The 72,089-nt window shown below is 39.5% G+C and overlaps 1 pseudogene; it reads left to right on the forward strand.

The window, feature by feature from the left end:
- Nucleotides 1-30,275: 30,275 nt before the first annotated feature.
- LOC116456232 (ATP synthase F(0) complex subunit C2, mitochondrial-like) lies at nucleotides 30,276-30,749 on the forward strand (annotated as a pseudogene).
- The last annotated feature ends 41,340 nt before the right edge of the window (nucleotides 30,750-72,089 follow it).

The raw sequence follows: 72,089 nt of genomic DNA on the forward strand, positions 1-72,089 counted from the left end.
AACTCATGGACACAGGAAGGGGAACATCACACTCCGGGGACTGTTGTGGGGTGAGGGGAGCAGGGAGGGACAGCCATTAGGAGATATACCTAATGCTAAATGATGAGTTAATGGGTGCAGCAAAACAACGTGGCACATGGATACATATGTAACAAACCTGCAGATTGTGCACATGTACCCTAAAACCTAAAGTATAATAATAAAAAAATAAAAAATAAAAGAAAAGTGTCTGTTCATATCCTTTGCCCACTTTTTGATGGTTTTTTTTTTCTTTTTTTCTTGTACATTTGTTTAAGTTCCTTGTAGATTCTGGATATTAGCCCTTTGTCAGGTGGATTGCAAAAATTTTCTCCCATTGAGTAGGTTGCCTGTTCACTCTGATGATAGTTCTTTTGCTGTGCAGAAGCTCTTTGTGTAATTAGATCCCATTTGTCAATTTTGGCTTTTGTTGCAATTGCTTTTGGTATTTTAGTCATGAAGTCTTTGACCATACCTATGTCCTGAATGGTATTGCCTAGGTTTACTTCAAGGATTTTTATGGTTTTAGATCTTATGTTTAAATCTTTAATCCATCTTGAGTTGATTATTGTATAAGGTATAAGGAAAGGGTCCAGTTTCAGTTTTCTGTATATGGCTAACCAGTTTTCCCAACACCATTTATTAAATAGGGAATCCTTTCCCCATTGCTTGTTTTTGTCAGGTGGTTGTAGATGTGTGGTATTATTTCTGAGGCCTCTGTTCTGTTTCCATTTGTCTATATATCTCTTTTGGTACCAGTGCCATGCTGTTTTGGTTACTGTAGCCTTGTAGTATCATTTGAAGTCAGGTAGCATGATGCCTCCAGCTTTGTTCTTTTTGCTTAGGATTGTCTTGGCTATGTGGGCTCTTTTTTGCTTCCACAGGATATTTAAAGTAGTTTTTTTCCAATTCTGCAAAGAAAGCCACAGGTAGCTTGACAGGAATAGCATTGAATCTACAAATTACTTTGGGCAGTATGGCCATTTCCATGATATTAATTCTTCCTATCCATAAGCATGGAATGTTTTTCCATTTGTTTGTGTCCTCTCTTATTTCCTTGAGCAGTGGTTTTGAGTTCTTCTTGAAGAGGTCCTTCACATCCTTTGTAAGTTTTATTCCTAAGTATTTTACTTTCTTAGTAGCAATTGTAAATGAGAGTTCACTCATGATTTGGCTATTATTGGTGTATAGGAATGCTTGTGATTTTTGCACATTGATTTTGTATCCTGAGACTTTGCTGAAATTGCTTATCAGCTTAAGGAGATTTTGGTCTGAGATGATGGAGTTTTTGAAATACAAAATAATGTCATCTGCAAACAAAGATAATTTGACTTCCTCTTCCTATTTGAATACCCTCTATTTCTTTCTCTTGCCTGATTGCCCTGGCTGGAACTTCCAATACTATGTTGCATAGGAGTGGTGAGAGATGGCATCCCTGTCTTGTGCCAGATTTCAAAGGGAATGCTTCCAGGTTTTGCCTATTCAGTATGATATTGGCTGTGGGTTTGTCACAAATAGCTCTTATTATTTTGAGATATGTTGCATCAATGCCTACTTTATTGAATGTTTTTAGCATGAAGGGGTGTTGAATTTTATCTAAGGCCTTTTCTGCATCTATTGAGATAATCATGTGGTTTTTGTCATTGGTACTGTTTATGAGATGGATTATTTTATTGATTTGTGTATGTTTAACCCATCTTGCATCTGAGGAATGAAGCCAATATGATCGTGGTGGGTAAGATTTTTAATGTGCTGCTAGATTTGGTTTGCAAGTATTTTATTGAGGATTTTCATATGGATGTTTATCAGGGATGTTGGCCTGAATTTTTTTGTTGTTGTTGTGTCTCTGCCAGGTTTTGGAATCAGGATGATGATGGCCTCATAAAATGAGTTAAGGAGGAGTCTCTCTTTTTCTACTGTTTGGAATAGTTTCAGAAGGAATGGTACCGGCTCCTCTCTGTACCTCTTGTAGAATTTGTCTGTGAATTCTCATGGTCCTGGCCTTTCTTTCGTTGGTAGGCTATTCATTACTGCCTCAATTTCAGAACTTGTTATTGGTCTATCATTTAGTCTTGGGAGGTTGTATGTATCCAGGAATTCATCCTTTTCTTCTAGATTTTCTAGTTTATTAATGTACAGTTGTTTATAGTATTCTCTGATGGTAGTTTGTATTTCTGTGGTATCAGTGGTGACATTCCCTTTATCATTTTTTATTAAGCCTAGTTGATTCTTCTCTATTTTCTTCCTTATTAGTCTGGCTAGTGGTCTATCCATTTTGTTAATCTTTTCAAAAAAATCAGTTCGTGGATTCATTGATATTTGGAATGGTTTTTCGTGTCTCTATCTCCTTCAGTTCTGCTCTGATCTTAGTTATGTCTTGTCTTCTGCTAGCTTTTGAATGCGTTTCCTCTTGTTTCTCTAGATCTTTTAATTGTGATGTTAGGGTGTTGATTTTGGATCTTTCTCACTTTCTGTTGTGGGCATTTAGTGCTATAAATTTCCCTCTAAGCACTGCTTTAGCTGTGTCCCAGAGATTCTGGTATTTTGTGTCTTTGTTCTCATTGGTTTCAAAGAACTTATTTATTTCTGCCTCAATTTCATTATTTACATGGTAGTCATTCAGGAGCAGGTTGTTCAGCTTCCATGTAGTTGTTAGTGAGCTACAGTGAGTTTCTTAATCCTGAGTTCTAATTTGATTGCACTGTGGTCTGAGAGACTGTTTGCTATGATTTCCTTTCTTTTGCCTTTGCTGAGGAGTGTTTTACTTCCAATCATGTGGTCAATTTTACAATAAGTGCAATGTGATGCTGAGAAGAATGTATATTATGTTGATTTGTGGTGGGGAGTTCTGTAGATGTCTATTAGTTTTGCTTGGTCCAAAACTGAGTTCACGTCCTGAATATCCTCATTAATTTTCTGTCTCGTTGATTTGTCTAATATTGACAGTGGGGTGTTAAAGTCTCCCACTATTATTGTGTGGGAGTCTAAGTCTCTTTGTGGGTCTCTGGAAACTTGCTTTATGAATCTGGGTGCTCCTGTGTTGGGTGCATATATATTTAGGATGGTTAGCTCTTATTGTTGCACTGATCCCTTTACCATTATGTAATGCCCTTCTTTGTCTTCTTTTGATCTTTGATGGTTTAAAGTCTGTTTTATCAGAGACTAGGATTGCAACCCCAGCTTTTTTGTTCTTTCCATTTGCTTGGTAAATCTTCCTCCATCCCTTTATTTTGAGCCTATGTGTGTCTTTCCACATGAGATAAGTCTCCTGAATACAGCACACTGATAGGTCTTGACTTTTTATCCAATTTGCCAGTCTGTGTCTTAACTGGGGCATTTAGCCTGTTTAAATTTAAGGTTAATATATTTATGTGTGAATTTGATCCTATATTTTGATCCTAAGCTGGTTATTTTGCCCCTTTGTTGATGCAATTTCTTCATAGCATTGACGGTCTTTACATCTTGGTTTGTTTTTGCAGTGGCTGGTACTGGTGGTTCCTTTCCATGTTTAGTGCTTCCTTCAAGAGCTCTTGTAAGGCAGGCCTGATGGTGACAAAATCTCTCAGCATTTGCTTGTCTGTAAAGGATTTTATTTCTCCTTCACTTATGAAACTAAGTTTAGCTGGATATGAAATTCTGGATGGAAAATTATTTTCTTTCAGAATATTGAATACTGGCCCCCACTCTCTTCTGCCTTGTAGGGTTTCTGCAGAGAGATCTACTGTTAGTCTGATGGACTTCTCTTTGTGAGTAACCTGACTTTTGTCTCTGGCTACCCTAAACATTTTTCCTTCATTTCAACCTTGGTGAATCTGATGATTATGTGTCTTGGAGTTGCTCTTCTTGAGGAGTATCTTTGTGGTGTTCTCTGTATTTCCTGAATTTGAATGTTGGCCTGTCTTACTAGGTTGGGGGAGTTCTCCTGGATAATATCCTGCAGAGTGTTTTCCAACTTGGTTCCATTCTCCCTGTCACTTTCAGGTACACAAAGCAAATGTAGGTTTGGTCTTCTCACATAGTCCCATATTTCTTGGAAGCTTTGTTCATTCCTTTTCATTCTTTTTTATCTAATCTTATCTTCATGCTTTATTTCATTAAGTTGATCTTCAATCTCTGTTATCCTTTCTTCTGCTTGATGGATTCGGCTATTGACACTTGTGTATGCTTCAGGAAGTTCTCATGCTGTGTTTTTCAGCTCCATCAGGTCCATTTATCTTCTTCTCTAAACTGGTTATTCTAGTTAGCAATTCTGCTAGCCTTTTATCAGTGTTCTTAGCTTCCTTGCATTGTGTTACAACATGCTCCTTTAGCTTAGAGGAGTTTGTTATTACCCACGTTCTGAAGTCTACTTCTGTCAATTCATCAAACTCATTATCTGTCCCGTTTTGTTCCCTTGTTGGCGAGGAGTTGTGGTCCTTTGGAGAAGACATATTCTGGTTTTTGGAATGTTCAGCCCTTTTGCACTGGTTTCTCCTCATCTTCATGGATTTATCTACCTTTGGTCTTTGATGTTGGTGACTTTCAGATGTTCTAGTATTAAAACACTAAGTTTTAGTGTGGTCATCCTTTACGTTGATGTTGATGCTATTGCTTTCTGTTTGTTAGTTTTCCTTCTAACACTCAGGCCCCTCTTCTGCAGGTCTGCTGGAGTTTGTTGGAGCTCCACTCCAGAACCTGTTTGTCTGGGTATCGCCAGCAGAGGTTGCAGAACAGCAAAGATTACTCCCTGCTCCTTCCTCTGGAAGCTTCATCCCAGAGGGGCATCTGCCAGGCGCCAGCCAGAGCCCTCCTGTATAAAGTGTCTCCCTGTCAGGATGCACGGGGGGTCAAGGACCCAATTGAGGAGGCAGTCTGTCTCTTAGAAGAGCTCAAGAACTGCACTGGGAGATCTGCTGCTCTCTTCAGAGCCATGAGGCAGGGACATTTAAGTCTGCTGAAGCTGTGCCCACAGCCTCCCCTTCTTCCAGGTGCTCTGTCCCAGGGAAATGGGAGTTTTATCTATAAGCCCCTGACTGGGGCTACTGACTTTCTTTCAGAGATGCCCTGCCCAGAGAGGAGGAATCTCAGCACTTTTTTCTTCACAAATAATCAGAAAAATAATCAGTGGTGATGAGGGTAGCACTGGTGAGGAAGAAGGAAAAAAGAAGGGGCTGGGAAGTGGAGCTCTGGGGAGTGAGAATGTTAGGAATAGAGTCCCCCATCCCATAGGCTTGCAGTCTTTTCAGGAAGATAGCTCTAAGTAGGAATTCATAACATAATGTAGTTAAACCTTAAGCTCGGTTGTCAGCTAAATGGAATTGTGATGTAAATACAGCTTGTTTTAAATGCTCATCACCTTTTGCACTTCCTCACAACCACCAATTCAGCTTGAAATTTTTCAGGCTCTCCTCTACAGAACAGTACTGCTTTGGGAGTGGTTAGGGGTTTGCGAGAAGAGGGATCTGTTTTAAAGTGTGGGAAACACTGCTTACCGGCAGACATCCTCCTAGAAAGACACATAAACCTATTAAGAGCTCTGAAAAAATTATTTCCTTGTTCAATATGCAAAAGTATAGGTGAGCATATCTAGGAGTAAGTCTCAAAAGTCTTTAAAATATTTCTATTCTTTTAACCAGCAATTTCAAATACAAAACTTTATTAATAAAAAAGAATCACACACATGCACAATCTTGCTACAAGGATGTTTATCCCACTGTATCATGTACTTAATAGATTAAAAAGGAATTACATAAAAGCCAATAGTAAGGGATTGGTTATATAAAGTATGGCATACCCATATAATGGAATATTATGCAGAAAATATAGTGACATAGACAATTTAATGATGTGGGGAAATGTTCGCAAAATATTAAGAACTTACAACTGAATATGAAAGGATACTCTCTTTTTAAAATTAAATATTTTCCAAGAAGGAAAACATCATAATGGCTTATAACTGGAGTCTCAAACCCAAAAACCTCAGGATGTAGGCAGATAAAATATGACAAGGAGTTTTCTTTCCTAGGGAGAGCAGCTCCCATTCCGCTTTGAGCGCCGCAATGCTGGAATGCAGGCTACTTGATGCCTAGTGTCAATATTTCAGAAGATGCTAGAAATACGTGTGTTTGTGAGAAATCATTCCAGTTGTAAACGCTGGCATTGTAATTCAAAAATGTAAATATTATACAGCCAAATAAAGCACATATTTAAACTACTGTTAGCAGCTCTGATTTATGCGGAATGTCAACAGTGGTTATCTCTGAATATCAGGATTTTGGGTGATTTTTATTTCTTTCATTTTGTTTTTATTCTTTTCCATATTTTCTATAATGAAAAATAAATTATTTTTAATAAAAAATACATTTTGTTTAAATTTTTAAGAGTTCAGTTGTTACCTTACCATTATCAATCAAAATAGAAAAGGAAAGTTGTAATTTAAGAATTAAGGTTAGAAATAAAGAAAGCACAAAACAATGTGTATAGTGGCAATATGAAACATAACATTCACAGGAAGCTTAGAAAATTAATGCATTTCCTTCTCAACCTTGGAGCTATCTGAAAAAGAAAAATCTTCCCTGACATTTTTGCAAATTATTTGTTTTTATTCAAAACATTGGCAATATTACAAATATAAACAATCTAAGGTTATAGGACATGTGACAAAGTAATTTTTCTGTAAAAATATTCCATTAAAAAAAGGCATCTATCCAGGACACAATTTCCCAAACCAGGTTCCTTGGCAGATCTGTGGTCAAATGAGTTCAGACTTCATTGCATCAAGTATCCCCCTCAAGAGGTCGGTGCATATTGACAAGACACAGACAAGGCTCTGAAATGTCCTGCAGTTTAATTCTGTGTGCACACACACACGCATGCACATGCACACTTGCACATGCACACACACACACACACACAAAATAAGGTACCTTTGTTTAGCCAAAGAGTTTCAAACTGATTTGTCCACAGAACTCATTTATGGAGCACCTATTACCATCCTATACACAGTAGTATTCTTTAGAACACAAATCCAAAAATATACAGTAAAATAGAGAGTCAAGAAGAGAAAATAATTTTTTTCCTTAGAAATGTATTCTGTGTGTTATACTAAAAATTGTTTTTTTATCCGAAGTTCAGATTTAACTGGGTAACCTGTTTGGGGTTTTGTTTTTTGCTAAATCTGGCAACCCTACTGACAAGACAATACACTAGGTGAACCTCAAAATGTTTGAAAATGGTGTTAAAGCAGTAGGGCCTTGTTGTGTCTCAGCAGAGTTGACAACTTCCACAAATGGTGCTGAGTCCTCCAGGATCTGAGGTTTGGTTACTAATTCCCAGTTGACAGTCCCTCTCCAAGCACTGAGTCCCTCCTTACTCTAGGAGCTGTGGGACAAAAAGAGAAAACAGGAGCTCTCTGTTCCAAGATGGCCAAACAGCAACAACTCCGGTCTGTATCTCCCAGCATGATCAGTGCAGAAGACAGGTGATTTCTGCATTTCCAACTGACGTATCTGGTTCATCTCATTGGAACTGGTTGGACAGTGGATGCAGCCCACGGAGGGTGAGATGAAACAGGGCGGGGTGTCACCTCACCCAGGAAGCACAAGGGGTCAAAGTATTTCCCTTTCCTAGCCAAGGGAAGCCATGACAGACGTACTTGGAAAATCGGGGCACTCCGCCCAAATACTGTGCTTTTCTCAGGGTCTTAGCAACCGGCAGACCAGGAGATTCTTTCCCTTACCTGGCTTGGCAGTTCCCATGCCCAAGAAGCCTTGCTCACTGCTAGCACAGCAGTCTGAGATCGACCTGCAAGGCTGCAGCCTGGCAGGGGGAGGAGTGTCTGCCATTGCTGAGGCCTGAGTAGGTAAACAACGTGGCAGGGAAGCTCGAACTGGGCAGAGCCCACCACAGCTCTGCGAGGCCCACTGCCTCTATAGACTCCACCTCTGTGGGCAGGGCATAGCTGAACAAAATGCAGCAGACAACTTCTACAGACTTAAACATCCCTGTCTGACAGCTCTGAAGAGAGAAGTCATTCTCCCAGCATGGTGTTTGAGCTCTGAGAACAGACAGACTGCCTCCTCAAGTGGGTCCCTGACCCCCATATAGCCTAACTGGAAGACACCTGCCAGGAGGGGCCAACAGACACCTCATATAGGCGGCTGCCCCTCTGGGACGAAGCTTCCAGAGTAAGGATCAGGCAGCAATATTTGCTGTTCTGCAGCCTCTGCTGGTGACACCCAGGTAAACAGGGTCTGGAGTGGACGTCCAGCAAACTCCAACAGATCTGCAGCTGAGGGACCTGACTGTTAGAAGGAAAACTAACAAACAGAAAGGAATAGCATCAACATCAACAAAAAGGACATCCACACCAAAACCTCATTTATAGGTCACCAACATCAAAGACCAAAGGCAGATAAAACCACAAAGATGGGAAGAAATCAGAGCAGAAAAGCTGAAAATTTTAAAAACCAGAGCACCTCTCCTCCTCCAAAGGATCACAGCTCCTCACCAGCAAAGGAACAAAGCTGGACAAAGAATGACTTTGACAAGCTGACAGAACTAGGCTTCAGAAGGTCAGTAATAACAAACTTCTCTGAGCTAAAGGAGCATGTTCTAACCCATCGCAAGGAAGCTAAAAATCTTTAAAAACGGTTAGACGAACGGCTAACTAGAATAAACAGTGTAGAGAAGACCTTAAATGACCAGATGGAGCTGAAAACCATGGCATGAGAACTTTGTGATGCATGCACAACCTTCAATAGCTGATTCAATCAAGTGGAAGAAAGACTATCAGTGATTCAAGATCAAAGTAATGAAATAAAGTGAGAAGACAAGATTAGAGTAAAAAGAGTAAAAAGAAAGAATCAAAGCCTCCAAGAAATGTGGGACTATGTGAGAGGACCAAACCTACATTTGATTGGTGTACCTGAAAGTGACAGGGAGAATGGAACCAAGTTGGAAAACACTCTGCAGAATATTATCCAGGACAACTCCCCCAACCTAGCAAGACAGGCCAACATTCAAATTCAGGAAATACAGAGAATGCCAAAAAGATACTCCTCGAGAAGAGCAACCCCAAGACACATAATCATCAGATTCACCAAGGTTGAAATGAAGGAAAAAATGTTAAGGGTAGCCAGAGAGAAAAGACAGGTTACCCACAAAGGGAAGCCCATCAGACTAACAGCAGACCTCTTGGCAGAAACCGTATAAGGCAGAAGAGAGTGGGGGCCGATATTCAACATTCTTAAAGAAAAGAATTTTCAACCCAGAATTTCATGCCCATCTAAACTAAGCTTCACAAGTGAAGGAGAAATAAAATCCTTTACAGACAAGCAAATGCTGAGAAATTTTGTCACCACCAGGCCTGCCTTACAAGAGTTCCTGAAGGAAACACTACATGTGGAAAGAAACAACCAGTACCAGCCACTGCAAAAACATACCAAATTTTAAAGACCATCACACTATGAAGAAACTGCATCAATTAATGGGCAAAATAACCAGCTAAAATCATAACAACAGGATCAAATTCACACATAACAATATTAACCTTAAATGTAAATGGGTTAAATGTCCCAGTTAAAAGACACAGACTGGCAAATTGGATAAAAAGTCAAGACCCATCAGTGTGCTGTATTCAGGAGACCCATCTTACGTGTAGACACACACATAGGCTCAAAATAAAGGGATGGAGGAAGATCTACCAAGCAAATGGAAAGCAAAAAAAAGCTGGGGTTGCAATCCTAGTCTCTGATAAAACAGGCTTTAAACCAACGAAGATCAAAAGAGACAAAGAAGGCCATTACATAATGGTAAAGAGAACAATTCAACAAGAAAAGCTAACTGCCCTAAACCTACATGCACCCAATACAGGAGCATGCAGATTGATAAAGCAACTCCTCAGAGACCTCCAAAGCAACTTAGATTACCACACACTAATAATGGGAGACCTTAGCACCCTACTGTCAATATTAGACAGATTGACAAGACAGGTTAACAAGGATATCCAGGAATTGAACTCAGCTCTGCATCAAGCAGACCTAATAGACATCTACAGAACTCTCCACCCCAAATCAACAGAATATACATTCTTCTCAGCACCACATTGCACTTATTCTAAAACTGACCATACGGTTTGAAGTAAAACACTCCTCAGCAAATGTAAAAGAACAAAAATTATAAGAAACTGTCTCTCAGACCACAGTGCAATCAAATTAGAACTCAGGATTAAGACACTCACTCAAAACTACAAACTACATGGAAACTGAACAACCTGCCCCGCAATGACTGCTAGGTAAATAATGAAATGAAGGCAGAAATAAAGATATTCTTTGAAACCAATGAGAACTGAGACACAATGTACCAGAATCTCTGGGACACAGCTAAAGTAGTATGTAGAGGGAAATTTACAGCACCAAATGCCCACAAGAGAAAGCAGGAAAGATCTAAAATTGACACCCTAACATCACAATTAAAAAAACTACAGAAGCAAGAGCAAACACATTCAAAAGCTAGCAGAAGGCAAGAAATAACTAAGATTAGAGTAGGAGATCTGAAGGAGAAAGAGACACAAAAATCTCTTCAAAAAATCAACGAGTCCAGGACCTGGTTTTTTGAGAAGATCAACAAAATTGATAGACCACTAGCCAGACTAATAAAGAAAAGAGAGAAGAATCAAATAGATGCAATAAAAAATGATAAGGGGGATATCACCACCAATCCAACAGAAATACAAACTACCATCAGAGAATATTATAAACTCCTCTATGCAAATAAACTAGAAAATCTCGAAGAAATGGATAAATTCCTGGACACATACACCCTCACAAGACTAAACCAGGAAGAAGTTGAATCTCTGAATAGACCAATAACAGGTTCTGAAATTAAGGCAATAATTAATAGCCTATCAACCAAAAAAGTCCAGGACCAGACGGATTCATAGCGAAATTCTACCAGAGATACAAAGAGGAGCTGATACCATTCATTCCGAAACTGTTTCAATCAATAGAAAAAGAGGGAATCCTCCCTAACTCATTTTATGAGGCCAGGATCATCCTGATACCAAAGTCTGGCAGAGGCACAACAAAAAAAAGAGAATTTTAGACCAATATCCCTGATGAACATCAATGCAAAAATCCTCAATAAAATACTGGCAAACCAAATCCAGCAGCACCTCAAACAGCTTACCCACCACGATCAAGTCAGTTTCATCCCTGGGATGCAAGGCTGGTTCAACATACGCAAATCAATAAATGTAATCCATCACATAAACAGCACCAATGACAAAAACCACACGATTATCTCAATAGATGCAGAAAAGGCCTTCAACAAAATTCAACAGCGCTTCATGCTAAAAACTGTCAATAAACTAGGTATTGATGGAATGTATCTCAAAATAATAAGAGCTACTTATGACAGACCCACAGCCAGTATCATACTGAATGGGCAAAAATTGGAAGCATTCTCTTTGAAAACTGGTACAAGACAAGGATGCTGTCTCTCACCACTCCTATTCGACATAGTGTTGAAGTTCTAGCCAGGGCAATCAGGCAAGAGAAAGAAGTAAAGGGTATTCAATTAGGAAAAGAGGAAGTCAGATTGTCTCTGTTTGCAAATGACATGATTGTATACTTAGAAAACCCCATCATCTCAGCCCAAAATCCCCTTAAGCTAATAAGCAACTTCACCAAAGTCTCAGGATACAAAATCAATGTGCAAAAATCACAAGCACTCCTATACACCAATTACAGACAGAGAGCCAAATCATGAGTGAACTCCCATTCACAATTTACAAGGGATGTGAAGGAACTCTTCAGGGAGAACTACAAACCACTGCTCAATGAAATAAAAGAGAATACAAACCAATAGAGGAACATTCCATGCTCATAGATAGGAAGAATCAATATCGTGAAAATGGCCATACTGCCCAAGGTAATTTATAGAATCAATGCCATTCCCATCAACCTACCAATGACTTTCTTCACAGAATTGAAAAAAAAACTACTTTAAAGTTCATATAGAACCAAAAAAGAGCCCACATAGCCAAGACAATCCTAAGCAAAAAGAACAAAGCTGGAGGCATCATGCTACCTGACTTCAAACTATACTACAAGGCTACAGTAACCGAAACAGCATGGTACTGGTACCAAAACAGAGATATATATAGACCATTGGAACGGAACAGAGGCCTCAGAAATAACACCACACGTCTACAACCATCTGATATTTGATAAACCTGACAAAAACAAGAAACGGGGAAAGGAGTCCCTATTTAATAAACGGTGCTGGGAAAACTGGTTAGCCATATGTAGAAAGCTGAGACTGGATCCTTTCCTTACACCTTATACAAAAATTAATTCAAGATGGATTAAAGACTTAAATGTAACACCTAAAACCATAAAAACCCTAGAAGAAAACCTAGGCAATACCATTCAGGACATAGGCATGGGCAAGGACTTCATGTCTAAAACACCAAAAGCAATGGCAACAAAAGCCACAATTGACAAATGGGATCTATTTAAACTAAAGAGCTTCTGTACAGCAAAAGAAACTACCATCAGAGTGAACAGGCAACCTACAGAATGGGAGAAAATTTTTGCAATCTACAGATCTGACAAAGGGCTAATATCCAGAATCTACAACAAACTTAAACAAATTTACAAGAAAAAAACAAACCCATCAAAAAGTGGGCAAAGGATATGAACAGACACTTCTCAAAAGAAGACATTTATGCAGCCAAAAGACACATAAAAAATGCTCATCATCACTGGCCATCAGAGAAATGCAAATCAAAACCACAATAAGATACCATCTCACACCAGTTAGAATGGCCATCATTAAAAAGTCAGGAAACAACAGATGCTAGAAAGGATGTGGAGAAACAGGAACGCTTTTACATTATTGCTGGGAGTGTAAATTAGTTCAACCATTGTGGAAGACAGTGTGGGATTCCTCAAGGATCTAGAACTAGAAATACCATTTGACCCAGCCATCCCATTACTGGGTATATACCCAAAGGATTATAAATCATACTACTATAAAGACGCATGCACACGTATGTTTACTGTGGCACTATTCACAATAGCAAAGACTTGGAACCAACCCAAATGTCCATCAGTGATAGACTGGATTAAGAAAATGTGGCACATATACACTGTGGAATACTATGCAGCCATAAAAAAGGATGCGTTCATATCTTTTGCAGGGACATGGATGAAGCTGGAAATCATCATTCTCAGCAAGCTATCACTAGGACAGAAAACCAAACACCACATGTTCTTACTCATAGGTGGGAACTGAACAATGAGAACACCTGGACACAGGGCGGGAAACATCACACACTGGGGCCTGTCAGCAGGTGGGGGACTGGGGGAGGGATAGCATTAGGAGACGTACCTAATGTAAATGACAATTTGATGGGAGCAGCAAACCAACATGGCACATGTATACCTATGTAACAAACCTACACGTTTTGCACATGTACCCTAGAACTTAAAGTATAATACAAAAAATAAAGAGAGAGAAAATAAATATTCGATACACACTGGCATGACTGGCAATAGCTCAGGGGTTTCAAACAGGAGTTCGCAACTCTTAGTGGGATGTGAATCCAGAACATGCCAGTATTGGGGGCGAGGCAGAATAAAATAGAATAGGTGGAAATGGGAGACGGGGCAGAGAATCAGAGGGTATCACCTGTATTTTGTCTCCTAAAACAAACTATGTGTGTACACTGGCTAACAATACTTCTTACTGTAGTCACGGTCCAAAATATTGGAAAGCCACTGATATGATGTTGAGACTTGCCTGGCATTATTGTGAAAACTGTGTTGGATCAACAGTGAGGATGTTAGTTTTACACTCACAGGTGAGAGTAAGCTTTGCTTTATTCTGGAAAGATTACCCTTCTGGAACCACCTTATCTCTTTTTGGATTCTGCAGTCCCTGCAAACAGACACCAATGCTTCATTTAAATCAGAGCTCCTAGTTTTGTTTCATTTTGCTATAATCACTGTCTGGAAGCACACATTGGGATTCAACATTGCTGCATCTAATCTTAGGCAATAAATATAAGTGATAATGCGGGACCAAAAAAAATCCATTCTGTGTAATTGATCATCTGTATGGATTTACAAATCACATAGTCTCAACATTGTTTAAAGAAGAAGGTTTCTGGTACTTAGAAACTCAAGGAACAAAACCGGCTCTCAAAACTCAGGAGATTAACCCAGTCATTCACGGTAAGATGTATCTCGAAAATCCACACACTAAAGGATCCCCTGAGGTCAGATTTTTGAGTCTAATAACAAAACGATACTGAGCTAAAAATCAGTGGGGGTCAGCCATAGTGCAAAAATGAAAGACTGCCTGAAATGGCTCGCCTTTTTCAACAATTTAACTTAGACCTCAGTTAGCAGGACTTCTACTCAGTGTCATGGCAAAAACTAAACTGCATCATTTTATTTTAAAAGAAAACTGTTGACACTCCATGTCAGTCCCAGACACTCTAGCTAAACTTCAAAATGGAATGCTCTGAGTCAATTGTTTTAAAATAGACTCTACCTTCCAGAAACACCTGATATTTGACTATCAGTTTCTTCACCCACCACATCTGCATCAAGACCCACCTAGGATGATTAGACAGTGACATCTCTTCATCCCTCTTCCTCCCCCCATCCTCCCCCTAAATCTCACATGAAACAGGGAAGCAGGGCAGACTAATCTGTTTGTGAGGTTTGTGCTTGCACGTGTCGATGTGCGCTATGGGATCTTAACACTGATTGCTATTTATTTTTATGTGTATTGGTTTGTCTGCAAAGGATAATATATCATGTTGATACCTGACAGCTTCCTTCCAACTGAGACCTTGCAGCATGAATCCAGCCCAGCCCACTTTCCCTCCCAGCTAGACCCCAGCTGTTACTCCTCTGCCACTGAAAATTGGCAGCACCCTCCTCTCCACAGCAGATTTTGTGTGTGTGATTGATTTGGATTTTATTTTTGGTTTTTCCTGTTTTTAACTTTTCCAAGAGATACACGATTCCCAGATGATTCTGCACTGGCTTGCAGATGAGAATTCAGAAAGTGGCCTCTGCAGGAGAACTCTGCCCCTTTGCTTTTGTTTGCTTGTTCACTTACCCTACAGAAAATGAACTTCTGGTCAATAATCACTTGCTCCAGAAAGGGCACAGCCACTAAAGTACACCAAAACATCTAAAAGACATTAAAAATATCTCAGGGCCAGAGGAAAAAAATACCTTTTTCAAGGATCCCGGCACATACGGACAGGGAAAAGGTAAGAACCCTACAGTCTTTGTCTGATAATAAGATTAAGTGAAAGCAGTTTCCCAACCCAGAACTCTCTTCCGTGGTTTACCTCACGAAAAGCCTGTGGTGGGATTTTTTTTGTTCCTTTGAATCATGTTCCCCTTCACATTCAGTTGATAAGAAGACTTCTTTTGTGAGAGCCACTTGATGTTCAAAGCGCTCTTCAAAGTGCATGTGGACAGCCTTTGGAGAATTCTTAGAACACCAATCTAAATTTGGGTCTTAATAATGAGAAAGTTTTGTTAGCTGTAAACAAACTTCAATGCCAAATTCTAAAGACTAAGAACAGTTGTCATCAGCCCCTGAAGTCAAGGGTAGGTTAGATTTCGACAGTTCACACACTTCCATCCCTCACCATTTAAATGTCAGAAACAGCCACTACTGGACAAAGGACACTGTCAGGCTGTCACAGGTAAATCCAATTCTCTGCTGGGCTGCTGTCCAATCATAACACAATAGTGCAGAGTATCCATTCTTCATTTTTCAGAAAATTCCTACAATTAGGACACTGCTCTGGGCTTCCCATAAGCATATGAAGCTCCAGGAGCACACGGGGAAGATGCAATTAAGACGTGCATCCTTTTCCCCAATTACTTCTTTGTAAGATTTTTTTCAGCAAAGAAACAGAACTTTAACCCCTAGGAAAAGTAGGCAGGAACTGAGTCAAAGAGAACAGACCAATTGCTGTTGTTTTCCGTTCCTATCATTTGGTGAAACTAAAAACTTTTGGTTTGGGTCTTATTTGGGGTTATTCTTTTCACTTTCAAGGAGATTCCTTATTTCTCAGACAAGAAGAAGGAATCTCAACTGTCTTACAAAAATTCAGAATGTGAACTCTAGAGAGAGCTGTCTCTTCGCTTTTTTTTGTTGGTTTTTTGGGTTTGTTTCGTTTTTCTTTGCTAATTCTAAGGAAAATGAATTTCTGGTAAAAACTACTTGTCCCTGAGAAACCACAGCCACTAAAATACAATGAAAAACTTTACAGTAACACCCACCAGTTGACCATTTGATTCCCCTGTTCTGATTTACCTTAGCCTCTAGTTAACCATAATAATAAAACTAACCAAATGAATTGGGCACTTACTAGATGCATCTTCTGTTTCACAAAACTCCACTGAATCCGCATGGATTCTCCCTCAACTGGGGGTAGGGGAGTGCAAGACTAGTCCCATCAAAACATAAGTTGTGCAATGAGTTAACACAGAAGCTGCTGGCTGGGTGCAGTGGCTCACGCCTCTAATCCCAGCACTTTGGGAGGCCGAGGCAGGCAGATCGCCTGAGGTTGGGAGTTCGAGACCTGTCTGACCAACATGGAGAAACCCCATCTCTACTAAAAATACAAAATTAGCCGGGCACGGTGGTGCATGCCTGTACTCCCAGCTACTTGCGAGGCTGAGGTAGGAGAATGACTTGAACCTGGGAGACGGAGATTGTAGTGAGCCTAGATCGCACCATTACACTCCAACCTGGGCAACAAGAGCAAAACTCCATCTCAAAAAAAAAAAAAAAACCAGAAGCTTCTACTAGCTCTATATTTTCACCACACCTACCTCCCAAACGCTCCCAACACCACTCCTGAGTCACAGACCCATACATCCAACTCAACTTGGATATCCTAAAAGCACTACAAGCTCAGTCTCTCCAAAACTTAATTTGTCTTTTTTTACCAACCTTCTTTTCCTCCTGTTTTCTCTACAGTGGTAGTAAATGGCATCAACATCCACCCAGAACCTAAGCCAGAAACAATTCTAGACTCCAATCATTCTAAACTCTTCCCTTCCCCTCAACCCCCATATCCACATCCACTGACCAAGACGGCCTTCACATTCCCCTCAGCTTGACAAAACTTTAGACAGGCTTCTCGACTCTAGGCCCCGATCTCCCTTTTCTTAGAGCATTTACTCTGGGAAATACGTAAATTCTTTCTCTGTCCTTTTGAGATGTGTGTAAATGATTTCAGAAGGCTTTTGCCAGTTTTTCAACCTAGGCCTGTTTTTCTCAAGGACTTGAAAACCATCTCTTTGAAATGTAAATGTCAAGGAAGATAGTACCAGGCTCTGTGGGAGGGTAAGAGCCTAACTTCAGCCAGCACCTTGCTCTAAGTTGTAAAACTATCTCCTGTCCGAAAGATAAGAGGTTGACTTTTCCTTTGGGTAAAGCCAATTAGCAAACGCAAACCACCTCTGTTCTCCCTCTCAATCCAGCTGTTAAAAATCTTTCCACCCTCCCTTTCAGTGGAGTTGAGTTCAGACTTCTTTTCTCTCTCCCCATGACAATATCCTTGAAAAAAGTCTGTTGTCTTGTCTGTTTAACTTTGGCTCAATTTTTGCTGTGACACCAGCCAACCCAACTCCTTAACACCTGTCAAGGGTTGTTTTTTTTCCCTCTCTCATTCCAGGGCCAAATCTTTAATTCAAGTTGCTGTCTCACTCATCTGGATGACTACAATCATTTCCTCATCAGCTTCCCTGATTTCAATCTTCCTCCCTTCCCTACACTGCTGTAGCTAAAATGGTTCAAAAACCAATGTTTAGTTCACATACTCCCCCCTACTTAGAAACCTTCAAAACTTCCCATAGTTCCTATGATGGTGGGATCATACACACCCACGTTTCCCCAAGACAGTCCTAATTTACACACGTTGTGCCAGGTTAATTATCAGCTTCCTTTTACTCTAAAAATGTCCCAGTTATAAGATAGTAACACCCTAGTGTAGTGTCTAAGGACTAACCTCCAACATCATCTAACATTGCCCTTCTACACACACCATACTTCAAACACAACAAACTGCTTATGGCAATGGACCTCAATCCTGGCTGCAAATTAAAATCACCTGGAAAGTTTTGTAAATGCATCTATGATCCAGCTCAATACCAGACTAATTAAATCTGACTTTCCAGGGGTCCGCATTAAGCATTGATAGATTTTTTTTTTTTGAGATCGACTCTCACTCACTCTGTCACCCAGGCTGGAGTGCAGTGAAACCAAGTCAGCTCACTGCTACCTCTGCTCCCGGGGTTCAAGTGATTCTCCTTCCTCAGCTTCTCAAGTAGCTGGGATTACAAGCATGTGCCACCACGCCTGGATGATTTTTGTATTTTCAGTAGAGACAGGGTTTCACCATGTTGGCCAGGCTGCTCTCAAACTCCTGACCTCAAGTGATTCACCCACCTCAGCCTCCCAAAGTGCTGGGATTACCAGTGTGAGCCACCACACCCAGCCTGATAGATTTTTTTTTTTTAATTTCCCAGATGACTCTCATGTGAAACCCAACTATAATAAAAACTGCTTCCAAGATGGCCGAATAGGAACAGCTCCAGTCTGCAGCTCCCAGCACAAGCGACGCAGAAGACGGGTGATTTCTGCATTTCCAGCTGAGGTACCAGGTTCATCGCACTGGGGCTTGTCGGACAGTGGAGGCAGGAAAGTGGGTGCAGCCCACCGAGTGTGAGCCGAAGCAGGGCAAGGCATCGCCTCACCCGGGAAGTGCAAGGGGTCAGGGAATTCCCTTTCCTAGCCAAAGGAAGAGGTGATGGACAGCACCTGGAAAATTGGGTCACTCCCACCATAAAACTGCACTTTGTCAATGGTCTTAGCAAATGGTACACCAGGAGATTATATCCCGTGCCTGACTCCAAGGCTCCGATGCCCACAGAGCCTTGCTGACTGCTACCACAGCAGTCTGAGATGATCTGCAAGGCAGCAGCGAGGCTGGGGGCGGGGTGCCTGCCATTGTTGAGGCTTGAGCAGGTAAACAAAGCAGCCAGGAAGCTCGAACTGGGTGGAGCCCACCACAGGTCAAGGAGGCCTGCCTGCCTCTGTAGACTCCACCTCTGTGGGCAAGGCATAGCCGAACAAAAGGCAGCAGAAACCTCTGCAGACTTAAATGTCCCTGTCTGACAGCTTTGAAGTGAGTAGTGGTTCTCCCATCACAGAATTTGAGATCTGAAAATGGACAGACTGCCCCCTCAAGTGGGTCCCAGACCCCCGAGTAGCCTAACTGGGAGGCACCCTCCAGTAGGGGCAGACTGACACCTCACATGGCCGGGCACCCCTCTGAGATGAAGCTCCAGAGGAACAATCAGGTAGCAACATTTGCTGTTCAGCAATATTCGCTGTTACCCAGGCAAACAGGGTCTGCAGTGGACCTCTGGCAAACCCCAACAGACCTGCAGCTGATGGTCCTGACTGTTAGAAGGAAAACTAACAAACAGATAGGACATCCGCACCAAAACCCCATCTGTACATCACCATCATCAAAGACCAAAGGTAGATAAAACCACAAAGATGGGGGAAAAAACAGAGCAGAAAAACTGAAAATTCTAAAATGAGAGCACCTCTCCCCATCCAAAGAAACGCAGCTGCTCGCCAGCAATGGAACAAAGCTGGATGGAGAATGACTTTGACGAGGTGAGAGAAAAAGGCTTCAGGCGATCAAACTCCGAGCTAAAGGAGGAAGTTCAAACCCGTCGCAAAGAAGCTAAAAACCTTGAAAAAAGATTAGACGAATGGCTAACTAGAATAACCAATGTAAAGAAGTCCTTAAATGACCTGATGGAGCTGAGAAAACATGGCACGAGAACTACGTGACAAATGCACAAGCTTCAGTAGCCAACTCGATCAACTGGAAGAAAGGGTATCAGTGATTAAAGATCAAATGAATGAAATGAAGTGAGAAGAGAAGTTTAGAGAAAAAAAAGTAAAAGGAAAAAAAAAAGCCTCCAAGAAATATGGGACTATGTGAAAAGACCAAATCAACAACTGATTGGTATACCTGAAAGTGACAGGGAGAATGGAACCAAGTTGGAAAACAATCCACAGGATATTATCCAGGAGAACTTCCCCAACCTAGCAAGGCAGGCCAACATTCAAACTCAGGAAATACAGAGAACACCACAAAGATATTCCTCGAGAAGAGCAACTCCAAGACATATAATTGTCACTTTCACCAAAGTTAAATGAAGGAAAAAATGTTAAGGGCAGCCAGAGAGAAAGGTCGGGTTACCCACAAATGGAAGTCCATCAGACTAACAGCAATCTCTCTGCAGAAACTCTACAAGCCAGAAGAGAGTGGGGGCCAATATTCAACATTCTTAAAGAAAAGAATTTTCAACCCAGAATTTCATATCCAGCCAAACTAAGCTTCATAAGTGAAAGAGAAATAAAATCCTTTAAAGACAAGCAAATGCTGAGAGATTTTGTCACCACCAGGCCTGCCCTACAAGAGCTCCTGAAGGAAGCACTGAAGATGGAAAGGAACAACCAGTACCAGCCACTGCAAAAACATGCCAAATTGTAAAAACCACTGATGCTAGGAAGAAACTGCATCAACTAATGAGCAAAATAACCAGCTAACATCATAATGACAGGATCAAATTCACATATAACAATATTAACCTTAAATGTAAATGGGCTACATGCTCCAATTAAAAGACACAGACTGGCAAATTGGATAAAAAGTCAAGACCCATCAGTGTGCTGTATTCAGGAGACCCATCTTACATGTAGAGACACACACAGGCTCAAAATAAAGGGATGGAGGAAGATCTACCAACCAAATGGAAAACAAAAAAAGGCAGGGGTTGGGTTGCAATCCTGGTCTCTGATAAAACAGACTTTAAACCAACAAAGATCAAAAGAGACACAGAAAGCCATTACATAATGGTAAAGGGATCAATTCAACAAGAAGAGCTAACTATCCTAAACATATATGCACCCAGTACAGGAGCACCCAGATTCATAAACCAAGTACTTAGAGACCTAGAAAGAGACTTAGACTCCCACACAATACCAATGGGAGACTTTAACATCCCACTGTCAACATTAGACAGATCAACGAGACAGAAAGTTAACAAGGATATCCAGGAATTGAAATCAGCTCTGCACCTAGCGGACCTAATAGACATCTACAGAACTCCCCACCCCAAATCAACAGAATATACTTTCTTCTCAGCACCACATCACACTTATTCCAAAATTGACCACATAGTTGGAAGTAAAGCACTCCTCAGCAAATGTGAAAGAACAGAAATTATAACAAACTGTCTCTCAGACCACAGTACAATCAAACTAGAACTCAGGATTAAGAAACTCACTCAAAACCACTCAACTACATGGAAACTGAACAACCTGCTCCTGAATAACTACTGGGTACATAACAAAATGAAGGCAGAAATGAAAATGTTCTTTGAAACCAATGAGAACAAAGACACAGCATACCAGAATCTCTGGGACACATTTAAAGCAGTGTGTAGAGGGAAATTTATAGCACAACAAAGACACAATACACCAGAATCTCTGGGACACATTCAAAGCAGTGTGTAGAGGGAAATTTATAGCACTAAATGCCCACAAAAGAAAGCAGGAAAGATCTAAAATTGACACCCTAACATCACAATTAAAAGAACTAGAGAAGCAAGAGCAAACACATTCAAAAGCTAGCAGAAGGCAAGAAATAACTAAGATCAGAGCAGAACTGAAGGAGATAGAGACACAAAAAAACCTTCAAAAAATCAATGAATCCAGGAGCTCGTTTTTTGAAAAGATCAACAAAATTGCTAGACCACTTGCAAGACTAATAAAGAAGAAAAGAGAGAAGAATCAAATAGACGCAATAAAAAATTATAAATGGGATATCACCACCAATCCAACAGAAATACAAACTACCATCAGAGAATACTATAAACACCTCTACACAAATAAACTAGAAAATCTTGAAGAAATGCATAAATTCCCGGACACATACACCCTCCCAAGACTAAACCAGGAAGAAGTTGAATCCCTGATAACAGGCTCTGAAATTGAGGCAATAATTAATAGCCTACCAACCAAAAATTCTATCTGGATTCACAGACGAATTCTACCAGAGATACAAGGAGGAGCTAGTACCATTCCCTCTGAAACTATTCCAATCAATAGAAAAAGAGGGAATCCTCCCTAACTGATTTTATGAGGCCAGCATCATCCTGACACCAAAGCCTGACAGAGACACAGCAAAAAAAACCAGAATTTTAGACCAATATCCCTGATGAACATCAACGCAAAAATCCTCAATAAAATACTGGCAAACCGAATCCAGCAGCACATCAAAAAGCTTATCCACCATGATCAAGTGGGCTTCATCCCTGGGATGCAAGGCTGGTTCAACATACGCAAATCAATAAACGTAATCCAGCATATAAACAGAACCAAAGACAAAAACCACATGATTATCTCAATAGATGCAGAAAAGGCCTTTGACAAAATTCAACAACCCTTCAGGCTAACAACTCTCAATAAATTAGGTATTGATGGGATGTATCTCAAAATAATAAGAGCTATTTAGGACAAACCCACAGCCAATATCATAATGAATGGGCAAAAACTAGAAGCATTCCCTTTGAAAATCGGCACAAGACAGGGATGCCCTCTCTCACCACTCCTATTCAACATAGTGTTGGAAATTCTGGCCAGGGAAATCAGGCAGGAGAAAGAAATAAAGGGTATTCACTTAGGAAAAGAGGAAGTCAAATTGTCCCTGTTTGCAGATGACATGATTGTATATTTAGAAAACCCCATCGTCTCAACCCAAAATCTCCTTAAGCTGACAAGCAACTGCAGCAAAGTCTCAGGATACAAAATTAATGTGCAAAAATCATGAGCATTCTTATACACCAATAACAGACAAACAGAGAGCCAAATCATGAGTGAACTCCCATTCACAATTGCTTCAAAGAGAATAAAATACCTAGGAGTCTAACTTACAAGGGATGTGAAGGACCTCTTCAAGGGGAACTACAAACCGCTGTTCAATGAAATAAAAGAGGACACAAACAAATGGAAGAACATTCCATGTTCATGGGTAGGAAGAATCAATATCGTGAAAATGGGCATACTGCCCAAGGTAATTTATAGATTCAATGCCATCCCCCTCAGGCTACCAATAACTTTCTTCACAGAATTGGAAAAAACTACTTTAAAGTTCATATGGAACCAAAAAAGAGCCCGCATCGCCAAGACAATCCTAAGCCAAAAGAACAAAGCTGGAGGCATCACGCTACCTGACTTCAAACTATACTACAAGGCTACACTAACCAAAACAGCATGGTACTGCTACCAAAACAGAGATATAGACCAATGGAACAGAACAGAGCCATCAGAAAGAATGCCACATATCTACAACTATCTGATCTTTGACAAAGCTGACAAAAAGAAGAAATGGGTAAAGGATTCCCTATTTGATAAATGGTGCTGTGAAAACTGGCTAGCCATATGTAGAAAGCTGAAACTGGATCCCTTCCTTACACCTTATACAAAAATTAATTCAAGATGGATTAAAGACTTAAATGTAACACCTAAAACCATAAAAACCCTAGAAGAAAACCTAGGCAATACCATTCAGGACATAGGCATGGGCAAGGACTTCATGTCTAAAACACCAAAAGCAATGGCAACAAAAGCCAAAATAGACAAATGGGAAATGGCATCTAATTAAACTAAAGAGCTTCTGCACAGCAAAAGAAACTACGATCAGAGTGAACAGGCAACCTACAGAATGGGAGAAAATTTTTGCAATCTACTCATCTGACAAAGGGCTAATATCCAGAATCTACAAAGAACTCAAACAAATTTACAAGAAAAAAAACCATCAAAAAGTGAGTGAAGGATATGAACAGACACTTCTCAAAAGAAGACATCTTTGCAGACAAGAGACACATGAAAAAATGTTCATCATCACTGGCCATCAGAGAAATGCAAATCAAAACCACAATGAGATACCATCTCACACCAGTTAGAATGGCCATCATTAAAAAGTCAGGAAACAACAGGTGCTGGAGAGGATGTGGAGAAACAGGAACACTTTTACACTGCTGGTGGGACCGTAAACTAGTTCAACGATTGTGGAAGTCAGTGTGGTGATTCCTCAAGGATCTAGAACTAGAAATACCTTTTGACCCAGCCATCCCTTTACTTGGTATACACCCAAAGGATTATAAATCATGCTGCTATAAAGACACATGCACACGTATGTTTATTGCGGCACTATTCACAATAGCAAAGACTTGGAACCAACCCAAATGTCCATCAGTGATAGACTGGATTAAGAAAATGTGGCACATATACACCATGGAATACTATGCAGCCATAAAAAAGGATGAGTTCATGTCCTTTGTGGGGACATGGATGAAGCTGGAAACCATCATTCTCAGCAAACTAACACAAGAACAAAAATCCAAACACTGCATGTTCTCACTCATAGGTGGGAATTGAACAATGAGAACACTTGGACACAGGAAGGGGAACATTACACACCGGGGCCTGTCATGGGGATGAGGGAGGGGGGAGGGATAGAATTAGGAGATACACCTAATGTAAATGATGAGTTAATGGGTGCAGCACACCAACATGGCACATGTATACATAAGCAACAAACTTGCACGTTGTGCACCTGTACCCTAGAACTTAAAGTATAATAAGAAATAAAATAAAAATAAAAAATAAAAACTGCTGATATGTGATTGCCAGGTCAACCATCTGTGAAGCTTTCTCTGATCTTTCACAGTAGCCTGTAGCTGCCTTTATTACAGAACTAACACTGAATTACCATTATTTATTTACATGTCCATCAATAGCTAAGTTCTGTTGATTCTGTGTTCAATCTGTGTTTTGAGTCTGTATCTCCATCTCATTTTTCTTCACTAGTTCATCATCACCTCTCACCCAGGTGACTGCATAAGCTCCTTATTGGTTTTTCTGCTTCCAATCCTCCCCACCCAAATTGCTCCCAGTTATCTTTTGTAAAACAAGTTGAATGGTACCATTCCATTATTCAAGTTTGTGATGGTTCATCTCCTACTATAGGATAATGTCCAAAGTCTATGGTGTAGAATTCAAAAACCTTCCCAAGAGATCCCAACATGCTCTAGATACCCCTCACTTCTAATGCCACCCACCTCGGTCCCACAGGGTGACTCATTCATCTTTGATCAAGCCACCATGCTTCTACCTGAAATGCTTTATTCTCTTTTTCCATCAGGCAAACTTCTTATTTTTAAAAGTTCCACTGAAGTATTGCTCCTGCAAAGCTGTCCCCAGCCAAGAATTAATTGCTTCCTCCTCTCACCCACATTTTCCTACTTTAAATAGCTATAGATCATTCATCACCATTTGGTTTGCATTATGTAAATGCCTGCCTCTGTCACTGGATGTGAACATCTCTAGGGCAAAGGTCAGTGATACTAGTAACTATCACCCTCAGTAAGTGATTGCTGAAGTCATTTCAGAAAACATTTTTAAATCCTGAGCTGGTAAATTGAAGATAAGTATCTTTAATCATTTCTGTCTCTTCATCCATTGAAGAAAGTGGCACTGGAAATAGCTTAGATCTCCAAGTCCCAACATTATAAGAACTGGAGAGCTCAAAGGAATCTTTGGAAACTGGGTTCAATATACATTTTGCTGGCAAAAAAAAAAAAAAAGGCTGTTTCCAGACTAAAATACTTCCAAACATAAAATCTATTAAGCTGTTGCCATCTAGCTTTTAAATTTTGATTTTGAGTTTAAATCATGTTCACTGAAAGGTCACTTATTGATAGAAATGACAAAGCCAAGTGATTTCTTACAAGATCTGAAGAGTGTTCAAGGATGGTTTCTCATTTCTAAACTTTATGGTATAGTTTCAAAGCCTCTGCTTTTATGCTAACAGCAACGCGAGCTGCAAATTTGAGAGCGTAAACACTTTTGTCCCATCAAAAGACTGACACTGCTCTAGAAAAGCTGCTAGATCCCTGATTCTGAGTTAGTCATGGTTGATTTATATAAAAGTAATGTCAAATGACAAGGTCTCCCAGAAACTTCCAGGAATTACTTCTACTGTTTTACCAAATATCAACATGGAATCTGCCTCTGCATTTTGGGTAAATGCAGTCTTAGAAGAAATGTACTGGGGTGGGATGTACAATTTTATTTTTCTGAAATATCCTAAAACACATACTCTTCTCTGAAAAACCTCAAATTCAAAAATGCTAATAAATACCTTGTGCTGCAGGTGAAAATCTCTTACTAGCTCCTTAAATCATCTCTCTTCTATAAACAGATTGTTACTCGGACCAAATGTGTGTGGATCTCTTCCCTCATGGGCAATATAATGAGGTGGCATCCACTGAACTAGGATTTATGCCAGCAAACATTTTTTAATAACTGTGTATTTATTTTACTGTATCTTATTAAAATATATATATCTAATATAACACACCCACAGATATTGTGGCTTAGAATGAGATAATAGTTGTTACAGCTGCAGTAAACCATCTTATTCAGATTGAATAAAGCACTGCACCCTGGCATAGGCGTGAGTGTTTCAGATCTTTAGTAACTGAACTTCTTAACTGTCTGGAAGCATTGCTAATAATAAACAATGGCCTAGACCTCTAACACGCCTGCTCCTACGGCATATTCCACACACATCACTGTGCGCCTTCTAGGAATGTATAAGCATATGTAATTTTATCAGAAAAGGCAACTAATTTTCCTTGGCCCTTTCTGATCATGTGGGCATGTGAGTGAGACTGTCAGTACTAAGTAAAACCAAAATTTAAAAATAACGCTACTGAAGTAAAACTTCCTCTGTGTCTTAAACTAGGTAACATTAAACCTACTATTCCCTTATTGTTGACTGCCCCCAAAATTTCATTCTTCTCAAGGAACTAATTTTTAGTTTTGCATTTTATAAATCAATGACATTTATAATATTTAAAATATTATATGTAATTTTAATTATTATAGTATTTACAATTTGATACTCTAATTATAGCATTTATAATTTGATATTTTTTCTTCGTACTTTAATAACAGCATGGGGCTTTTAAATTTTATTATTGCAGTTATCTTCTCTTTGTGATAAGAAACTGGTTTTTACTAGCAGCAATAATATAACATTTCCTTTTAAAATGAATTTAAAGTTAAAATGGAAGAAGTCTATTCAAAGAAAAATCGTAAGTAAATAAGTACAGAGGACAGGAAGACATGAACATGGCATAAAAGACGTGCTTTGAAAACACTGTCCTAGGGAAAAGCCCCTTATAGAGGTGAACACTGTTCCACAGAAAGTAAACAACTCACAGTTTTGCTACTGCCAGCTCCAAAACCTGGAAACACATAAGCAGACAACCACGAAGCATGCCGCTCTGGAAAACATGGATAAAACTTAACATGTTTTTAGAGCATTTGGTTTTTTTGATTGTAGAGAAAAACTCTTACGCATCAACACCACCTGTATTAGGTTTTTTTTTTTTTGGGTTTTTTTTTTTGTTGAGGTGTTTTTTTCCTAGCCTCAGGTGAAAAGTGGAGTTTAGCCCTTTTTAAACCCTCAACTCATTCTTCCTTTATGTAATGTAAGATCTCAAGCTTCTCAGTGAGATTCACCACTGGAGGGTGAAAAATAAAGAAACACTATCTCAAGAGTATCCTCACCAACCAGAGAAATATTATGTTGTGCATTATCTTTCATTGTTGGTATTTTAAAAATAGGGTTCCCTACACACATATTTGAAGCTACATTCTAGTGCATGTGTTTTTACAAACCCAAACTCTCCATTCTGGAGATTTCCTGAGACACATTCCTTACAGAGTCATGTACGACAAGCTGGGAGTTTACTGTCTCCTTTATCACCATTTTGAAAAGCAGAAGCTGCTCTCAGCAACTGAGACACTATTCGTTACTCCCTACACGGGCACGCTATAATTACTTCAGACTGTTTAAGTTTTCTCAATGATAGTGAAATGCAGCTAGAAACCACAGTTAACTTGCTACAATAAAGACAAATTGTAGAGAAATACAATTAAACTAAGTTATTTTCATTCTTATTTTAATAATATGAGAAAAGAGAGTTTGAGGTAATATGGCAACTCTGTAGTTTGCAATATAAAGTCGTAGTAGTAATATTATTTTTATAATAAAAAAATGGTGTGGGAGCAATACAAGCCGAGCCTGATTAACATTCCAAACCTTGCAAATATGCAGGAAAAACTTTTTCTACAATGATAAATTCCAAGATTAAAAATGGTTCAACTATACTTTGACAGATACTACATTGATACTGTGTAATGTCAAATAAAAAAGTAAAACAGGCTATGAAATAAAATCACAAACTAGGAAATGTAGGGAAGCAACAACATAAGGTACACTTGGAAATCTCAGTGTTCTTCCAGAACTTTTTCAGTAGTAGAGTAGCCATCAAGAATTTCTAATGCACCCAAACTGTTTGCATAAAAAATAAATGAGACTGCTGAGAAGATTATTGTAGATATGCAGTATGACACATGCCACTAGTTGTCCTTGAACAATTATTCTCCACTTCTTTTATAATAATAGAACCTCCTATTTTTAATTGGGTACATGGATAAAGACTACATTTCCCAGCCACCACTGAAGAGAGGTGTACCAATATGACTTCACTTCTGAACGATAAGATATAAGGGAAAGTATCAGATGAAATATCCAGAGCGTGTCCTTAAAGGAAAGGGCACAACCTGCCACTTTCCCTTTCTCCTTCCTGCTGGCGGGAGGACAAACCTGATGGCTGGAACAGGAGCTCTGTCTTAAGCCGTGAGGTGGCCTTATGCATAGGGCTATAATGTATATATTATGCAGTGATAAAGTGAGTTTATCTGAGAAGAGAGTCTGGTAGATCCAAAAAGGGATCTACCTCCTTTTCGTTTAATAATCTTCTGTACTCTTCCAGTTTTTTCTTTTTCTTTTTAGTGTGGATAGGAAGTAAGAGGAATGTGCAAGAGGGATTTAGGAAGAGAATTAAAGATGTGTCAGATTGAAATGAACTTAAGGAGAAGCGAGAAGACCTGAGCAGTGTAAGGGGTGTGCTTTAGCGGGTGCTGCTGGTGCTCCACCTGTATCCCCGTTACAAACTGGCATGCTCATCCCTACCTGTGAGTACAGTTATCCCTCAACTTCCATGGGGAATTGGTTCTAGGACCTCTAGCAGTCACCAAAATCCACAGATGCTAAAATCCCCAATATAAATGGTGTAGTGTTTGCATATAACCTATGCACAGCCTGCCATATACTTCAGATCATCTCTAGCTTCATACCTAATACAATGTAAATGCTATATAAGTAGTTGTTATATGGTATTGTTTCAGAAATAACAAGAAAACAAATTCTGTACATGTTCAGTACAAACACAATTTTATTTCCGAATACTTTCCGTCTGCACTTGGTTGATCCCAGGGATACAGAACTCATGGACGCTGAGAGGGCCGACAGCATTGCCTGAAGACAACTTAGAGTTGTCCCCTTCGAGGAGAATTTACCTGCGCCAAATGGCAATTGCCTTGCCCAGGAAGCCTCACCCACTACTCTAGGAGGCAGATTTTGACCAATGACTGAACAGAATGTGCTTCAAGTTGGGATCAATTTCGTGCCTCACGCCTGTAATCTCAGCACTTTGGGAGGCCAAGGAGGTCAGATCACTTGAGCCAGGGAGTTCAACACCAGCCTGGGCAACATAGTGAAACCCCGTCTCTACTAAAAATACAAAAATCAGCCAGGCGTGGTGGCACACCCCTGTAATCCCAGCTACTCGGGGGAACTGAGGCACAAGAATTGCTTGAGCCCAAAAGGTGGATGTTACAGTGAGCCAAGATTATGCCACTGCACCCCAGCCTGGGTGACAGAGCAGGGCTCTGTCTGAAAAAGATGTAAAAACTAAAAATGAAAATAAAAGATGGGATCAATTTAATAGTAAAATTCCCACTCCCGGGCTTGTGGGGCCCTTGTGGGGCCAGAGCTAGCTAGTCTATAGTTGAAATCACGTTCTTATTTATCTTTTTTCCCTTGCCTTATCCTACTTTTCTCCTACCCCTTCTACTGCAGGCACTTCCCCAATAAATGATTGGATTTACTAGGGTTCCATGTCAAGCTCTGCCTCTAGGGAACCCAAGCTAAAAGCCACCATATGGGTTTTCTCTGCACTGGGAGTAGTTCTTCTGCCACAGCCCCCCACCCCCTGAAAATGTAGCCTGCTTCAAGTTCCTCTCCACCTCCTCCTCGGTCAAGAATACCTCTCAGCTGCTGAGCCATCCACTATCTGCAGTGGTGCTGAAATGACCAGAGACGTTGACAGATGAGAGCCTCAGCAGCTTGGCAGTCTCATGTCCCCTTACCTCACTTGCCTATAGCCGCAACTTACAAACCAGAGCCATTCCAAGGGACAACGACACAGCACCCAAGTTCACTGGGGCTGGGGCTGCCACAGTTAGGGTGGCTGGCTCTGGGGCTGAGTCTGCTATTGTGCTTGAGAGCCTCATTATGGCCATGCCAGGAACCCGTCTCTGAAGCAACAGCTCCTGTGCCATTCTGGGCTTTGCCCTCTTGGGCCATGGGGCTCTTTTGCCTGATGGTGGCCTTTCTCACCCTCTTTGCCATGTGAAGGAGCCATCTCCACCTCCCACAGTTCTTTCTCCCATGTCTTGTCTGCCCTGTGTGTTCCTTTTCCCGTACCTCCCCATGCGGCCTGGGGCACATGGTTGGCTCAGGGTTTGACAGAGGGAAGACAAATAAATAATGTATTAATAGGGGAAAAAAAACAGGATACTGAATTCATCCTACAGAAAATAAAATTCACTCACTACTGTTTCATAATTTACATTGTATTTTTTCCTAATAAAAATGGAAGATATTAAATATTTAAATAAGGAACAGCGTACTTTCAAACCAGCACACCAGTCTAGAAGGGAGTATCCACCTAAATTATTTTTCAGAGTGGCTTATTCAAAGCATGATCCTCTAAATAAAGGTGATCTGCTATTTCTGTAATTGTATTGTATGATCATTATAACATGAGCATTAAACTTGCAGCTAAGATAGCCTCACTAGGAAACTGGTAACTCTGACACAGTAGCTCTCACCATTTGAAAGGAGGCCCTGTTGGCTACATGATGGGAAGATTACAGACCGAAACCCCACTCACCCTACCTGAAAAATAAGCCGTCAGCCAAACAGCTTCACCAGTCGAGCTAAAGCTAATCGGGAAATTTTAATCTGCCTAAACTTTGACTGTGGAAGACACTGCTTTAATTTTACTGGCAGAGTAATGAACCTTATCTAATCAACTCTTGAATCTTAATTCAGTGTTTTAAAACCACCAGAAGTCTCTTCCTTATGTCTAACCCTAAATTTTTGACACAGCAATTTTGTTGTAGACTTAGGCACTAGGTAACAGACTCTATTTCTTATCTTAAATAATTAAATGTCTACATATTTTCTTATAGGCCCTAACTTTCTAAAAACCAGTATCTCAGGCTATTCACTAACTTTTAGAGCATCTCTCTTCAAAATTAGAAGACGCAAACACATGCAATATTGCTCATTAATGTTCACAATGATGGTACAGATCAGGCTTAAAAAATCACTATATAAGCAAAGTGTGGCACATACATATAATGAAATATTATTCAGCTTTAAAAAGGAAGGAAATTCTGATACATGCTACGACATGGATGAAACTTAAGGATATTACATTAAATGAAATAAGTCAGTCACAAAAAGACAAATACTGCATTCTCTTATATGAGCTACTTAAAGTAGTCAAAATCATAGAGACAGAAAGCAGAATGCTGGTTACTAGGGGCAGGAGGAAAGGAGGAATGGGGAAATTTTAATCTGTATTTAATGGATACAGAGTTTCAGTTTCACAAAATGAAAAAGTTATGGAAATAGATGGTGGTGATGGTTGCACAACATTATGAATGTATTTAATATTTCTGAACTGTACATTAAAAATAGTTAAGATGGGCTGGGTATGGTAGCTTATGCCTGTAATCCTAGCACTTTGGGAGGCCAAAGCGGGTGGATCGTTTGAGGTCAGGAGTTCGAGACCAGCCTGGCCAAAACGGTGAAACCCCATCTCTACTAAAAATACTAAAATTAGCCAGGTGTGGTGGCACATGCCTGTAATCTCAGGTACTGGGGAGGCTGAGGCAGGAGAATTGCTTAAACCCGGGAAGCAGAGGCTGCAGTCAGCCAAGATTGTGCCACTGCACTCCAGCCCGGGCAACAGAGGGAGTGAGACTATCTCAAAAATAAAATAGTTGGCCGGGTGCGGCGGCTCACACCTGTAATCCCAGCACTTTGGGAGGCTGAAACAGGCAGATCATAGGTCAAGAGATTAAGACCATGCTGGCCAACATGGTGAAATCCCGTCTCTACTAAAAATATAAAAGTTAGCTGGGCATGGTGGTGCACGCCTGTAGTCCCAGCTATTCAGGAGGCTGAGGCAGGAGAATCGCTTGAACCCGGGAGGCAGAGGTTTCAGGGAGCCAAGATTGCACCACTGTACTCCAGCCTGGTGACACGGCGAGACTCCATCTCAATAAATAAATAAATAAAATAAAATAAGATGGTACATTTTATGTGTATTTTACCACAATTTTTAAACAATGGAAGAAAATTAAAAGAAAAAATAAAGTAAAACAACTACAATGATAAAGCCTTCAGCATTACTGATATTGTTCTCTTGCTCTTATGGCTTGTATTCTATTCCACTGGTACTTGGGCTTCCTGCTTTTTATTCCCCTCCACTCTCTCCATTGAACTTCAGCATTTTTTCTCCAATTGTGTGTCTACCACATCAAAGTCACATCTATTACTCCAAAAGCACTAAACAATGACTCTCCATTAGACATTATATTGTAATGTAAATAAGTACAGTAATTATTTACCCTCCGTCAACATGATTCTTGAGAACAATTGCCAAACGATCCCATTCAGTGTTCACTTGGACCAGTGTCTCTTACGTAAGGTCACACGCCATAATCGTCTGTGGATCTTTGTAAAACTACACACACTTGGGACACTGTCCTGTGGATTATCAATCTCAGTGAAGCAGAACCGGGTCACTTTACTTCCAAAGCTCCACAGGTAATAATAAGAATCAGAATTCTTGAGTTTTTATAAAGTGCCAAGCACTGTACTAAATGTTTAATTGTGATTCTGATGATTACCTCTACTTAACAACTACTTCCTTAACTAACTCCAAACCCTAAATTACCTTTGCCATTAAGAGTTTTAACCTGGAAGTCTACAATCAAGCTTAGCTGGCTTAGCAGTCCATCAATCTCAACCTGTTGTAGGAAGCACTGTGTGTGTGTGCGTGTGTATGTGTGTGTATGTAATTTTCCTGGAAAAAGGATTCCTCGTAACTTTTATTAATTCCTCAAAAAAGTCTCTGACACAAAAATAGGTTAAGAAAAACTACTTAGAATAAAATTCCCCTACCATTATATATTCACCCAAGAGTGTTCACCCACACTTATTCATTCATTCACCAAATATTTATTGAGACCTATGACATGCAAACTGTCAAGGTTTGAGATCAGTGAACAAAACCAAGTCCTTCTCCTCATGGAAACTTACATTTTAGAGGAATAAACAATAAATATATAGTAGGTAAGACAATCATTTGGCTCAGAATATAACTTCTTAAATTACTAATACAAATTGCACAGTCCACTCAGGGGCAATTGGGACGCAAAGCCCCAGCTAGTTCCAAAACCCATACCATTTCCACCATTTATTGTTGTTTTCAAATACAACATATTTTATGAGGACAAAATTTTACCTATCATCTATTACTGCTCACAGCAAATAGTCTAACAAATAAATACTATTTTCAGTCTTATGAAATATTCAGTAGCGTTTGGTTATTCAAAAGTATTTCCAAAAAGGTACAAATAGTCATGTCTTATTTCTCTAAGTTCATAAGAAAGTATGGAAGTTAGTAGATGTTGAAAGTTTTGTGATATTGTCATATAGTTTATTTACTTCTACATATGTTACAAACCCCAGAATACATTATTATTAATTTTTCTTTAAACAGCCAAGTACTTTTTTAAAAGAACCAAATACTATTTTAAAGGTAGTTTCCACGGATGCATGAGCTGGCCAGTACCCAACTGAAAAGTTGAGGGGAAACCTCTGCACATCTCTGGAGCTTTCTCGCTTGCTCGCATGAGCTCTTTCTCTCTCTCTCTCGTTCCCGCTCGCTTTCTTTCTCTCTCTCCAGCTCTTTCCTCTCCCATACTCTGTCCTGTGAACTCCAGCCACCTTGACTTCTCCAGACTCCCTGCTCCATATTCTCCGACCACTGATCTATGCCTGGGTCACCACGCCTTTCGCTGATGCCTGGAAATTCTCTCTGGGCAGTAAGCTGGGTAATCGTAGGGGCTCACCTCATCTGTTTCCCATCTTTCAGGGATTATTCTTCTTTGCTATCTAATGTTCAATGGCTTGAAAACTGTTACTTCATATATATCATACATGTTTGAGGCTTAATTTTAGTTGCTTTAGCAGGTGAGTAAACCCAGGTCTTGCAACTCCATCTTGGTGAGAAACAGAAGTCTCTTTAACTATAATCCAAGTATTTTTAAAAGTAAAAGTTAGGATAAAGCTTATTCAGAAGAGGAATTTTGAAGAACACAAGTTCAGTATAGAAGGAACATCTATAAACAAAGTCAGTGATAAAATGCTCCTCCCTGTTGGGACAGAGCATTCCCATAGCCCCGCCACCTTGGTATATCACTGCTGATAAAGTTAAACAAGCCCATGATGGCCTTGGCATCAGATGGACTTTGTCCAACCCAAACTCTATCACTTACTAATAAACGACATGCAACCATGAGTCAATGACTTAACCTCTGTGTGCCTAACTTATCGTATGTAAAATGGAAATACTAGTAGTACATAGGACATAGGGTTGTTACACCAGATGAGAAATGCACAGCTACACAGTAAAATGTTTCCTATGTATGGGCTCAATAAACAGTGTGTTCTACTAATATTGTCTGAACTGCATATTTGCCACATATTTAATCCACTGAATTAACTGTCAATCACTAATGTATACATTAGTCCTTTTTATCATCCAGAAAGAAAATGTGACTAAGTTAAAACTAGCACACACTGGCTAGGCGCGGTGGCTCACGCCTGTAATCACAGCATTTTGGGAGGCTGAGGCAGGTCGATCACTTGAGGTCAGGTGTCTGAGACCAGACTGGTCAACATGTTGAAACCTCATCTCTACTAAAAATACTAAAATTAGCTGGATGTAGTGGTGGACGCCTGTAATCCCAGCTACTCGGGAGGCTGAGGCAGGAGAATCGCTTGAACAAGGGACGTGGAAGCTGCAGTAAGCTGAAATTGCACCATCGCATTCCAGCTAAGTCAAAAGAGCAAAAATCCATCTCAAAAATAAAAAATAAAAATTAATTAGCACAAACTATTCATATTCTTCAAAGCATTTAGTTTATTACACTCTGTTACCTAAAATAAAAGGATGAAGTCACCAGATATCTCAAAGTTATAACCTTTTCAACATTTATTCAACTCATCTCTAATTTGTCATTGCTTTTCTTCTATCTTCTACTTTATTATTTCCCAGTTCCATTGAATTACTGATGGGGCCTGCTATGTCCTATTTATGGTCCTTAATGAGAGCTTTGTAGCAAAAGAGAAGTAGATATTGAGTTCCTCCTAACCGGCTCAGGCTGCTACATTACCTGTTCAGATTTTGGATTTCTTTGGCTCTTAAGAATTTAAATATCCTTTTATCTAGCTCTAAATATCTTTGAATATGAAAGGATCCTGCATTTTTTTCATATTATTCATATCTATAGGACCTTATAGCTCACAAATATATTAAAATGATACTCAATTAAATTCTAGTTATTTCTCATGACCTTATCTGGCATTGCCATCCCAGCTTTGAAGGTCATTCTACTGACAAGCACTTTAGCTATAGCTACTATCGAACAACCTAGAATAGATAGAAATATTCGCTCTGAAGTCAAACCATGACTATGCCAATTGCTACTTGTGTCAGCTTGGACAAGTCACTTACACTTTCTAGGGCTCAATTTCCTTACTGTAATATGGAGAATAACTATTCATACCTATAATGGTGTCTTACAGAGTTTTTGCAGGGATTAAAAAGAAGTGCCTAAAATGCTGCCTGGCACATAATAGATGCTCAATAATTATAAGCTACTATTATTATTATTACTACTACAATTATTATTTTTGACTTGCAGTATATAGTTTTAAATATGTTTTTAATCTACATTTGCTATTTGTCCTCCCTGGAAGTATATTTTCTTTTTTTTTTTTTTGAGACAGAGTCTCACTCTATCACCCAGGCTGGACTGCAGTGCCGTGATCTTGGCTCACTGCAACCTCCGCCTCCCAGCCTCAAGCTATTCTCCTGCCTCACCCTCCCAAGTACCTGGAATTACAGGCACATGCCACCACACCCAGCTAATTTTTCTGTTTTTAGTAGAGACAGGGCTTCACCATGTCAGTCAGGCTGGTCCCGAACTCGTGACCTCAGGTGATCCGCCCACCTAAGCCACCCAAAGTGCTGGGATTACAGACATGAGCCACCGTGCCCGGCCAGCAAATTCTTTTATAAACCCACAACTGGATCATCTCTTTCAGGCCTGTGGTGGCTTCCACATACATCCCAAAAATACAAGTTGAATAAGGCACATAGTTTGGTTCTTTGGATCCTAGTACACTTAGGCATATGCTAATTTACACAGTTTAAATGCAGTACTTTTGAGCTTGCTCTAGCAGTGAATTTTACTAAAAACTAATGGCCAAAGAAGATCCCCTGATGGTTTCCCTCAGGCTGACAAGATGATCACTCCTCACTGCAGCTCTCTAACTGTCCTGTCCACTGGGTGCTGTCACCCAACCCTTAGGTGAAGTCCCCTCACTCTATGCCCTACCTCTTGACATGGCTGAGCAACTCCCATTCTTCAGTATCAAGTGTCCCGGTCACTGATGCCTTGTGCCAATTGTCCTGGCTGCCTGAATTGGCCATGTCAATCTGGACAGGAATCTCATGTTTATGTGGATCCACCTAGATCCACCACCTCATTCTTAGAATTATAATAGCCAGAATCATAGCAATAGTTTTTGACTTTATATTTTATGAAGTACTTTCAAGAATATTATTTGATCTTTCTGTGAGACAGGTAGGACTCATGTTATTATGCCTAATACAGTCTAGAAGGGATGAGAAAAGGTCAGGGGGTAGAAACTATTAGAACTGAGACTAGAACAAGGATTCCCAGTGTGGGCATGTCATATTAAGACTAAGCAAGAAAAAATTAAGGCCTGAGACTGTGCTGAATCCAAGAGAAACAAGTTGAAGGTTTACAGCCAACCTTTCCTGAGGGGTGTAAGGGACGGACCTCTTAAGGAATTAGGAAGCACCTTGAGTGTGAATATTGGAGGTTTGTTTATCTCTAACACTGGCCTTTGAGTACCTCTCAAAGAATTGATTCCATAAAGTCTTGATTCTAAAGTAGGCATTAGATTTCCTAGACTCTTTCTCAATCAAGTTTCCATTAAAGAATTGAGCCCTACAAAAATTATTTGAGTGACTATTTTCTTAATTCTTCCAAGAATGGTACAAATCTAGTACCATTCTAGATGCATAGACAAGAAATTAATTCATTATATGTGATGAATGACTTGGGACATTAGGCTTAATTCTTCTGTGGAACCGTGGTTCAGAAGACCTTAATGAGTAATGAGAGAGTTAACATTAGACCTACTATGTGGAACAACAAACTTCACCAATAGTAAGTGTTTCCCTTTAAGAATCAGAATAAAATATCAGAGTCAAATGAAGAAATCCTCTCAGAACTCAGTAACCCATGGCTAGTGACACCTCCTTATCCAGCGGTAATGCTCCATTTTAGGCATAAATCTTAAAAAGAGTTAAATCTTCTATGAATCAATGTGGAAAAAAATCATAATAATCAGACTAAATGCCTGTTGATGCCACATGCTTCATTGTATGGGGACTGAGTAACAGAATGTGAACAGATTAGCACCTTCCAGCCCTCTCTGGTGGGACACAATCTCCAGGGAATGTCCCCCAGGCAGTAGGCTGGCCAGAGCAACTCAGCATATGAATAAGAGTACCTTCAGGTGTCAAGACAGATGATAAACTTTGGAAGCAGGCTGAATGAATGCAGCCAGAAAGCTTTTTCTGCAAAGTACTTCCAGAGATTTGTGGAAGATGCTTCCAGAGTCTGGAAATTGATCCCTATTTACTCCAGCAGGGTAACTGTGACTTACAAGCCTTGTTTTGAATATAGATTAGTGAGCCAGGGCCACCTGGCAGTAAAAACAAACCAACCAGGCCTTTTCTGAACTGACAAACCACCTCCAAGCCAAGGAAGCAAAAGCGTCTTTGCCATTAATGTACGTCTTAGTTAAAATAACAAGAAGAAGGAAACACAACCAGCTAGATTCAAGAGAACAAATTCAGGGGAATTTCTCCTCCCATGAATTTCCTCCCATAACCTCTTGCAACACTTTAAACATTTACTTTGGGAGTGAGGTAAGGGGGTAAACGCCCTCTGAAAGGAAAAAAAGAATTAGAATAAGAGCATGAAGACCTCAGGAAACAGACCCCTAAGGAAACAGACCCCTAAGGAAACAGACCCCTAAGGAAACAGAAGCGAATATTACTTGAATAAATTGGCTTAATCAAGATTAATTCTGTTTATTAACAAGCAGAATTGTTATAAAAGCTAAGTAAGCAGTGGTCTGTGTCTCATTAGGGCAAACGACTCTCTTGGAAAAGATGGAACTGGGAACTACAGTGAAAGCTGCCCTCATCGTAAGGAGAGCTGTTTGATGTAAAGACCCAGAAGGGAAATTAAATACAGCTTTATTTGAGGCAAACTCTGCATTTGTTCTTCCCTTTAAAAAAAAATTAAAATGTATTTGAAAGGGTGAATTAAGTGTGGAATTTTACATTTAAACACTACTTAATCCATTTATGAAAGTAACAATAGCTAATATTTTATCTCCACCAAGTGCCATAGTAAATGCTTTGTGAATTCTCTCCCGTAGTCCACACTACAAAGGTAGGGAAAAGTACTGGTATTATCTCTTTTGGCTGAATTAACTGGTCCCTTTTCTGTTACTTTGGATTCTTAAGTATTTATTGCTTACTTACTATGTGCTAGGCACTGTGCTGGCCTCTAGGTATGGTCCCTGCCCTCAGGAAACCTATAGACAATATATAAAAAATATTAAAAACAAAACAGGGGGCTATGGTAGAAAATAATAAAGGAGGAAGAAATCTGCTGAAGTGGCCAGGTCAGCTAAAATCTGAGACATAAGAAAGAACCAGCTGTGTGACGAGCAAGAGGAATGAGCATACCAAGCAGAAGGCAGAGCGTGTGCAAGGGCCTGAGCTAGACAGCACTTCATGTATTTACAGTTTAAGAAGAGGGTGGAGCCTGGCACGGTGGTTCATGCCTGCACTCCCAGCTTCTCAGGAGGCTGCAGCAGGATGATCCCTTGAGTCCAGGAGTTTGAGCCTAGTCTGGGCAACATAGTGAGACCCATCTAAGAAGGTGGGTTTGTGAGAAAACAGTGAGCAAGAGGGAGGGCAGCATGAGATAAATTTGCAGACATGAACACAGGCCAGACCGCAAAGGAGGTCTCAGAAATTGTTACAGAGTTTGGGTGTATTTTAAGTACATTAGAAGCTCCTGAAAGGTTTTAAGCCTGAGAATGATAGGATCTGATTTGCATTTTTTTAATTACTCAAATGAATCTTTGGAGACTGGATGTAGGGGTTCATAAAGGAAGGCAGAGACACAAGTTAGGAAACCAGTGTTTAGCTAAAGGAGACAGCGGCTTGGGCAGGCTACAGGATGGCTGTGGAAAAGAAACAGGGTCAAGGAACACTTTGGAGGCAGAATTAATTGAATTCCACCTTTCACACAATTGTAAAATAGCAGTTACCACATTCTCTCTTCACTGTTTCTTTATCTCTTTCTGCCAATAACTTCCACCTCTCTCTAAATGCAGGAGCAATATTTCACCATCTGTGATTCCTCAAAGCCAAGCATAGTGCCTGATAAATTCTCAATAAGTATTTGATGAATACATGTTAATGAGGTAAGAAAGATGCAACTTACTCTGGGAGGATTAACTACCCGCTCTGTGTTGTCTTACCTAGGTTAAAATTATGAAAGGGCAAAGCAGGCAAGTTCTATTCTGAAAGAGATGGAGTCATTCTAGCACTCCTCTAGAGTAGGAAACCCAGGACTATGATATGGAGAATTTGAAGATTCTAGCTAAAGGACATGTTGATAGTATTGAGACTGGGTGATCCAATGCCCCGCTTCTAAGACATCAGAAAAGGTAGTACAGTGCACTGATTAAAGGAACAGACTTTGATACCAGGTTCAAATATTACACCAGATCCTTTCTAGCTATGTGACTCTTTGTGCATGTTACTGAACATCACTGTGTTTTATCACCTGTTAAATGGGGTAATAATAATGCTTAATGTGGTAGGCAGAATTATAGCCTTCCAAATGTGTCTACTTCCTAATCTTTGGAAACCTGTAAATATGTTCTTTTACATGGCAAGGCAGAATTAAGGTTGCACGTGGTATTAAGGTCACTAATGAGCTCACCTTAAAATAATAAGATTACATACCTCCAGCACACCATAGTCACCCTAAGGAGAAGAGGTCAGTCTATTCCCCATGAGCCCCCCCACCACCCTGCTCATCACCATGAGGGGCCCCCTGGCTTAGGCCCACAACACAGCCACCTCTACCTGGGGCTGATTGCTTCCATTGGTAGCAGCTCTGCATTTATCTAGGGTACAGCCCCAGGAGACAAGTGAAAAGCCTGCTGCCATTGCCACTGCCAAGTTCCCCGCCCCTGCTGCATCCAAGCTAAGGAGGGAACATAAAGCCTGAGCTCACCCCAGGCTGCAGTGTGCAGCCCTGGAATGCCAAGCCAAGGTCTGAAGCCAGCACTCGAGTAGGAGAGGAGGGCACACTCCCAGAGCACTGAGAGGGAGCACAGCTGAGAACATGAGGAAAACACATAGAAGCCATGTGGCTGACCAAGAGGCCTACGTACTGGCCATTACACTTAAGCATCATCTACTGGATCACAGCCCAAGCTTCAACACCAAAAATACTTTGATAATATACCCCCCTGCGAAACCAAGACAAGAATTTAACCACAAATAAAGATCCTGCATAAAGTCTCAGCCCTCTGAAAACATCCAGAAATGAAGTCAAATTACTATACCCAAATTACATCACACTTAAAGGAACACCCACACAAATATAAGAAAAATACAGCACAAGAACTTTGGCAACTCTAAAAGTCCCAGTGTCTTCATTCCTCCAAGCAATTGCAAAACTTCCCCAGAACATGTGTTTAACTAGGCTGAACTGGCTGAAATGACAAATAGAGAATTCAGAATATGAATAGGAACAAAGATTGTTGAGGTTCTGGAGAAAGTTGAAACCCAACCCAAGGAATCTATGGCTTGTAATAAAATGATACAGGATTTACAGATAAGCAAATGCTGAGGGATTGTGTCACCACTAGGCCCGCCTCACAAAGGAAGCACTAAATATGGAAAGGAAAAACTGGTACCAGCCACTGCAAAAACACACCAAAATACAAAAACCAATGACACTATGAAGACACCAAACAAACTAATGTGCAAAATAATCAGCTACCATCATGATGACAGGATCACATTCACACATAACAATATTAACCTCAAATGTAAATGGACTAAATGCCCCAAATTAAAAGACACAGACAGGCAAATTAAAGAGTCATGACCCATCGGTGTGCTGTATTCAGGAGACCCATCTCACGTGCAAAGACACACATAGGCTCAAAATAAAGGGATAAAGGAATATTTACCAAGCAAATGGAAAGCAAAAAAAAGCAGGGGTTGCAATCCTATTCTCTGATAAAACAGACTTTAAACCAACAAAGATCAAAAGAGACAAAGACAGGCATTACATAATGGTAAAGGGATCAATGCAACAAGAAGAGCTAACTATCCTAAATATACATGCACCCAATATAGGAGGACCCAGATTCATAAAACAAGTTCTTAGAGACCTACAAAGAGAATTAGACTCCCACACAGTAACAGTGGGTGACTTTAATACCCTATTGTCAATATTAGACAGATCAATGAGACAGAAAATTAACAAGGATATTCAGGACTTGAACTCAGCTCTGGACCAAGCAGACCTAATAGACTTCTACAGAACTCTTTACCCCAAATCAACAGAATATACATTCTTCTCAGCACCACATTGCACTTATTCTAAAACTGACCACATAGTTGGAAGTAAAACACTCCTCAGCAAATGCAAAAGAATGGAAGTCATAATAAACAGTCTCTCAGACCACAGTGCAATCAAATTAGAACTCAGGATTAAGACACTCACTCAAAACCACACAACTTCATGGAAACTGAACAACCTGCTCCTGAATGCTACTGGGTAAATAACAAAATTAAGGCAGAAATAAATAAGTTCTTTGAAACCAATGAGAACAAAGACACAATGTACCAGGATCTCTGACAACAACTAAAGCAGTGTTTAGAGGGAAACTTATAGCACTAAATGCCCACATCAGCAAACGGGAAAGATCTAAAATTGACACCCTAACTTCACAATGAAAAAAAAAAAAACTGGAGAAGCAAGAGCAAACGAATTCAAAAGCTAGCAGAAGACAAGAAATAACAAAGATCAAAGCAGACCTGAAGGAGATACAGACATGAAAAGCCCTTCAAAAAAAAATAAATGAATCCAGGAGCTGGTTTGCTGAAAAGATTAACCAAATAGACTGCTAGCCAGACTAATAAAGAAGAAAAGAGAGAAGAATCAAATAGACACGATAAAAAAAGATAAAGGGGATACCACCACTGATCCCACAGAAATACAAACTACCATCAGAGAACACTATAAAAAACCTCTAAGCAAATATACTAGAAAATCTAGAAGAAATAGATAAATTCCTGGTACATACACCCTCCCAAGAGTGTATACACTAACCAAAGAAGAAGTCAAATCCCTGTATAGAGCAACAACAAGTTCTGAAATTGAGGCAGTAATTAATAGCCTACCAATCAAAAAAACCCCAGGACCGACGAATTTATAGCAGAATTCTACCAGAAGTACAAAGAGGATCTGGTACCATTCCTTCTGAAACTATTTCAAGAAATAGAAAAGAGGAACTCCTCCCTAACTCATTTTATGAGGCCAGCATCATACTGATTCCAAAACCTGGCAGAGATACAACAAAAAAAGAAAATTTCAATATCCCTAATGAACCTTGATGTGAAAATCCTCAATAAAATATTGACAAACTAAATCCAGCAGCACATCAAAAAGTTTATCCACCATGATCAAGGCAGCTGCATCACTGGGATGCAAAGCTGGTTCAACATACACAAATCAATCCACGTAATCCATCACATAAACAGAATCAATGACAAAAGCCACATGATTATCTCAATAGGTGCAGAAAAGACCTTCAATAGAATTCAATACCCCTTCATGCTAAAAACTCTCAATAAACTACATACTGATGTAACATACCTCAAAATAGTAAGAGCTATTTATGATAAACCCATAGCCAATATCATACTGAATGGGCAAAAGCTACAAATATTCCCTTTGAAAACCAGTGCAAGACAAGGATGCTCTCTCTCACCATTCTTATTCAACATAGTATTGGAAGTTCTGGCCAGGGCAATCAGGCAAGAGAAAGAAATAAAGGTATTCAAATAGGAAGAGAGGAAGTCAAGTTGTCTCTGTTTGCAGATGGCATTACTGTATATTTAGAAAACCCCATCATCTCAGCCTAAAATCTCCTTAAGCTGATAAGCAACTTCAACAAAGTCTCAGGATACAAAATCAATATGCAAAAATTACAAGCATTCCTATACACCAATAACAGACAGGGAGCCAAATCATGAGTGAACTCCCATTCACAATTGCTACAAAGAGAATAAAATACCTAGGAATACAACTTACAAGGGATGTGAAGGACTTCTTCAAGGAGAACTACAAACCACTGCTCACGGAAATGAGAGAGGACACAAACAAATGGAAAAACATTCCATGCTCATGGATAGGAAGAATAAATATCATGGAAATGGCCATATTGCTTAAAGTAATTTATAAATTCAATTTTTTTCCCATCAAGCTACCATTGGCTTTCTTCACAGAACTAGAGAAAACTACTTTAAACGTCATATGGAACCAAAAAAAAGAGCCTGTACAGCCAAGACAATCCTAAGTAAAAAGAACAAAGCTGGAGGCATCACACTATCTGACTTCAAACTATACTACAACACTACAGTAACCAAAACAGCATGGTACTGGTACCAAAACAGAGATATATACCAATGCAACAGAACAGAGCCCTCAGAAATAACACCACACATCTACAACCATCTGATCTTTGACAAACCTGACAAAAACAAGCAATGGGGAAAATTCCCTATTTAATAAATGGTGCAAGGAAAAATGGCAAGCCTTATGCAGAAAACAGAAACGGTACCCCTTTCTTACACCTTATACAAAAATTAACTCCAGATGGATTAAAGACTTAAACATAAAATCTAAAGCCATAAAAACCCTAGAAAGAAAACCTAGGCAATACTATTCAGGACAAAGGCATGGGCAAAGATTTCATGTCTAAAACACCAAAAGCAATGGCAACAAAAGCCAAAATTGACAAATGGGATCTAATTAAACTAAAGAGCTTCTGCATAGCAAAAGAAACAATCATCAGAGTGAACAGGCAACCTACAGAATGGGAGAAAATTTTTCCAATCTACCCATCTGACAAAGGGCTAATATCCAGAATCTACAAAGAACTTAAACAAATTTACAAGAAAAAAACAACCCTGTCAAAAAGTGGGCAAAGGATATGAACAGACACTTCTCAAAAGAAGACATTTTTGCAGCCAACAAACATATGGAAAAAAAAGCCCATCATCACTGGTCATTAGAGAAATGCAAATCAAAACCACAATGAGATACCATCTAATGCCAGTCAGAATGGTGGTCATTAAAAAGTCTAGAAACAACAGACACTGGTAAGGATGTGGAGAAATAGGAATGCTTTTACACTGTATGTAGGGGGTGTAAATTAGTTCAACCATTGTGGAAGACAGTGTGGTGATTCCTCAAGGATCTAGAACTAGAAATACCATTTGACCCAGCAAGCCCATTACTGAGTGTATACCCAAAGGATTATAAATCATTCTACTATAAAGACACATGCACATGTATGTTTATTGCGGCACTATTTACAATAGCAAAGACTTGGAACCAACCCAAACGTCCATCAAGGATAGACTGGATAAAGAAAATGTGGCACATAAACACCCATGGAATATTATGGAGCCATAAAAAAGAATGAGTTCATGTCCTTTGCAGAGACATGGATGAAGCTGGAAACCATCATCCTCAGCAAACTAACACAGGAACAGAAAACCAAACACCACATGTTCTCACTCATAAGTGGGAACTGAATAATGAGAACACATGGAAACAGGGAGGGAAACATCACACAACAGGGCCTGTCGGGGTTTAGGGGGAAAGGGGAGGGAGAGCATTAGGACAAATACCTAATGCATGCAAGGCTTAAAACACAGATGATGGGTTGAAAGGTGCAGCAAACCACCATGGCACATGTATACCTATGTAACAAACCTTCACGTTCAGCACCTGTATCTCAGAACTTAAGGTAAAATAAAATAAATAAATAAATAAATAATTATATGATACAGGATATCAAAGATGAAATGATCAATTTAACAAAGAACCAACTTGACATGACAGAGCTGAAAGACATACTATAAAAGTTCCATACTATAATTGCAAGATTAATAGCAGAATAGACCAAGCTGAAAACAGAATCTCCTCAGAGCTCAAAAACTTTTCTCCAAAATAACTCAGTCAATCAAAAATAAAGAAAAAAGAATTTAAAAAGAATGATCGAAATCTCTGTGAAATAAGGGATTATGTAAAGAGAACAAATCTATGACTCATTGTGTCCCTTAAAAAGAGAGAAAACAAAAACTTGGAAAACACATTTGAGGATATCATCCATAAAAATGTCCTCAGCCTCACTAGAGAGGCCAAAATTCAAATCCAGAAAATGCAGAGAATGCCTGAGAGAAACTATACAACACAGCCATCACTAAAAAACTAGTCACGAGATCCTCCAAGGTCAAAATGAAAGAAAAATGTTAAAGGCAGCTAAAGAGAAGGGGCAGGTTAAATATGAAAGAAACCCCATGAGCCTCCCTTTGGTCACCTACAAGGGGAAGAGTGGACTTTTCAGCAGAAACCTCACAAGAGGTTTCTTCTTCCAGAAGAGATTGGAAGCCTATATTCAACATCCTTTTTTTTTCATTTTTTTTATTTTATTATTATACTTTAGGTTTTACGGTACATGTGCACAATGTGCAGGTTTGTTACATATGTATCCATGTGCCATCTTGTTTTGCTGCACCCATTAACTTGTCATTTAGCATTAGGTATATCTCCTAATGCTGTCCTTCCCCCTTCCCCCCACCCCACAACATTCCCGGGAGTGTGATGTTCCCCTTCCTTTGTCATTGTTCAATTCCCACCTATGAGTGAGAACATGTGGTGTTTGCTTTTTTGTCCTTGTGATAGTTTACTGAGAATGATGGTTTCCAGCTTCATCCATGTTCCTACAAAGGACATGAGCTCATCATTTTTTATGGCTGCATAGTATTCCATGGTGTATATGTGCCACATTTTCTTAATCCAGTCTATCGTTGTTGGACATTTGGGTTGGTTTCAACTCTTTGCTATTGTGAAAAGTGCCGCAATAAACATACCTGTGCATGTGTCTTTATAGCAGCATGATTTATAGTCCTTTGGACAGATCAACGAGACAGAAAGTTAACAAGGATATCCAGAGATTGAACTCAGCTCTGCACAATGTGACCTAGTAGACATCTACAGAACTCTCCACCCCAAATCAACAGAATATACATTTTTTTCAGCACCACACTGCACCTATTCCAAAATTGACCACATAGTTGGAAGTAAAGCTCTCCTCAGCAAATGTAAAAGAACAGAAATTATAACAAACTGTCTCTCAGACCATAGTGCAATCAAACTAGAACTCAGGATTAAGAAACTCACTCAAAACCACTCAACTACATGGAAACTGAACAACCTGCTCCTGAATGACTATTGGGTACGTAATGAAATGAAGGCATAAATAAAGATGTTCTTTGAAACCAACGAGAACAAAGACACAACATACCAGAATCTCTGGGACACATTCAAAGCAGTGTGTAGAGGGAAATTTATAGCACTAAATGCCCACAAGAGAAAGCAGAAAGATCCAAAATTGACACCCTAACATCACAATTAAAAGAACTAGAGAAGCAAGAGCAGACACATTCAAAAGCTAGCAGAAGGCTAGAAATAACTAAAATCAGAGCAGAACTGAAGGAAATAGAGACACAAAAAAACCTTCAAAAAATTAATGAATCCAGGAGCTGGTTTTTTGAAAAGATCAACAAAATTGATAGACCGCTAGCGAGACTAATAAAGAGAAAAAGAGAGAATAATCAAATAGATGCAATAAAAAATGAAAAAGGGGATATCACCACCGATCACACAGAAATACTATCTACCATCAGAGAATACTACAAACACCTCTATGCAAATAAACTAGAAAATCTAGAAGAAGTAGATAAATTCCTCGACAAATACACCCTCCCAAGACTAAACAAGGAAGAAGTTGAATCTCTGAATAGAACAATAACAGGTTCTGAAATTGTGGCAATAATCAATAGCTTACCAACCAAAAAGAGTCCAGGACCTGATGGATTCACAGCTGAATTCTACCAGAGGTACAAGGAGGAACTGGTACCATTCCTTCTGAAACTATTCCAATTGATAGAAAAAGAGGGAATACTCCCTAACACATTTTATGAAGCCAGCATCGTCCTGATACCAAAGCCTGGCAGAGACATAACCAAAAAAGAGAATTTCAGGCCAATATCCTTGATGAACATTGATGCAAAAATCCTCAATAAAATACTGGCAAACCAAATCCAGCAGCACGTCAAAAAGCTTATCCACCATGATCAAGTGGGCTTCATCCCTGGGATGCAAGGCTGGTTCAACATACAAAAATCAATAAATGTAATCCAGCATATAAACAGAACCAAAGACAAAAACCACATGATTATCTCAATAGATGCAGAAAAGGCCTTTGACAAAATTCAACAACGCTTCATGCTAAAAACTCTCAATAAATTAGGTATTGAGGGGACGTATGTTAAAATAATAAGAGCTATCTATGGCAAGCCCACAGCCAATATCATACTGAATGGGCAAAAACTAGAAGCATTCCCTTTGAAAACTGGCACAAGAAAGGGATGCCCTCTCTCACCACTCCTATTCAACATACTGCTGGAAGTTCTGGCCAGGGCAATCAGGCAGGAGAAGGAAATAAAGGGGATTCAATTAGGAAAAGCGGAAGTCAAATTGTCCCTGTTTGCAGATGACATGATTGTATATCTAGAAAACCCCATTGTCTCAGCCCAAAATCTCCTTAAGCTGATTAGCAACTTCAGCAAAGTCTCAGGATACAAAATCAATGTACAAAAATCACAAGCATTCTTGTACACCAATCACAGACAAACAGGGAGCCAAATCATGAGTGAACTCCCATTCACAATTGCTTCAAAGAGAATAAAGTACCTAGGAATCCAACTTACAAGGGATGTGAAGGACCTCTTCAAGGAGAACTACAAACCACTCCTTAATGAAATAAAAGAGGATACAAACAAATGGAAGAATATTCCATGCTCATGAGTTGGAAGAATCAATATCGTGAAAATGGCCATACTGCCCAAGGTAATTTATAGATTCAATGCCATCCCCATCAAGCTACCAATGACTTACTTCACAGAATTGGAAAAAACTACTTTAAAGTTCATATGGAAACAAAAAAGAGCCTGCATCGCCAAGTCAATCCTAAGCCAAAAGAACAAAGCTGGAGGCATCATGCTACCTGACTTCAAACTATACTACAAGGCTACAGTAACCAAAACAGCATGGTACTGGTACCACAACAGAGACATAGATCAATGGAACAGAACAGAGCCCTCAGGAATAATGCCACATATCTACAACTAACTGATCTTTCACAAACCTGACAAAAACAAGAAATGGGGAAAGGATTCCCTATTTAATAAATGGTGCTGGGAAAGCTGGCTAACCATATGTAGAAAGCTGAAACTGGACCCCTTCCTTACACCTTATACAAAAATTAATTCAAGATGGATTAAAGACTTAAATGTTAGACGTAGAACCATTAAAACCCTACAAGAAAACCTAGGCAATGCCATTCAGGACATAGGCGTGGGCAAGGACTTCATGTCTAAAACACCAAAAGCAATGGCAACAAAAGCCAAAATTGACAAATGGGATCTAATTAAACTAAAGAGCTTCTGCACAGCAGAAGAAACTACCATCAGAGTGAACAGACAACCTACAAAATGGGAGAAAATTTTTGCAACGTACTCATCTGACAAAGGGCTAATATCCAGAATCTACAATGAACTCAAACAAATTTACAAGGAAAAAACAACCCCATCAAAAAGTGGGTGAAGGACATGAACAGACAATTCTCAAAAGAAGACATTTATGCAGCGAAAAAACACATGAAAAAATGCTCGTCATCACTGGCCATCAGAGAAATGCAAATCAAAACCACAATGAGACACCATCTCACAGCAGTTAGAATGGCCATCATTAAAAAGTCAGGAAACAACAGGTGCTGGAGAGGATGTGGAGAAATAGGAACACTTTTACACTGTTGGTGGGACTGTAAACTAGTTCAACCATTGTGGAAGTCAGTGTGGCGATTCCTCAGGGATCTAGAACTAGAAATACCATTTGACCCAGCCATCCCATTACTGGGTACATACCCAAAGGACTATAAATTAACATTCTTAAAGAACTCCAATCAAGAATTTCATATCAAGCCAAACTAAGCCTCATAAGCAAAGGAGAAATAAGATCCTTTTCAGACAAGCAAATGCTAAGGGAATTTGTTACCAGCAGACCTGCTTTACAAGAGGCCCTTAAGGAGTGAAAAATATGGAAAGGAAAGACCATTACTGGCCACCACAAAAACACACTTAAGTACATAGACCACTGACACTACAAAGCAACCACACAATCAAGACTGCATTATAGCCAGCCAACAACACATGTAACACAACAAGATCAAATCAAGCCCACACATATCAATGCTGCATGCTGTCCTCAATTTACCCATTTCACATGCAATGACACCTATGGGCTCAAAGTAAAGGGACGGAGAAAAATCTACCAAACATATGGAAAACAACAAAAAAGCAGAGCTTGCTATTCTTTGTTGTTGTTTTTGTTTTGAGACAGATTCTCAGTCTCTTACCAAGGCTGGAGTTCAGTGGCGCAAACACAACTTACTGCAGCCTCAATCTTCAGGGCTCATGTGATCCTCCCACCTCAGCCCCATGAGCAGCTGGGACCAGAGGTGCACACCACCAGGGTTCAGCTAATTTTTTTTATTTTCTGTAGAGATGAGGTCTCCCTATGCTGCCGAAGGTGGTATCAAACTCCTGGGCTCAAGCAATCCTCCCACCTCAGCCTCTCAAAATGCTGGCTTTACAGGCATGAACCACCATGCCCAGCCTAAGGGTTGATAATCTAATTTCATACAAAACAGACTTTAAACCAACAACAATGAAAAAACACAAAGAAAAGCATTACGTAATGGTAAAATGTTCAACCAAACAAGAAGACTTAACTGTCCTAAATATGTATGCACCCAAAACAAGACCACCCAGATTCATAAAATAAGTTCATAGAGACCTATGAAGAGACTTAGATAACCACACAAAAATAGCAGGAGAATGCAACACTCCACTGACAGTATTAGACAGGTCTTCAAGGTGGAGAACTAAAAAGATATTCAGGATCTGAATATCAACACTTGACCAAATGGGCCTAAGAGACATCTACAGAACTCTCTACACAAAACAACAGAATATACATTCTTCTCATCTTCCTATAGTGCATACTCTAAACCACACAATCAGCCATGAAAGAATCTTAAGCAAATTCAAAAAAACTCAAAATCATACAAACCACACTCTAAGACCACAGCACAATGAAAATAGAAGTCAGTAATAAGAAGATATCACTCAAGACTGTATAATTACATGAAAATTAAACAACCTACACCTGAATGACTTCTGGGTAAACAATGAAATTAAGGCAGAAATCAAGAAATTCATTGAAACTAAGGAGAAGAAAGATAAAACATACCACAATCTCTGAGACAGAGCTAAAGTAATGTTAAGAGAAAAATGAATAGAGTTAAAGGTCCACATCACAAAATTAAAAAGATCTCAAGTAGGGGTGGTGGGCAAGATGGCCAAATAGGAACAGCTCTGGTCTGCAGCTCCTAGCAAGATCAACGCAGAAGGGGGGTGATTTCTGCATTTCCAACTGAGGTACCTGGCTCATCTCATAGGGACTGGTTAATATTAACCTTAAATGTAAATGGGCTACATGCTCCAATTAAAAGACACAGACTGGCAAATTGGATAAAAAGTCAAGACCCATCAGTGTGCTGTATTCAGGAGACTCATCTCACGTGCAGAGACACACATAGGCTCAAAATAAAGAGATGAAGGAAAATCTACCAAGCAAATGGAAAACAAAAAAAAAGCAGAGATTGCAGTCCTAGTCTCTGATAAAACAGACTTTAAACCAACAAAGATCAAAACAGACAAAGAAGGCCATTACATAATGGTAAAGGGATCAATTCAACAGGAAGAGCTAACTATCCCAAATATATACACACCAAACACAGGAGCACCCAGATTCATAAAGCAAGTACTTAGAGACCTATAAAGAGACTTAGACTCCCACACAATACTAATGGGAGACTTTAACACCCCACTGTCAACATTAGACAGATCAACGAGACAGGAAGCTAACAAGGATATTCAGGAATTGAACTCAGCTCTTCACCAAGTGGATCTAATAGACATCTACAGAGCTCTCCACCCCAAATCAACAGAACATACATTCTTCTCAGCACCACATTGCACTTATTCCAAAGTTGACCACATAGTTGGAAGTAAAGCACTCCTCAGCAAATGTAAAAGAACAGAAATTATAACAAACTGTCTCTCAGACCACAGTGCAATCAAACTATAACTCAGGATTAAGAAACTCACTCAAAACCGCTCAACTACATGGAAACTGAACAACCTGCTCCTGAATGACTACTGGTACATAACGAAATGAAGGCAGAAATAAAGATGTTCTTTGAAACCAATGAGAACAAAGACACAACATACGAAAATCTCTGGGACACATTCAAAGCAGTGTGTAGAGGGAAATTTATAGCACTAAATGCCCACAAGAGAAAGCAGGAAAGATCTAAAATTGACACCCTAACATCACAATTAAAAGAACTAGAGAAGCAAGAGCAAACATATTCAAAAGCTAGCAGAAGGCAAGAAATAACTAAGATCAGAGCGGAACTGAAGGAGATTGAGACACAAAAAACCCTTCAAAACATCAATGAACCCAGGAGCTGCTTTTTGAAAAGATCAACAAAATTGATAGACTGCTAGCAAGACTAATAAAGAAGAGAGAAGAGTCAAATAGGTGCAATAAAAAATGATAAAGGGGATATCACCACTGATCCCACAGAAATACAAACTACCATCAGAGAATACTATAAACACCTCTACGCAAATAAACTAGAAAATCTCGAAGAAATGGATAAATTCCTGGACACATACACCCTCCCAAGACTAAACCAGGAAGAAGTTGAATCTCTGAATAGACCAATAACAGGTTCTGAAATTGAGGCAATAATAGCTTACCAAACAAAAAAAGTCCAGGACCAGATGGATTCACAGCTGAATTCTACCAGAAGTATAAGGAGGAGCTGATACCATTCCTTCTGAAACTATTCCAATCAATAGAAAAAGAGGGAATCCTCCCTAATTCATTTTATGAGGCCAGCATCATCCTGATACCAAAGCCTGGCAGAGACACAACAAAAAAAGAGAATTTTAGACCAATATCCCTGAGGAACATCGGTGCAAAAATCCTCAATAAAATACTGGCAAACCAAATCCAGCAGCACATCAAAAAGCATATTCACCATGATGAAGTGGGCTTCATCCCTGGGATGTAAGACTGGTTCAACATACACAAATCAGTAAACGTAATCCAGCATATAAACAGAAACAAATACAAAAACCACATGATTATCTCAATAGATGCAGAAAAGGCCTCTGACAAAATTCAACAACACTTCATGCTAAAAACTCTCAGTAAATTAGGTATTGATAGGATGTATCTCAAAATAATAAAAGCTATTTAGGATGGACCCACAGCCAATATCATACTGAATGGGCAAAAACTGGAAATATTCCCTTTGAAAACTGGCACAAGACAGGGATGCCCTCTCTCACCACTCCTATTCAACATAGTGTTGGAAGTTCTGGCCAGGGAAATCAGGCAGGAGAAAGAAATAAAGGGTATTCACTCAGGAAAAGAGGAAGTCAAATTGTCCCTGTTTGCAGATGACATGATTGTATATTTAGAAAACCCCATCATCTCAGCCCAAAATATCCTTAAGCTGATAAGCAACTTCAGCAAAGTCTCAGGATACAAAATCAATGTGCAAAAATCACAAGCATTCTTATACACCAATAACAGACGAGAGCCAAATCACGAGTGAACTCCCATTCACAATTGCTTCAAAGAGTATAAAATACCTAGGAATCCAACTTACAAGGGATGTGAACAACCTCCTCAAGGAGAACTACAAACCATTCATCAACAAAATGAAAGAGGACACAAAAAAAAGGAAGAAAATTCCATGCTCATGGATAGGAAGAATCAATATCTTGAAAATGGCCATACTGCCCAAGGTAATTTATAGATTCAATGCCATCCCCATCAAGCTACCAATGGCTTTCTTCACAGAATTGGAAAAAACTACTTTAAAGTTCATATGGAACCAAAAAAGAGCCCACATCGCCAAGTCAATCCTAAGGCAAAAGAACAAAGCTGGAGGCATCACACGCTACCTGACTTCAAACTATACTACAAGGCTACAGTAACCAAAACAGCATGGTACTGGTACCAAAACAGAGATATAGACCAATGGAACAGAACAGAGCCCTCAGAAATAATACCACACATCTACAACCATCTTATCTTTGATAAACCTGACAAAAACAAGCAATGGGGAAAGATTCCCTATTTAATAAATGGTGCTGGGAAAACTGGCTAGCCATATGTAGAAAGCTAAAACTGGATCCCTTCCTTACACCTTATACAAAAATTAATTCAAGATGGATCAAAGACTTAAATGTTAGACCTAAAACCATAAAAATCCTAGAAGAAAACCTAGGCAATATCACTCAGGACATAGGCATGGGCAAAGACTTCATGACTAAAACACCAAAAGCAATGTCAACAAAAGCCAAAATAGACAAATGGTATCTAATTAAACTAAAGAGCTTCTATCATCAGACTGAACAGGCAAACTAGAGAATGGGAGAAAATTTTTGCAATCTACTCATCTGACAAAGGGTTAATATCCAGAATCTACAAAGAACTTAAACAAATTTACAAGAAAAAAACAAACAACTGCATCAAAAAGAGGGCGAAGGATATGAACTGACACTTCTCTAAATAAGACATTCATGCAGCCAACAAACATATGAAAAAAAAGCTCATCATCACTGCTTATTAGAGAAACGCAAATCAAAACCACAATGAGATACCATCCCATGCCAGTTAGAATGGCGATCATTAAAAAGTCAGGAAATGGCAGATGCTGGAGAGGATGTGAAGAAGTGGGAACGCTTTTACATTGTTGCTGGGAGTGTAAATTAGTTCAACCATTGTGGAAGACAGTGTGATGATTCCTCTAGGATCTAGAACCAGAAATACCATTTAACCCAGCAATCCCATTACTGGGTATATACCCAAAGGATTATAAATCATTCTACTCTAAAGACACATGGACGTGTATGTTTATTGCAACACTGTTCACTATAGCAAAACTTGGAACCAATTCAAATGCCCATCAGTGATAGACTGGATAAAGAAAATGTGGCACATATACACCATTGAATACTATGCAGCCATAAAAAGTATGAGTTCATGTCCTCTGCAGGGACATGGATGAAGCCAGAAACCAACATTCTCAGTAAACTAACACAAGAACAGAAAACCAAACACCGCATGTTCTCACTCATAAGAGGGAGTTGAACAATGAGAACACATGGACACAGGAAAGGGAATATCACACACCAGGGCCTGTCAGGGGATGAGGGGCCAAGGGAGGGATAGCATTAGGAGAAATACCTAATGTAGATGACAGGTTAATGGGTGCAGCAAACCACTATGGCACGTGTATACCTATGTAACAAACCAGCATGTTCTGCACATGTACCCCAGAACTTAAAGTATAATTAAAAATAAAACAAATAAAAATTAAAAAAATAAAAAGATCTCAAGTAAACAACTTAACACCAAACCTTGAGGAACTGGAAAAACAAGAGGAAACCAACCCCAAAGGTAGCAGAAGACAAGTAACAACGAATATCAGAGCTGAACTTAAGGAAATTGAAACACACACACACAAAACCACAAAAAATCAACAAACCAGACATCAGATCTTTAAAAGAATAAATAAGATACACAGCTAGCTAGATTAATAAAACTGAATATCCAAATAAACACAATTAGAAATGACAAAGGAGACATTACCACCAACCCCATGGAAATACAAAAAACCATCAGAGACTATTATGAACACCTCTATACATCTACAAGAAATGGGTAATTCCTGGAAATATACAACCTCCCAAGACTGAAACAGGAAGAAATTTAAACCTTGAACAGACCAATAACAAGTTCCCAAATCGAATCAGTAATAAAAAGCCTACCAACTGGAAAAAGCCCAGGACCAGATAAACTCACAGCTAGATTCTACCAGACATAAAAAGAAGACCTGGTACCATTCCACCTGAAACCGTCCCAAAAAATTGAGGAGGAGGGACTCCTCCCTAACTCATTCTATGAGGCCAGTACCATCCTGATACCAAAACCTGGCAAAGACAAAACAAAAAAAGAAAATTTCAGGCCAATATCTCAGTCTCTCACCAAAGTGAGATGAACAAAAATGCAAAAATCCCCCACAAAATACTAGGTAATTAATACAGCAACACATCAAAAACCTAATTCACCATGATCAAGAAGGCTTTATCTCTGGGATGCAAGGTTGGCTTAACATATGTAAATCAATAAATGTGATTCATCACATAAACAGACCTAAAAACAAAGAAACACATAATCATCTCAATAGATGCAGAAAAGGCTTTCAATAAAATTCAACATCACTTCATGTTGAAAACCCTCAACAAATTAGGCATTGAAGGAATATGCTTCAAAATAATAAGGGCCATCGATCACAAACCACAGCCAACATCATATTGAACAGGCAAAAGATAGAAGCTTTCCCCTTAAGAACTGGAACAAGACAAGGATGTTCATTCTCACCACTCCTATTCAACACAGTACTGGAAGTCCTAGCAGAGAAATCAGGCAAGAGAAAGTAATAAACGGCATCCAAATAGGAAGACAGGAAGTTAAACTATCTCTGCAGACATATGATTTTGTACCTAGAAAACCCTATAGTCTCTGCTCAAAAGTTCTTAGAGCTGACAAATAACTATAGCAAACTTTCAGGATTCAAAATCAATGTACAAAAATCAGTGGCATTTCTATACACCAATAACATCTAAGCTGAATGTCAAATCAAGAACACAATCCCATCCACAATAACCACAAAAAATTAAATACATAGTAATACAGCTAACCAGAGAGGTGAACAATATCTACAATGAGATTTGCAAAACACTGCAGAAAGAAATCAGAGATGACACAAACAGAAAAACATTACATGCTCATAGATAGGAAAAATCAATATTATTAAAATGACCATACTGGCCAAAACAATTTACAAATTCAATGCTATTCCTATCAAACTACCGATGACATTCTTCACAGAGTTAGAAAAAAACTATTTTTAAATTCATATGGAACCAAAAAGAGCCTAAATAGCCAAGGCAGTCCTAAGCAAAAAGAGTGAAGGTGAAAGCATCACATTACCTGACTTCAAACTATGCTTCAAGGCTACAATTACCAAAACAGCATAGTACTGGTACAAAAACAGACACATAAACCAATGGAACAGGATAGAGAGCCCAGAAATTAAGCCACACACTTACAAACAACTGATCTTCAACAAAGTTGAAAAAAACAAGTAATGGGGAAAGGACTACCTACTCAATAAATGGTGCTGGGAAAACTGGCTAGCCATATGCAGAAGACTGAAACTAGACCCCTTCCTTAAACCATATACAAAAATCAACTCAAAATGGATTAAAGACTTGAATGCAAACAGCTAAAACTATAAAACCATGGAAAATAACCTAGGAAATATCATTCTGAATATAGGCCCTGCCGAAGATTTCATGACAAAGATGCCAAAAGCAATCTCAACAAAAACAAAAATTGACAAATGGGACCTAACTAAACTAAAGAGCTTCTGCACAGCAAAAGAGACTATCAACAAAGTAAATAGAAAACCCACAGAATGGGACAAAATATTTGCAAACTATGCATCCAGCAAAGGTCTAACATCCCAAATCTATAAGGAGCTTAAACAAATTAACAAGCAAAAAAGAAACGACCCCATTAAAAAGTGGGCAAAGGATATGAACAGACTCCCTTCAAAAGTAGACACACGGCCAATAAGCATATAAAAAATGTTCAACATCACTAATTATAGCAATATAATCAAAACCACAATTAGATACCATCTCGCGTAAGTCAGAAGGGCTATTACTAAAAAGTCAAAAAATAGCGCGTGGTGGTAAGGCTACAGAGAAAAGGGAACACTTATACACTGCTGGTGGAAATACAAATTAGTTCAGCCATTATGGAAAGCAGTGTGGAAATTTCTCAAAGAACTCAAAACAGAACTACCATTTCACCCAGCAATTCCATTATTGAGTAGACGCCCAAAGGAATATAAATTACTCTGCCATAAAGACACATGCATGTGTATATTCATTGCAGCACTATTCACAGTAGCAAAGACATAGAAGCAACCTAAATGCCCATCCACAGAAGATTGGATAAAGAAAATGTGGCAAATATATACCATGAAATACTATGCAGCCATAAAATAAAAATGAGATCGGCCAGGTGCAGTGATTCATGCCTATAATTCCAGCACTTTGGGAGGCTGAGGCAGGTGGATCACTTGAGGTCAAGAGTTTGAGACCAGCCTGACCAACATGGTGAAGCCCTGTCTCTACCAAAAGATACAAAAATTAGCCGGGCACTGTGGCACGTGCCTGTAGTCCCAGCTACTCAGAAGGCTGAGGTGAGCGAATTATTTGAACCCAGGAGGCAGAGGTTGCAGTGAGCCAAGATTGTGCCACTGCATTCCAGCCTGGGTAACAGAGTGAGACCCTGTCTCAAAAACAAAAAAAATTTCAATGAGATCATGTTTTTTGCAGCAGCATGGTTGGAGCCAGAGGCCATTATCCTAAGGGAACTAACACAGGAACAGAAAACTAAACACCACATGTTCTCACAAGTGGGAGCTAAACATTGTGTACATATGGACAGAAAGAAGGAAACATTAGACACTAGGGCCTACTTGATGGCGGAGGGTGGAGGGAAGGTAATGACCCCAAAACTCCCTGTCTGGGACTGTGCTTATTACCTAGGTGATGAAATAATCTGTACAGCAAATTCCCAAAACATGCCATTTATCTAGGTAACAAACCTGCACATGTACCCTGAAACTAAAAGTTTAAAAATAAATATAAATTAAAAATAAAATAATCAGGGAAACAAAGAGTGAGTTTATTCTGGTTTATCTGGGTGGGCCCAATATAATCACAATAGTACTTAAATTCAGAAGGAGGTAGGAGAGTCCGTGTCAGGGTGGTAGAGTGAGAGAAAGACTCCATCAGCTACTGGTTTGGAAGATGGAAGTAGGACATGAGCCATGGAATGCCCTCAGGCTCTAGAAGCTGGAAAAGGCAAGAAAACAGATTCTCCCCTAAAGCCTCCGGAAGATGACAGCTTTGTTGACCCTGATTTTCAGCAAGGCCATTTTGCACTTCTAACCTCCAGAACTGTACGATTAATGTGTATTGTTTTAAGCTACAAAATGTGTGGTAATCTGTTCTAGCAGTGATAGGAAGCTATTGCACTGTTACTTTCAGGGGTACTATGAGGATTAAATGAGTTAGTATCGGTAAGAGTGTTCTTGGCATATGCCAGCCTCATCTGAGCATCATCTATCTCCCTATATGGGGAGGATAACCGAGGGTTGAACGTCCTTGGCTGTCCAGTGCACTTGGGATAGTGCTACTTCAATATATAATTTTATAAATTATGATAAATATACTGAAATGTAATTATGTAAATACAAGACATCAAGACACAATTTTAGACCATGTAGTCTAAGATATAGACAATATTATAAGGCATTTTCTTCCAAGTCCCAATGTCATTTCTCTCTCACCAAAATGCTGTGTCTGGATAGAAGACAATTGAATTGACTCTGAAGATCGTAGTCTTATAATTGTAGATGCCAGTTCTGAAACTATGAATTGCTACACAATTTCTTACCTCCTCCTTTCCATCATCTAAAAAGGACAGATTTTTATATTCACTATTGAGCATTTCTGTCCTTAATAAATAGCCTGAGCAAATGCAAAGGCAATGATTAACATTTCCACTAATTAGGGAAGAGCACATTCGTTATCAACTGTAATCATTTGTTGGCTTAAACTGGAGTCTCCTTTGTTTCATAAACTCATCACTGCCATTTATTAAAATACAATACAGAGCCAGGAACACCCTTCTGCCATACATCACCTGGCTGTGTCCCACTGGAGATTTAAACTCTGTGAGGCACCCCCTGAATGGCACAGTTCTCCCACACATGGGAGGGTGCTCTTCCTTTTTATTCCTGTTGTTACCTGTACTGATCTCTCTCATAGACTTACCCAGGAATGCGGATGTGATTACTGGCTTTCTCTATAGCCTCTCCCACCAGGGTGTGAGCCCCCTTGAGTACAGGCATTATGTTTAGACCTAACTGGAAGAGAGTATGTCGAACTTATCAAATCCAAATTTGATTAGTTCCTGAATTTTCCTAATGTCACTTTAAAAAATAACTGTTTCCAAAAGGGAGAAAATTCTAGTCCTAAAGGACGCATCAGAAATTGGGGTATGCCCTCTGAAGGTCTGCTTTACACTCATGGCTTTCAGTCTGAAATCAGGGTGGTAGCCTGAGCTCATAGTACCTTGTAAGAAGCCCAAGGCCAAATCCACAAAGAGAACCAACTGCAGGTCTCAAAGAATTACAAAATTCAAAAACTGAATTAATTTCCTTAAGCAAGTTTTCTATAAGGGGCTGAAATCTTTGCTGAAAACTTGAGAGAGTTTCTAAAAAAACCTTCAATCCTCTCATCTGGCAGGCAAGTCTTGGGTTTTTGCCTAACCTCAGGAAACACAACTTCAATGCATGCTGCAAACAAATCGTACCCTCAAACAGGTGACCTTGGCAACCTGGAGTCCAGAGTTATGCTGTTCAGGACAGTAGTCACCAGCCACATGTGGCTGTTGAACCCTAGAAGTACTCTAAGTGAAAAATATACACCCAATTTTGAAGGCAATACAAAGAATGTAGAATATTTCATTAATAATTTTTATATTGATTGGATGTTGAAATAACACTTTTATGTGTTGGATTAAACAAAATATGTTATCAAAATTCAATTAACCTGTTTCTTTTACTTCTTTTTTAAATGTGGCTATATGAACCTGACGTGTAAAATTACACCTGTGACTTATGCTATGTTTCTGTAAAACAACTTCTAACTATGAGGTAGGCACAGAGAGGTTACTTAACTGGACAAAGCCTCACAGTAAGTTTTGAACCCAGGTAGTGAGACCTCAAGGGCCACACCCTTAGCCACTGGCCTATATGATTAAAAAGCACTTAGCACAGTGGCTGGCACATGGTGAATATTTATGTTAGCAATTTATAATACAACTTAGTTTTGTCTCTCACTCTCTTATTACAATATATTCAGTGGGTTGGCTTCTTCCCATCCTCTTGGTCAAAACCTCAGACATCTTGATAACTTTTCTCATTACCTTTGGGTAATGTAAAGTCCTATAGCCATGTTAAGTGGCAAAAAAAAAAGTCTTGATTCAGAAATTATCAGAAAATCAGGCCACATTATATTAGTCAATACTTCTAGTCCTACCATCTCCTACCAATACCCACCTTCCTGTCTCCAACCCGTCTGCCTCCCCCTCCATCCTAACTGTAGCCATAAAGAAATCTTTTGAAGTGAAGGGAATTGTGCACTGTGACAATGTTTGGTCTGGGAATGTTGCTCAGAATTTCAACCCTCGTCACCAAACTGCTATTTCGCATTGCTTTTTCATTAGAATATCAGAAGAAAAAATCAAGTGAGCAGTTTTTTATTTGTATCACAGGTCCTAAACCATTAGCTTTTATTATATGAGGTAAAACCTTAAAGAAATATTTTTGCTGCAGTAACATTGGTTAAGAGTTTACTTTCTTTGCTGCTGTAAATTAAGTGAGAATTTTATGCCCTCCTCCACCCCATTCGTGATTAAACCAATCTTACAAAAACTGGATTGTTCCTGGAATGTTCATGACTTGGCTAAAGGTGTCACTGTCTTCATGAGGTCCATTTCACCAGCAATTCGTCCAAAGGAAGGCTATGTTGATTCCAGTCAGGTTTCAACAATCCACTTAAAACTTCCTGATTTCACTTCTTCGTAATTATTCCCCCAGCATTTCCTGTAACTGTGCCTTATCTGATTCTTTCACCCCAGAATGTTATTTTTATTGCAGTGTAAAACAGAAAACATTTTGAATTATAATTGGAAGTCCTGACTGGTTTTCCATTTGATGCTGAATAATTTAATCCTGGCTAATTAGGCATGTGGAACCCTCAATTCACCCTGCAGAAAGGCTCACCCTGACTTCTGATGATGTTTCTGGAATACAATTAATTGTCAGAAGCCGTGTGTAGTGATAATGAGCACATCTTTGCCTCTTTTGCCCTCATGAGGGAAACTGGAGATTTCTAAAGTGGTATTTAGATGAGCTATGGCGCTTTTTCAATGTTCTAAATTATCAAATGGAACATCCTGAAAGCAACTGGACCATCCGTTTTACCCAGCTCTCAGTTCAAAGGGAATGTGCCTGCCTCGAGACTCCTACTCTGGGATTTCCGCGGAAACAGAAAGTTAGCCTCAAGTCACTTTTCACTTTTTTTTATTTAAGAAAAACGGGCAACTGCCTTTGTTCTGCAGCCTTCCAAAACTCGAGTCTATTCTTCTGAAGATTTAAGCAGAGTTACAAGGTGAAGATTTGTACCTGTGCTAATTAGCAGCTCCTACTTCAGTTGGAGGGCTTAAGCTATAAAAAGACAAAGGAGACCGATAGGACCAGAGTACTTCTGGAATCCTTATAGAAGTGCTTCTCTGACAAATGCAAATTTTTGGACTGAAAAATCGCATCTATTCTTAAATATATTTTCATCAGAATCTGACAGCCCTGCAAGTGCCTTCTGCCTATATTTATTAAATGTTGACTTCATATAACCAACCATTTTCATCTTTTAGAAAAGTTTCATCTGTTCTAAAAGAAGAAAGCTGTCAACATAATTTTAATTTTTCTTCTGACATCTTTTTATGTTTTTATATTTGTGTTTTTTTTCTTTTTCACATTATTTGGTCTATTAGATGAAAGAATCTCCTTTCAAGTACTGATAAGAGAAAATTCAGGAGGACTTCAAATTCAATTGATTTTATTTTATTGTGTTCTTAAGGATGAAATGTATCCAAGGAATCAGATTCATAGAGCTGAAAGGGAGCTTTAAGATCCTTCCACATCTGAGAGCACAAACTGAAAGTCCTGCTCAGAACGCATCCCTCAGAGGGACTTCTGTTTGACTGCTCTGCAAAGGCAGCTCAAGCTTTTTAAAAGACGATACCTCTCACGGGACAGGCACCATCCTGTACCACAATGGAGGCAATTTTGTATCTACCATATTACATCCCTGCAACCTCACCCATTTACCCTAATCACATGCTTCTTGCACACAGGTGGGTTTGACCAATAGCTTCACTTCTTAGCAAATGGCACCGAAGTCCAAAGAGACTAATAATCTGCCCATGATCTATTTCTGGTTGGTGGCAATACCAAAGGCTAGAACCAGAGACTCTCAACCACCAAGCCAGTCTTCTCTCCATTGTGCCATATTCTTCACCACATTTAAGGGATGAAAGAGTCACTGCATCATCACTGTGCATTTCTGCACTGCTTCTCATATTAGGGACCCTGACATCCACACCTATACACAAAGAAGTTGCCAGATAGCTGACAGTTGAGCAAAAACTGCAAAATGTAGAGGCTATCAAAGGCCAAAGACTTCCTCATACAAGCTCTAGAGATTGAGGCTCTTTTTCTAAAGCTCTCTCTGGTCTTCGGCTAATAGTTATTATTTATTGAGCCACTAGTACGTGCCAGCAGCATGCAAAGCACTAGCACTTAATCATTTCATATTATCTCATTTAATCTTCACTAAGCTATGAAGTAGGTCTTGTTTTACACATAAGGAAACTGAGGCACGGACACCAATAAATGTCCCAGGGTCACACAGCCAGTAAGTGACCACAGCAGAACTTTATGTGAAAACAAGCCCACTGTACTACCGCCAGTAAGTAACTTCTTCTCCGTAGAGTCAAATCAAGCAAAATGTTATTGAAAATAGCTTTTACCCTGTCTTTGCCTTTTATCCTGGCCTATCCTTGATCAAAAAGAGAAAATATTTTACTAGCCTTCTCCCAAACCTCGAGAATTTTATCATCAAATCAGTTTATGACTTTCCTAAAAACCCTCAGCAAAGGACTGATGGTCCATCCCAGTGCTTGGACTTGTAGGATTAGAGCCTCAATTCATTACACTGATTCTTATTATGTTTTCAATAGAATAGAGTAACTTCACCACCCACCAAACTATATTCTATTCTATTCCATTCTCTTCTTCTACTTTTCTCACAGGTTAAATAACTCCAAATCCTTGCAGTATTATTCAAAGGGCCTATTTCCAATAGTATAAGCATATCTACTCATCTTTCCTAAATGAGTGGTCTTCTCACTAGGGTGTGTGGATGCAAAATCCCTTCCTTAGGCTCTCTGAAAGTCCTGTGAGAGTTGATTTCCAGATTCCCAGACACCATCTATCCTCTTTCCTAAAAATGACCTTCCTGAGAACAAATGTAATCAGAGCACCATGCTGGCTCTCTGTTCCCTCCTCCTCTTTCATAATAGCCCTTGTCCTGTTTTGTGAAAGAAAGGCAGACCTCACCCTTGCTGCATTTTACAGCTGTGCATTACTCTGCAATGAAGAAGCCTCAGGAGCAACAAAGGGACAAATCAAAACATTGCTGTTGACCTTGTTGTTGAGAAAGTGAGCGACTCTCTAACTGGGCTATGTATCCTTTTATGAGTCAGATGGTTTCTAATTTATTATTTTAATCTAGCTAAATAAAGACTGAGTCAAACAATCCACTGATTACAAAAAAACTTTCTTTTCCTGTTCTTATGAAAGATCACTGGATGATTTTTTGGCATCTAACTTGAAAGGAGTCCAAAGAATTGACTGGCACTGAAATAACAAAACTTTCCATTTATTCATTTATGAACAAGGTTTCTCATTGCTTACAAATATAAAAAATGAAAAATAGATGTAACATTGAGGCTAATTAGGTTTCGTCCTAGCATTATTCATCCACAGATACAAGAACTAACTTTGAAAACTTCTCTAAGAGACATATTTCCAATTAATTTTACTTTTTATATTTAATAAATACCCCAACCTGTAATGATAATCTGTACAAAAAAAGTTAATACTCTGAAACTTACGGTGAAGGAAATATGCTAAGATAAATTCAACTTCAACATAAATAGCTGCAGTATTTAGACTCTTAAATGTATTTAATGCATTTAATAGGAATGCAATAAAATAAAATTATTTTAAAAGAGGAATGCAATAGCTATATTTTGAAATGTTCATATTTACAATACATAGTAAGTTACACTGCCAGGGACTGAATGCTTGTGTCACCCCAAAATTTATATGTCGTGGTCCTAATTCCCAATGTGATGGTATTTGGATGTGGGCCCTTTGGGAGGTAATTAGGTTTAGAAGAAGTTTTGAGGGTGGGACACTCATGATAGGATTAGTCTCCTTATAAGAAGAGGAGGACCAGAGACCTTTCCTTCTACTGTGTGGGGATATGGCAAGTAAGTGGCCATCTTCAAACTAGGGAGAGAGCCCTGAGATACCGAATCTGCCAGCACCTCAATCTCGGGCTTCCCAGCCTCCAGAACTATGAGAAATAAATGTTTCTTGTTTAAGCCACCCAGTCTGTGGTATTTTGGTATAGAGGCCCAAACTGACTAAAACATACACATCTACTTAAACTTACACTGAAAATTTCAGAAGTTAAAGATGTAAAAACTTAAAAATGTGGAAAAGGGCCGGGCACAGCGGCTCACACCTGTAATCCCAGCACTTTGGGAAGCAGAGGGTGTGGATCACTTGAGGTCAGGAGTTTGAGACCAGCCTGGCCAACATGGTGAAACCCCATCGCTACTAAAAATAAAAAAATTAGCCGGGTGTGGTGGCAGGCACCCATAGTCCCAGCTACTCAGGAAGCTGAGGCACAAAAATTGCTTGGACTCGGGAGGCAGAGGTAGCAGTGAGCCAAGATGCCACCACGGCACTCCAGCCTGGGTGACACAGTGAGACTCTGTCTCAAAGATAATAATAATAATAGTGTGGGAAGGAATTCCTTAGAAGCACACAAGGGAAAAAAATGAAGATAATGTCTATGAAGAAACTCCAAAGCTCTTTTTATCGCTCTTCATGTTTATTCCTATAGCCTGGATTTAATGGTCTTTAGTAGAAATATCCCAAAAGTTCACAATGTCTTGGTTACATCTTAGCCCAGCGCTGCCTCTAGGAGAATTACTTTTTGATTCCTACATCTTTTTTTATTTCTTATTTAAACATCTCAGACTTACCCTTTTAGGAGATAGTTCTAATTCCTCACCGTCCCACAAATCCTTTTCTATTACAAGTATGCTCAAACAGGGTGGAAATATGATATAGATGTCATATTACAATGAAACTAGCAGTGAGCTTAGAGGGAACAGAAAACTTTCACTCTTTGGTCCTCTCCCCATTCACTGCTAGTGAACATCTTAAGGCAGGATGGTTTGGAGTAGCCCAACATCCCTCAATAGTTTTCCTTCACTCCTGTTCTTCCTTGGGTCAAACAAAGATGTCTGCAAATCTTGAGCCCTGCTAAATCTCTGTAAACAGGAATAAAAGGGAAAGGGGGAAAATGCCAGTTTCCCTCATATTCATCTCATATATAAAATTAATAATTTAATAATATTTGGTATGGGGAGCCAAGGAATCTGGTCATGGCTTTGGACTCTTTAAAATCAAGATTAGAACCAGGCACAGTGGTTCATACCTGTAATTCCAACAACTTGGGAGGCTAAGGCAGGAGGATTACTTGAGCTCAGGAGTTTGAGGCTGCAATGACCTATCGTCATACCACTGCACTCCAGGCTGGGCCACAGAGCAAGACCTCATCTCTATAAAAAAACAAAAAACAAAAAAATTAAATTAAATTGAACCTCCAAAGACCAAGATTCAAGGTTGCCATCCATGTATCCTGTAACAACGATATGGACAGTAACTATATTCCAGCAATTTCACAAGAACGGACGTGTTGATTGCTGTAGAGGACTTGGGGAAATATTGCAAGTCTCAAGTTCAGACCTTACTCAGAGATTCTGTCTCTCTGAACCACCTCCAGCTTCTGAGAGATGACTGACCTCATGTGGTCAACAAAAATCTCTTAAGATCCTTTCTGACAAATGGTGTTTGTCTTTATTCACCCAGGACAATGTGAGCTACCATCTACAGAAAGGACGGGCCTTATTTCCCCCAATATCCCTTGCTTTCTCTCTTTTGATTAGTGATCCCACTCAGGTGATGATATATTTAATCCTAGAGCCATTGAAAGCAGTGTTCTTATAAATATATTGATGGGAGACACTCAATAAGCATTTTGGGGCATCTGGGTTCAAGAGCTGCAATGGAAAACATGAAAGGAAGAAGAAAAAGGAGGAAGAAAGAGGAGAAAGAGGAAGAAAAGGAAGAGAAGGAAGAAGAAATGTCTCCAGGCTTAAAGAGAATTCATTCCATCTAGCAGAGAAGGCAAGATAACAGCAGAGAGTGTGTTCCAGTAAAAGATACTGTTTAGATGCTCAGTCATGACTTAAAACCAAATATAGCCCATAGACACAGCAGGTAATGGCAATTAGCAAATTTCTTAATTAGGATACTTCTTAACCTTCTAGAGTCAATTTTAGTTTTTTTCATACAACCAAGAATTCTTGCTATTTATTAAATACAGAAATACCTATGAACAAACTCGAGTGCATTTCCACCAACGTGTTTGCATTTCACCATCTCACATTTCACCACAGGGACCCAGGTTCAGTCAATGTCATGCTGTGATTCGTGCAAGTAAGGTATAGGGTAAAAATGAAGCTAGCGTTTTTCCTTCCAGATAAATGTATAATTAAAATCCTGATTCATGGATTTGCTAATTGAACTTCCTGCTGTGGACATAGGACATTCTTGGCAGGAAGAATAAGGAACTGTTTCAGAGGACTCAAATTGCCTTATATTTTTTTTAAGTACGTCAATATGCCTGTCTTTGAAGAGTGACTGGAAATAAAAGAATGTAAGTGGGAGTTATTTCAGGAAAGAGGTAACGGAGAAAAAAATGGTTGTAGAAATGTGATCGGCAAATGAGAAGAATTTAGCAAGGGAGTGCATCTAGTATGATGGGTCTCTCTGCTCCTGAAACTCAAGAAATCATTAAGCAGCAAGGAGTTTGCTCCTTGTTTCCATCCTAGCATGGGCAGTAATGTCAGTTTCTGGTCAACTCCAGCTGTTTGTGCTCTCATTGATTTGCCAGGCAATATCTTGACAGCCCACATCCTGCTAGGCATTGGGGCTTGGAAATTACAAAGATTGTCTCTGGCTCCAGGGTGGAAGAAGCAGGGTGCTCATGAGCAGAGTTACTCTAATGGGCCACCCCCATTCACCTGTCTCGGCATCAGCAAATGTCTTAAGTATCTGATTGTCTCTTTACCTTCCTCTCCACTCCAAACTTCAACTTCAGCTAGCTTTGTGGGTCCTGCTTGTTGACTTCTTTCTTATGAACCCTATCTCTAGTACAAAGTAAATGCTCAATAAATATTTGTTGAATTTATAAATAATTATGCCTATTTCCACCTCTTTCCCATCTTTCCATCTCTTTCCATCTCTTTCCCACCTAGCAGTGGAAGTTAAGGAGGACTCTGTAAATAAGGGAAGGCTGGTGCTTGACCTCAAGAAAACAACGCATGCAGCTGGGAGAGAGAAAGTAAGGGGTGCTTTTAGGGTGGTGAGATCAGGAAAGGTGAGTGTGACACTTCTTCCAATTGGCAGTGAAAGTTGGAAGGGAGGAAAATCTGATGGGACAAGTTGTGTCCACAAGTACTTTGTGGGGTAAGTATTCTCAGAAGTGGGATCCCCATTGACAGTGAGAATGATCAGGAAGGAGAAGAACCAGTAAGTCACCAAATTATCAACATACCACACCTGATAGAGTCCTTTTATTTAAAACATCTGTTTTTAGGTTAAAACTATTCTATTCTAGAGTCAGCAGTCACATCTGCTCTAAAAAATAAGCTTCTTTTTAAATTCTTGTTTCCCTTTAAGTCTAATTTTTCACGTTCTGATTAAACATTCTTCTATCTGCTTTTGCCCTTAAGAAATCATCATACAACCAAAATACTGCTTAAAGAAAATGGTGTCCAGACTTGCTGTTTACCTTCCTGATTTTACCTATAATATAAGCACACTTATCTCTCCAGGGATTTGCAGTGTAAACTGAATAAATCTCTCACTTTAATAATACAGCCCCACAGTAACTTAAATCTCAGCTATTTCTGAAATATCATATTGGTAAAGTAATCCTACCACACAGGGTTTTCTTTTTCACACACATGCCAAAATGAGATGTACCCACTAAATTGTACCCCAGGCGCTGAACAGCAGTCTGTCATTATTAAGAAAGGTTGCAAAGATACCTGCTCTGCTAAGTGCTTGCATATTTAAATTTCTAAAAGCCTGAGATGACAGACTATGTGTTGTGTGTCTGAAGATAAAAGCACCTATGTTCATTATAGCCAGGCAATAAGCAGCATGAAACATGAGTGATGCTAATCCCCAGCTAGCCTTTTTGCCTTCAAAATTGGGTTGCCATTGTGTCCAAGAAAAGAGGTAGAATTAATTTCCTATATGTCATAAATAACAATTCTTCTGTAATTCCATCCTCTACTCTAACATGCATACATACAAGATGTACTTCTTTTACTCAAAGAATATACAATCTCGACTCTTGTCCAATGTGGAATCTTCACCCCTGCTAAGGTAACTTCACATTGGAAGCCCTCACCTTTCAAAGGAAGAGCTCCTTTCACTGTACAAAGGTCTTCTGAGGCACCGGATCCATGACAGTATTTGTAGCTTTATTAGCACAGGGGATTTCAATTCACCATTTCATCCTTCTCCATTCTTGCAAATCCCTCAAGCATCCAACTCGGAGTGTGACATTGGCAGAAGTCTACAGTTGACCCATGCCCTCCAGGAATTATATTATTTGGCACGTAAATTATTTATTTTGTTGTTCCTTCTCACAAATATCCTTTCCCAACCAACTCTTTGTTAGTCACTATTCTGGTTGAGTGACCTAATTTAGAATTTCATTAGAATTGCTCAGTAACAGTAATTAGCTTGAGCATTCACACATATGCATTGCATACCTACAAAAGGGCAGGGAAGTAGGAAGTGTTTTTAAGAAAAACTCATGTATTTCCCTTCACTTCCCTTCACTTCACATCCTTTAAGATGAACTGCAGCCCCCAGCCAAAATACAAATAAATGCATTACTTTATTCCTTCGATCAGAAAATATCTACTAAGTACCTACCATGGGTTAAATACTGTACTAAGTCCTAGGGAAAGCAAAGGTTATAGCTCAGTTCATTCACTTAAATCAGCCCCACCCCACCTGCCACACACCCTGGGACATTTAGCAATGACTGGAGATATTTTGGGGTTGTCGCAACTGAAGGAGGAGTGTTGCTGGCACCTACAGTAGGTGGAGGTCAGGGATGCTGCTAAACAGTCTACGGTACACAGGACAGCTCCCCAGGCAGATTTATCCAGCCCCAAATGCCAGTAGTGCTGAGGTTAAGAAACCCTGCCCTGAATCAGAAATGTGATCAAATAATCATTTGAAATACTAACCTATTTTTGTTCTGTGATGTTTCCCTTTCTTTTCCACTGTGATCAAGTTGGTACACTCTGCTCTATGTCCCTTGCCTTGGGACAAACAGGTACATGGCAAGAAAACAGAGGCCAGCAAGGCTTTCCAACTTCTGTGGGAAGAGGATTTGAGAGCAAAGAGCAAATTTCTTGGAGAAAGTTGAAAGACTGAAAAGAGCTGCTTACCCAAGATTGAAAAGAGGTGCTTCTGGATTAGGGGAGATAGGAAAGACAGAAAGAATCTGTGTCTCCCAAGTACAGAAAGCACCTAGGCCTTGCTTCCTGGCAGCATCCAGAGAGCTGGAGAGAGAGGAGTGGCCACGGATCACATCTGGATCATGGGTAGCTCTGCTGCAGATTCCCATGTATGGCCACAGGGAGCCATCAGACCTGGAGGAGTCATGTCTACAAGGATGATGGCCATCTGAATGAAACCTGCTACTCCAGGGCCTGAGACCCTCATAATAACAGTAGCAATTTTACGGTAGTGTGTGAATAAGACTACCACAGAGAAAACAGACATTTATTGGCGAATCTGTCATGAGAACAATCTCCATAATCTCACAGGCTTATAACAATAAACATTTATTTTGTGCTCATGTTTCAAGTCAACTTCTGCAGCACCACGTGTTTTCTCATCTAGGACTCAAGCTGAACCAACAACCCCTATTTGCAATAAGCCATTCTTGTGGCAGAAAGAATGAGAGAGTTAGTTGGCAGAAACGTAAATAATTTCTCTAAGAAAAGCATGGCCTGTGTCACATTTGTTCACATTCCATTGGTCAAAGCAAGTCACACGATCAAGGCCAACATCAGTGAGGTGGAGATGAATGATTCTTACAAGGAAAGGGGAGTAAGTTGTAGAGAAACAAATAATTACCACAAAGAGCTAATATCAGAAAACATGAGATAATTATGAGGCAAATTGAGAGGCTATGGGAATCCTACGAGGTGAAAGACAAGATGAATGAGAAGAAGCACCACGAACCATGTGGACATGGTGGGAAGAAAGAAAATGATGTTGGTTGGACCTGAACAACTCCTTTGTATGTATTACCTCAGTTAATCCAACTATCCTATGAGAAAACAAACTCATTACCTCGCCCATGATCATTCAAGTAGTAGTTGATTAAATACCTTGTCCTAAAACCCACATGGCAGAAATGAGTAAAATTTAGACAGTT

The sequence above is a fragment of the Hylobates moloch genome, unplaced genomic scaffold (genome assembly GCF_009828535.3).
Source record: "Hylobates moloch isolate HMO894 unplaced genomic scaffold, HMol_V3 SCAFFOLD_16, whole genome shotgun sequence".
NCBI lineage: Eukaryota > Metazoa > Chordata > Mammalia > Primates > Hylobatidae > Hylobates > Hylobates moloch.